Genomic DNA, 72089 nt, shown 5'->3' with positions numbered 1-72089 from the left:
TTCATTTTAGATTACCCACTTCTATTGTATCTGATCAAGACACCCGATTTGTGGGGAAGTTTTGGTCAAGTCTGGGGAACTGATGGACACCAAACTGAAGAAAAGCATAGCTTTTCATCCACAAACTGATGGCCAGGCAGAAGTAATTAACAGGACAGTAATCCGGTTACTGAGAGGATATTGCAGCAAACATCCTAAGATTTGGGATGAACATTTGTGTTAGTGCAGCATGCTTAAAACAGAGCAAGACATTCTTCTACACAAAGATCTCCTTTTGAGACCTGTTTTAGTTTCACACCAAGGTCTCCTTTGAATTTTTTCTTTGGTAAAGATACCATGGTTGATGGACACAATGATGTGGATAGGGCAAATAGGTTCATTGAATAGTTCCAGGAGATCCACCAGGCAGTACAGGAACAACTGGAAAAGAGCCAAGCCAAATACAAGGCTAGGCATGACAAGCATCGGATGGGGCATAGTTTTCAAGTTGGTGACGAGGTCTGGCTGTATATCAGTGAGGATAGGATGCAAGGTGAAGGTAAAAAGCTAAAGCCTATCAGGTATGGACCCTTTAGGATACTTGAGAAGATTGGTGAAAATGCTTTTCACCTTGATTTACCAACTTACATGCACATCTACTCAGTTGTAAATGTAGATTGCTTGAGATTGTTTGAACCTTCAATGATTGAGGACCCTAAAGAGCAGAGTCAATTGCCTGCTATCAATGACCTGCTACCTGAATATCTTAATGAATTGCAGGAAGACACCGTACTGGATAGGAAGGTGAGGATGATGTGCAGGGGAGATGTGGAGTACCTCAGGATTGGGCTCAAAGGTTCAAAGCCAAGCAGTGCAAAGTGGATTGAGATTGGGCAAGTGAGAAAACAATACCCTCACTTAGTCGATGCTTGAAAACCAACTTTTGGTGGTCCAAAAGCTTTTTAGTGGGAAGGCCATGATCTAAATTGGATCCATGAAGAAGAATCAAAAGAACCATGGTTGTACCAGGTCGGGATAGACTTCAAAGAATTCAAAAGAGCGGTAAAAAAACACCTCTAAACCAGTGGCAGTGGTAGCCAGCATGGAACAATGAGGACCTCAGTCAAAGCGTGTTGACTGAGGCCCATGGAGACTGCATGGAAGGTGAAATTAACCCCTAGGAGGCCCAGATCGGGAAACAAAGGAGGTTTTCGATGTGTAATTAGCATAATCGCGCTAAGCTGGGTGAAAACCCTCGAAATTGGAAGCCTCGAGCGTCGGTCGCATGGAAGAGCCGGGAACCGTTGGGAAAATGTTAAAGCTAAAAGGCAGGACCCACTCCGAAACCGGCGGTATTGATCGGAGACTCCTTGAGTGGTAAGCGGAATTGGTGAAATTGGAGCGATCCCACTCAACGCCCGACGCATGATGAGTGGAGGAGAGAGAAAATCGTCACTCATCGTGCGCTAATAGTCGAGCAAGTCAACCGCGCGAAATGAGCGGACGGCGTTGGATCTGGGGGATCCCGATCTGACGGTTGACATCGTGCCTGATGACAAGACCAGATTTAACGAGGGAATAAGCCACAATTTAGAAGGATTTGAGGTCCACTTTGACCGCCACGGCGGAGGAAGACTCATTCCACGACATAACCGAAGAATTGAACCGACGAAGCAGGCTGGCGTAGTTACAAGAGGACATGTGGCCACTCCTTGTGAGCCTGATGATGATGCCAAATAGGGAACTCCAAGCGCAGATGTAGTAGGAGATTCGACGAAGGAGGAGGAGGAACTGAACAGACATGGGAACATATGGCTTTAAAGCCATGAACAGAGAATAGAAGACACACGGAGAGAAGAAGACAGAAGACAAGAAGCAAAGAAGACATTGAAGCTAAAGCAGTAAGAAGATAGAGGGCCGAGCTGACCAAAGGCAGTGTCGAGTACCAGAGAGCTTGAGAGATTCAAGCCATCCCTGAGAGGATCTGTCAGACCAGAGAGGTCAAAGAGCTAGTAGGAAAAAGAGTTTGTGCACTCCAGTGGCTTGGGGAATCCAAGAACCACCCTGCCAAGCAAACCTATTTCAGGAGACTCATATTGAGTCCCTTCATTGTAATTCTTTGCTTAAGACACAATAAAATAAGGCCACCACTGAGAGGTGGACTGGAGATGTAACCCTGGAGGATAGGGTGAACTCCTTATTGATTTCTTGTGTTCTTACATTTGCTTGCTATATTTCTCTGATGTCTTTCCCTTTTCAAGTGTCTGTGTATTTGTAATCTGATTGATCCGTTGCTTAAATAACATAGACACACACACCAACACATGAGTTTGTAATACCTTTATTCAATAAATCTTTAACTAAGGTCACCCATAGGGTGATTATCAGATCAATGGATGACAGAAAAAGCACTAGTAGTGGTGCATTCTTTATGGGTTCCAGATTAATGTCTTGGTTCAGCAAGAAACAAAGTTCAATTACATTATCTACAGCTGAAGTAGAATATGTGGTTGTTGCATCTTGCTGCACACAACTCCTTTGGATGATGCAAACATTGAAAGACATTCAAATCACTTGTACTCCACCCATCTCCATTCTATGTGATAATACAAGTGCAATCAGCATTTCAAAGAATCCTGTCATGCATTCCAAGACCAAGCACATACCTATCAAATATCATTTTCATCATGAACAAGTGCTTGAAAAAAAAGTCAAATTGGAGTATGTTCCCTCCAAGGAATAGGTTGCTGATATATTCACCAAACCACTGCCCAGAGAGAAATTTGAATACTTCAGATAGAAGCTGGGAGTAGTTGATGCATCATCTTGCTGTTGACACTTATCTGTTTCAGAGAACAGTGGTTGTACGTGAGTTTCATGAAGCGTATCCGCGTACATACGTCGGTTTCTGTGGATACAGTCGCATATATGTTGGTTTGAAGAATATCAGTGGGCCAGACTCAGGATGAAAAGAGTTTAATATGGGTCTGATCATCTGGCACAGGTTCAGGGGGAGCATATACTTCTAATAGTGCATTGTTGGCATTACCTTAGAAGATCTTGGTACAATTTCACAGTTGTTTTTTATTCAGGTGGAACAAGTGTAGAGGGAGATCATGGTTGCTGGTCTGGATGGTGATTGACAGATGCTGCTGATGACTATCATAGTCTTGTCTTAGATATTTGGTATCCATGTCATGTATTTATTTTATTATCAAGGTCATGTAACGATCTATTTTGTTTCCCCACTATGCCTAGGATGGATGATGCAATATTCTTGTTTTATCATGTATAAATTTTTGGTATATCCCCACGTGGTTGGGTGGATGAGTCAATTTTGGTATATCCCCACTTGGTTGGGAGATGGATGTATGTATGAGTCTTTCGTGATAAGAAGGTCATTTATGATGTATACAGTCATGTTCTTTCTTGTAGAACATCTTTTTGTAGACCTTGCCTACAGTCAGGGGGAGCATGGACAACACAGCAGAGTAGAGATTTCAGCATGTACTCAAGGGGAGCATAACCGAAGAATGACTTGGGGTTGCCATCAAGTCCAAAGCAGGAGATTGTTGGCATTATGACATAGGTTTGGCACTATGGCACAGGTGTTGTCCTTGATGGAAACTCACTCAGATGATAGTTCAGGCTCATAGACTCACATAAAAAAGGAAAAGGAGGTATACGCAGGTTCCCTTTGACCAAGCCGCGTATACACGTGGATTCACAGACCAAAAGGCACGTATGCGTATACACGCACTTTCATGCACAGAAAAGCACGTACAGTTTTGAAAACTTGGTTTTGGTCCTTGGTATTTGGACCTATGGTATTGGTCCATGGTATCTTGTCCGAAGTGTTGAACCCAGGTATTTGGACCCAGGTATTGATTCTAAGTGGTTTTGGACCATGGTATTGAGTAAGGCCTAAGACTATAAAAGGGGAAGGAGATCATTAGGCAAATGCACTCAAGTATCGAATATCTAATGAAGAGCAAGATCTAGAATAGTGGTGATTGGATTATGGTGCATAGATGGATCTGAATCAAGGAGGAACCTGAGCGCTAGAAGAAGGATAAGTTCTATTGATGGGTCAAGATCTTAAGGCTTGAAGAGAAGTATCTTTGTGTGATTTTGATCTTTTATATTTGGCGCATGTCTTTATCTGTAAATCTGATGATCTGGGTATAACTGATGTATGAATACTTGAAAAGGGTAAATTATCTTTTACAGATCTGTACGTAGGTTAAGTATAGAAAAGGCGCGTATACACGTTGTTTTGGTAATTCAAAACAGTGTATGCATGCAGGTTCTTCATATTTAAGTAGCGTACGTCTCATAAAATATGTTTTAGCTACTTTTGTTTATTGCTGCAATGTTCTGGGTTCAGGATTGGTTTCTAGTTACTGTTACTGTATTCTGGTTACAACATTCAGAGAAGTGATTGTTTAATTCAGTTTTTTGTTGGTGCAAAGGAGATTAGTTGATGCAAAAATATTTGATGTTTGATTGATGTTATTGATAGATCTAGTCTGAAAATTTATGAAACGTGGTCCTTGGAAGAAAAGAGAAGGTTGTAGCCTTCTGTAGGTTAGCACCTACGTACTAGTACATCAGCTAGTACAAGAGCTAAGGGGTTGTAGCTCCCTTCCAGGAGAAGCTGGAGAACAAGAGAAGGTTGTAGCCTTCTGTAGGTAGAAGCCTGTGTATTGGTATAAGACTACACCAGTACAAAAATATTGTAAAAATAAGTTTCTTATTAAAAGAAGATAGAGATGAATTGCAGCAAGTGGTTTTCACCCACATTGGGTTTCCACCTTATATCTTGTGTCCATGTGTGTGATTGCCTGTACTATTTACTACACTTGATTATTGTTTTATGGTTCTGATACACATATTAAGATCAGCTAACTAAATTATAAGTTTGTAAGATATATGTGGTTTTCTCTAAAGACAATTGTGTATATACGCAGGTTGAATTAACAGAAGTAGCGTATATCAATCTGTTTATGGAAATGAAAAATTGTTAAATTTCTAATACTGATTCACCTTCACCCCCCCCCCCCCCTCTCAGTATTATTTCCAACATGTCCTTGATAATAAGTTGAATGTCCACGCTAAACATCAGTTTAATTCCATAAATATCACATGTAGGATATATATCCTTCACTCTTTTCTCTTGATTTATTAATTTTGATGAAGATGAGAAAGAATAATTTCATATTTAAACTTTCATTTGTGTTAAACTTTAAATGTTATAATATATACTATTAACAAAAAATTATTAAAAATCATAAAAAATATATATATAATTTCTTAAATTTTTCAAAAATAATAAAACTACAATCCCCCAGAGAAAATAAAACACAACACAACATGTCACTCCTTCAAAAACCTATTTCAAACACAACATAACATGCTACTTCTTCATAAGATGAAAAAGAATGATTTCATATTTAAACTTTAAAACTTTTTTAAACTTTGAAATGTTATAATAAAAACTATTAACAAAAAATATTAAAAAACATAAATAGAATATAATTTCTTAACATTCCAAAAATAATAAAACTATGCAACTCGAGAAGAATAGCGGGAAACTAACTGTCCATAAGGTATTAAAGCAACATGACAATAACAGGAGGGGGGAGCTCTGCTCCCTCCTATCAGAATGTTTTTATTGATAGAGGGAAGGGTATCCAAGGAGGAGTTGGACAACTTTTCCAAAAGGTTGGAGGGATTGCCTCTAGAAATAATCAGATTCCAACGAAAAATATGGAGGCAGTCGAAACCAATATCAAAGTAGGAAAAGTGGTAGAATCATTGGAGGAGAAACGGTCGGAGGAGTGAGTATTGCAAGGAGGATGCAAGCCTAAGTCAGCAAAGAAACCAAAGGTAACCTTGACTAGCCCACAAACCCAGGCCCATAGGGACCACATGAAGACATATGCGTTAATCTGTAAATTTATCGAGATCTGGCCTAATGAGAAGCTCCTCAGATCATGGATTTCGTATGTTTGGAAGCCTAAAGGGGAAGTGGGCCTTCACCTAGGCTCTAAAGGTTTTTTCATGGCAATATTTGCTAACCTTGAAGATAAAGATAGAATATTTGAAGGAGGCCCCTATTTCCTATCATCAATGGGATTATACATGAGGCCCTAGAAGGAGAACTTCACACCAGAATAAGAGACCTTCACCTCTATGTCGGTGTGGATCAGACTATATTCACTTCCATTAGATTACTGGCTCCCAAAAACTCTTGAGGCCATTGGTAACTTCCTAGGATGCTTTCTCAAACTCTTAGAGGAAACCCAACAAGGAAAATATACAACGTGTGCTCAGATATGTGTAGAAGTGGACATCTCTATTACCCTCCCTGAAGTAGTCCAACTCGAATTCCAGGACGAGAGATGGACTCAAAGCATTGACTATGAACAGATATTGTTCAAGTGTCATCAATGCCACGAACATGGGCACCTTATCCGAGATTTTGCATTAAATGCTAAACCTGAGCAGTCTAAGCCTAATCCTGACAGAGATGGTGATGGTTTCACAAAGTTGGTACAAGGGGGAAGGCTAGAAGGATACAACAACAATGAAACCATAGGGGGATCATGGAGTCAAAAAATCACTATGAAGTGTTGACCAAATAAATTAATCAAATAGAGCAAGAACAACATCTCAAGTAGAAGATCTTGTAGCAAGAAACAAAACAAAGTGATCTCCCAGCAAAAGAAGAGACACCGAAATAACCCACGCAACCCCAACAGAAGGAATTTGAGCTTAACATCCCCCCATAGCCGGATGAGGATTTGGATATGAAACCTAATGAGACTGATACTAAAGAACCAAATATTTCAGAAATAATGGAGCAGGAAGGCATAGACCTCCCGCAACTTCTACAACAATGGAAAACCCAAGGGATGGAAGTGATCCCAAAGGACCAAATTGATTGGGTGCAATACATGTTTCTAACAAGAGAAGAAAACCGTATGAGAGGCTCTAAACGACCACATGGAGAATCAAAGGGCCTTAGAGTCAAACTAAAGATCCAAAATAACCATATCCCAAAGCAAACCCAATAGAAAAGAGGTTGGAAAACAAACAACGTTGCACTTAAGGAACTAGGAGCTCTATTGATAAATTCAGGTAAGATGAAACCTTGGAGTCCAAATTCTCCCCCTCCTCCTTTCCAATGAAAATTCTAACATGGAATATAAGGGGCATGAATAGTCCCCTGAAACAAAAAATTATGAAGGAAAAAATGAAGAAAGAAAATCCATATATCATGTTTGTTCAGGAAACAAAATGTATAGCAGATCGTATGAAAAAGGTAGTGGAAAATTTTGGTCTAAATATGATTTTGTAGATATAGAATCTAGAAATTTGGCAGGAGGACTCTTATCTTTATGGAATCCCCAAACAATCCATGTGGTATCCTCTGAGGCCTCTCGTCATGCCTTGACTATGGTCATTTTGTACATAGGATCACCGGATCTAGTTCTTTGCACTAATGTTTACAGCCCACACCAGACTGAAGAGAAGCTTGACTTTATCCAATCCCTAGAAGCCCTTCGAAGAAGGTACCCCACATCAAAATGGATCTTGGCAGGAGATTTCAACATGATCCTCTCCCTAGCGGAAAAAAAGGAGGTACTAGGAAACTGGACAGAGACACATGATATTTTCAAAATATGATTGGGGTCTTGAAGCTAGTGGACTTAGAGACCTCAAATGGTGTATTTACCTAGAAAAATAAAAGGAGGGGTAAATACCTGGTGGCTTTGAGGCTCGATAGATACCTCATTTCAGAGGAGTTGATTTTGCAAGGAATAGCCATGGAAACTAACATCATGTACAACCGTGGTTCAAATCACTGCACTATATCCCTAACCACCCAAATCACAGGTACCCCTAAAAACCGACCCTTCTGATTTGAAGGATTCTAGTTGGACCACCCCAATTTTGTAAATAAAGTGAAGCAATGGTGGCAAGAAGCTAGAGTCATGAAAGGCTCCAAGATGTTTCGGCTACAACAAAAGATGAAGTTTATTAAAGAACAAATAAAGTTATGGAACAAACATGAGTTTGGGAATATTTTTCAAGAGAAGAAGAACATAGAAGAAAAAATAGAAATGCTACAAAGATCAACAATAGAAGAGGGCTTCATAGAGGAAAAGAAAACCCAAGAACTCTCCCTGCAGAGAGAATGGGAAGAGTGATGCAAACAAGAAGAAAAACTATGGAGACAAAAATCTAGAGTTCGGTGGCTTCAAGATGGTGAGAAGAATACCAAATTCTTCCACTATACCATGATCGCTCATAGAAATCATAACAGGATTCTGAAACTGAAATATCAGGAAGGGAAGGAGGTACACTCCCATCAAGAGATTGAGCAGACATTGGTCCAACACCTTCAGGACATTACCTCAGAACCACCAGGAGACAGATCAGAAGCTATCAGGAAAATCCTTAGACATATCCCCAAACTAATCACAGAGGAGCAAAATGATAATCTTACTCGACCAATTTCGATGGATGAGGTCGAACAGGCAGTGCAAGACATGCCAAATGGAAAAGCACCAAGACCGGATGGATTCACTGTCAATTTTTTTAAAGCTTGTTGGGAAATAGTGGGTCATGAGATTGTTGAGGTAGTCGAAGATTCCCGCAGATTGGATTTAATACTCAAAGCCCTGAACGCTACTCTCATAACCTTGATCCCCAAAGAGAAAGAATCCAACACCCCAGATGGGTTTAGACCTAGCCCTATGAAATGTTATTTACAAAATTATCTCTAACATTATTGCAAATGGAATAAAAGCCCTACTCCCAATTCTAGTATCATAAGAACGGGTTGGTTTTGTTGAAGGAAGGCATATATTAGACAATATAATCTAGGGTCATGAAATCATTCACTCCCTTAAGGTTCAGAAAAAGGCGGGAATGATTATGCAATTGGACATTGCTAAGGTGCATGACAAGCTAAATTGGGTTTATATGGTGGACCTACTAAAAGCTTTCAACTTCAAGCAAGGTTGGATTCAATGGATAATGTCGCTTGTCAATTCCACTAGTTTTTAAATACTAATCAATGGGGCCCTGACACAACCTTTCTCCCTTACCATAGGCCTTAGGAAAGGAGACCCTCTCTCTCCTTTCCACTTTGTACTAGGCATGGAAGGTCTCAAAAGAGCCATTAAATAAGTGATGGCCATAGGGTAGATCATAGGATTACAGCCTTATACATAATGCAAGCCGACCACCCACAAACAATTTTTGGATGACACAAAGCTACATGGTATCCCATCAGTCAAGGAGGTAAATTCCTACAAACAGATCCTCGAGGATTTTGTTGCTACCTCGGGTATGGAAGTCAATCAATCCAAATCCATGGTCTTGTTTTTTAATACTCATATTGTTGTGTAGAGAAACCTTTCTCACATTTTAGGCCTTCAAAGGAAATCCATGCCATAAAAGTACCTGTGAGTCCCTTTAACATACAAAATTTGTAAGAAAACCACCTGGGAGACCTTAATTGTAGAATTACAACACAAGCTCAGTCGATGGACCTACATGGCTCTAAACCTAGCTAGTATATTGGTGCTAACCAAATCGGTTCTGCATGCTATACCTATGTTTCTATTGTCAATTCTCCTAGCTCCCAAAGGAATCCTCAAAAAAATCATCAAAATCCAAAGGAAGGTTTTGTGGAATGGGGTAAAGGAAAAAAACAAGTGGGCGTTCGTAGATTAGTAAAAAATTTTCAATCCCAAAGCACAGGGGGTTATAGGCCTTCTTGACCTATAAAAATTGAGTGCCATATGTAGTGGCAAATTATTGTGGTGATGGATTAAGGATGTCAGCCTCATGTGGGCTTCATTTTGGAAGGCCAAATATGCTCCACACTAGCCTCCTTGGGATTTAATAAGGTTTAAAGACAGAAGAGTAGGATCCACCACATGGAACTTAGCCTAAAATAACAAGGGTTTGATCTAGGAGCATTGTTTTTGGGAGATTCAGAATGGAAAAACAACACTATTTTGGGAAGATGCATGGTAGCAGGAACCTAAATTAACAAGACCAGAGTGAATGGCACTCCAAGAAACACTGCAAGCAGAAGGTTAAAAAATAGTTCATTAGTACTGGGACCCTGGGGGAACTAACCAAAAATGGAGACAGTGGACAACCCTAAACCAATTCACACAACATGCATTGGCCCAAATGGCCCAACGTCTAAATGAATATCGGATTTCATAGATCTGTGGTTTGAGATTTTTGAATTTTTGACCGGAGAACCCACAGTAATGGAATTTTTACACCAATTCCATTACTGTGGGTTCTCCGGTCAAAAATTCATAAATGAATATCTTCAGCTAGGAAGGATTCTCCAATCAAAAGATGAGGATCAACTTTGATGGGGAAGACAAGAAGGTGGCCAATTTACCATAAAGGAAGCATGCAAATACCTCATAAAGAATCAAACAAACATTGAGGGGATGAATTAGAATAAAATTTGGTCATTTTCATAGTGGCCTAAGATTAAAATGTTCATTTGGATGGTAATGCACAAAAAAATTCTTACTTGGGAAAATCTCTGTCGTATGGGGCTTTTCAGGACCCTCTTGATGTAGCTTATGCCAAAAAAAGGAGGAAACCATCAATCATATCCTAAACAATTGTGAATACATAGCCACGCTATGGGACCAGGTAGCTTAGGTATTTAGGAAAACAAATAGACAACAAGACAATATCTAGGCAACTTTAAACAATGGGAGAGGATAAATTCTTAAAGATGAAGGGGTTAATCTTGCTTGCAGTCTGAGTCCTAGTTTCGTGATCTAGGCAGTATGGAAGGAGAGAAATCAATGGATATTCCAGGACAAATCCCCCTTGACCTCCTCATTAATCTCCCAAATCCTGCACCAAATACATGAAACAATCCTTAGTTATCGGGTGCGAAGTGAAAATAATAATCCTACAACATAAGAAAGTTGAATCTTAGAAACCCTAGGTCTAGAAGGAATCCAATGTAAACCTCATAGGATAAAGGAACCAAGAGTGAAGGGATTAGCATAGACCTAGACACCTCGAAAGGAAAGCTTTCTGAAGTTAAACTTTGATAGAGACTCAAAGGGAAACCTAGGATGTGCTGGTGCAGGAGGGGAAACCCAAGACAACACTAGTAAAATCCTCTAAATTTACTACTCAAGTCTCGACGTGGCGACAAATAATGTAGTGAAACTTTTGGCTCTGGAACAAGGGTTAGACCTGCAGATCAAAGCCAATTTCCATCACTGCATAGTAGAGGGAGATTCCACTTTCGCAATCAGGGAAACTAGAAGGCTACAATGTGGCTCCAACATGGGGAAGGTAACATAGCAATGACACTTGAACCAGATGATATAGAGGATCCACGAACACTTGGTTCACATGGGGAACCTCAAGTTTCACCTCATTCATCGATCCACCAACAAACTGGTGGAAAAACTGGCAAATGAAGAAGAAAAGGAGCTAGTAGAACAAGGCATTTATGGACTGGAGGAGGTCAGATTAAGCCAACTCAAGGATGACTATGCCAACATCCCCAAGTTGGAGATGAAAGGGTGTGATCACATGTGGAAAAACACTGGACAACAAAGTACGCATTGCGGGGGAGCCAAACCTAAAAAAGCATTTAATGATTATTGGGAACTGGATGACAAGGTCAGGTCATAACCAATGCAAGGGATGACTGCCATAACAAAATGGTGTTGGTTTTATCCAGAAAGGAAGTACATGGAGATCAAATGAAGGTGAGGTCGCATCGGAAGAGGGTACACTCCTGGGTACGAATACCCCTATCTCCCAGAACAATAGTGATTACAATCCAAGGAGTAGATGCTCACAATTAAGCCCCATGTCAATTCGTGCAATAACGAACAGATCTTGGTTGAAGCCAATGTAGAAATTTGAATAATATAAAACTTATTCATAGAGATTACCCTGATTATACACTATTTGCGGAATGCATGCATAATACATAACCTCCTCTACCATTGATCATCAATTTGCAGAATTAAAAAAAACAATCGCATGCGCACATTGAAACATCAATCACACATATCAACACAATATGTAATGGGGAAAGCATACAACTGAAAACCCCCAACTATCTGTATATTATAATGATAGATAACATGTAACAATACATAGTACAATACTCCTCACAAGTACTCAGTACTATCTCCACATGCTACACACGAAACTAGCTCAGATCTGAACAAGTCATGGGTTCAAATCTCCTCCACTATTTTGTCTGCCTCTACTACGCAATCCAAGTTGAGAATAGATCAGATCCAAGTTCGAATTCCCTTTGCTTGTACTACGCAATCCTCATTGGCAATCTCAATCAATGATTGTGCAAATCTCATGCACATCTATAGTCACAACTGATGGTAGTACCACCCTTTCACCCACCTCTAACACTTGTCTCCACTGAACTGTCCATGCACTGAGTTAACTGATATATTTTTTAGTTGATTTATGAGTTAATAATTATTCAATTAATTAATAATTAATTCACATCACTCATCACTAGTGTATTTGGCAGTTAGACTAAATACAACTAGTTCAACTAAGTCAAACTGAACACAACTCCATCAACTCCTCAATCAACTCCACCAAACTCAATCACTTGAGTTCTCTCTGAAGTCCATCATGCAATAGCTCAACTAACCCATAGTAAAAGTGTATTTCATTCTGGCAGTTGCATGTGCCACATCCGTAGCTCGAACTGAAGTGCTGCAAGAGGATAATATAATGTTTATAATCCAAATATTATTAAGAGCTAATAATATTCGACTATTCTATTTTTTGACTGGCAGTCTAAAAATATACTCCGCCCATATGTCTAAAAATAGAGGTCCATCTATTTTTACCAACATGACCAATCATCCATAAATAGCATCCTGCAACTCATAGACCATGATCCATATGTCTAAAAATAGACTTTGCGCCAAAAATAGCCTACGGGCCCACTTAGTGAAGGCGACTTCTTTTCACTAAGCTCCATCATCTTGTTGCATTTTCAACACTCCCTCTCAACAAGATTTGGATTATCTGTAACCCCTATCCTGCCTCTGTGGTATTCGAATTTGCTCCTGGTGAGCGCCTTCATCAAGATATCAACATCTTGATCCTCCGTGGGAATGTATGAAAGTAACATGATTCTCCGTTGCACACAATCTCTAATATGATGGTACCTGATGTCGATGTGCTTGGATCTATCATGAAATATTGGATTATACGAGAGTTTAATGCAACTCTGGTTATCACAATAAGTCACAGTAGGCTCCAAGTGTGACCCAAACAACCCGACCAGGATCTTCCTCATCCATATAGCCTCGCATGCAGCCAAACTTGCTGCCATATACTCGGCCTCTGCTGAACTGAGTGCCACGGATCTCTTCTTCTTGCTGTACCAAGAAACTGTTGTCGACCCGATACTGAAGATCCCTCCAGATGTGCTCTTTCTGTCCATTGGGCTCCCTGCCCAATCTGCATCCGTGAAGCCACATAGCTTCACCTCATCCTCCTGTCTGTACCACAATCCATATCCCGATGTGCCTCTGAGATAACGCAATACATGCTTGCCTGCCTTCCAGAAGAGCTTGGTTGGCTTAACCATAGCTTTTGAAAGTTGGTTAACAGCATAACAAATATCGGGTCATGTATTGACCAGATACATAAGCGACCCCACCAACTGTCGATAAACAGTGGCATTCACTACCTCCGCTGAAGTAGCATCCTCCTTCTTCCAACCTCCAGGAAGAGTAGTATCAACAAGCTTGCAGCCATGCATGTTGAACTTCTCCAGTATCTCCCGGGCATACTTACCCTGAGAAACAAATAGTCCATCACTACGCTGCCAAATTTCCAATCCTAGGAAATAATGAAGGAGGCCCAAGTCCTTCATCTCAAACTCTCTAGCAAGATCCTCCTTGCATGAAAGTATCAACAGCTCATCTCCCGTCAAAATCAAATCATCTACATAAAGTACAATGATCAACAACTTACCCTCCACCACAATCTGGTATAGGTTAGGATCCGCCTCACTTTTAGAGAATCAAAGTCCAGTGAAATAACTGTCTGTTACACTAAAAAATGTCACCATGACTATTTACAGTTGGTATGGCTCTATCAATAGTCATACTATCCTCCTGGGCAAGTCTTATGCCTCTGCTCTCCATGTCAAACTCCAAAAAGAGAGAAAGTCTTTATAAATGTATTTATCTCTGGGTACGCAGGTTCTCTCAACCTTACCTGTGGATACGCACCTAATGTTCACAAAAGCTGCGTACTTGTACGCTCTGTATGTAAAGGGGAAGGTGCGTACCCCTGTAAAGGTCAAAATGCGCAAGTTTCATCTTTAAAAAGTTACTTGTGGTCATTTCTAGAGCATTCTAGAAGGTTGTTCGACGTGTATTGAGCGCCTCCAGATGGTTCATGTACCCCTACCAAAGAGGAACTTATCCCATCAATGAGGGAGCTATCCCATCCAAAGAGGGGATTATCCCATTGATGGTGGACCTGATTAACTTCCTCTTGAGCACTATAAATACAGGCATTGGGCCAGAAGGAGGAGAGGTTAAAAGCTAAACATTTCTAAGGGTAGATGCTGCTGGAATTAGGACTCCCATTTAGAAGCTTGTGAGGAGAGATTGCCATCTTTGCTTGTTCTATTTGGAAGTGGGTGAGCTTTGTCAAAGTAAAGGAGAACTCTTGATGGACCCTGGGAGGGACTTGCACAACACCAAGGCTCAAGTTGTAATTGTTCCTTTTGTTTCCTATTAATGCAAATGAGTCCATTCTTCTCAATAACTTGTTATTTATGAGTTGTTTCATGTACTCCTTGGTCTATGTGTTAAATATGTTTTATTTTATGAGATTATCAAGTGCTATTTAATCGTTTGATTGTTAGTGAACGCAGGTTTCGAAGTGAAGGAGGAGCTCATCCGGATCAACGAGGCTGGACTGCTACAACAGCGTTGGACTACAGGTAGGATCTAAACACTTGATTTCTTGTATGGTAAATGCATCTTTAGAGAAGGATCGCTCTTGTTTGTCTTGTTTGTCACTAGAGAGTCTTAGGCTCCTAGGGAGGTTGGTTGTGTCCGCACTATCGACTCTTTCCACCTGACAAATTGGCGACTCCGCTGGGGACTCCATTGATGAGAAAGTTTTTTCCTTTCTATGCAACTTTGATCTGAGAAAAGTCATTTATTTTCTGGTTTTTGGCTCTGTGACTTTGTATTTGGGTGGGTTAGCTTAGGGTTAGATTGAATTTAGTTTTTCTTTATTTTTCCAGTAGTACGCACCCTCTGAGTGTTGCACAGTGCATACCTGTACGCACTGTTGCTGTGCGCACAGAGCGGGCCCGCACCTGTCTTAACAGGTTTCCTGCGTACCCTGCTAAAAATTAAGAAATTTCCCTTTTTTACATTTTTCCTCTTAGATTTTGCTTTTTCTTAGTTTTTACTGCCCAGATCCATTAGTCTCTTGTTAAAGATCTTCACCTGAACTTGTTTCAATAGCATTGAGTGTTTTAGTGGATTTCATAGAAGTTTGAGCCCTAGGGTTTGATTTTTGAGTAGGTCCTGTAGTGACTTTGACGGTAGAAGTTTTCAAGCCTTAGATCTCTCTGGTTTTGTCAGCCTTCTTAGAAGTCGGACCTGTCATAAAGTCTACCTGTGAGAGCAACTTACCTTTGAGTTGTTTCTTTGGCAAATTTCGAAGTGCTTGTTGATTAAGTATTGAATTCCATTTTACAAAAAGAACAAAAAGATTTGAGTTTTGTTTTGACTAGTCTTTTGATTCTGCATTAGCTGGTCCTTGGCTGGATTGTGGTCAAGTAAAACAACCTAGAATCATCTTTGTAGGCTTTTGCCTCGTTAGGTTTGCTTTAGAGTAAATTTCTTTTTGATTTGCTTGTGAGTCAACTTTTCATAGATTTTATAAATTTTGAGATTGATTTTCGTTAAAATAGATTTATATGCTTTATTAAATAAGAGAAAATACAAAAACATCTCCTTTGAAAAGTTTTGTTTCAAGTAGCTTTGAGGTATTTTGAAAGAAAAAGAATTTTTCGTGCACGTAAGGAGTGGTCATGTTTGTATGCTTGGAAAGATAAAGAGAATTGTTTCTTTGATTGTCTTTACTAAGAAAGTTGTTTTCTATAAAATTTGCATTTTCCAACTCTCTTAGTTAGGAGTTTCATTGAAAGAGGAAAGTAGCGTAAATCATCTTAGGTGCATCTTTGTAGTGGTTTGAGTCGAGTCTACACACCATTGGTTTCATTTCCGCTACCTTTTGTCTTTAAGAAAAACCATAAAATTAACACTTAAAGTAAAATCAACGTAGTAACTTTTATTTACTAGGGCTCTGAAACACCAATTTAGATCAGGCTAGTGTCTTGGAGTAGGAGAGTAATTAACTCTCCAAGACAACAAAACCAAACAAGTAGCTTATCTTGTGATAGAATAAATCCAATTGTCTCATTTGTACTCTGGGAAAGCTCCTCTTAAAGGAGAAGCACGAGCTCGTGTCCGAACCAGTGAGGGGATCAATCCTCCCTCGTTGGGAACGACGCCAGACACGCACGTATTACAAACAGTGAACCTCGGATTAACCATTGTCGAGGAGCCAGGGGTCACTTGTCGGTAAACCTTGGATTATTGTCAAGGAACTGGCAAGGGGATTGAGCTTGATACTCTGCCCTTGCGTGCTGTCGGAGTGTAGACTGTTCCCCCAGGTGCATTTGTTGCGGTTATTATCTTTAGGATTCTACCGAGGTGACGGTGGAGGGAAGATCCCACTGTACCTAGAGCAAACGTCGGCTAGACTCACTTGGATTTTCTGGGGGGTTCACTTCACTCGAGACGGTTAAAGTGGAGGAACTTGTGCCGGTCTATTCATTAAGCAGGTTGTCGGGGTAACTGTTCCACCCGCCACTTCTGTACTGAATCCGGTGATGTTGGGTTTCATCTCCAACTAGCATTTTCGGTCTGGAAGGCTACTGTTTGTGCTTGGTTTGACGCCCTAGATTCTTTAGGCGTGTGATTCAAATTTGTTTGGTTCTTTAGCGACTTTAGGTGGTTTGATTTGAGATTTTACTTTGTTTTCGTGTGTAGTAGTTAAAAGTTTTTAGCTGTGGCGGAATTACCGAGACAGTCCCGTAGACTTCGGGGCCAGTCTCCTGAAGTTTTTTCTGTGGCCGAATTGTTGAGGAGATCCCGTAGACTTCGGGGTGAACCTCCTCGAGACGACCCGAGTAATCTAGAAGGTTTGAAGGTCCTTGTAACTCCTCCTAGTGGCAGTAGAGTAGGTTCACCTGAAGAAGGAGAATCTTCCTTGGTAGTCCATCCAGATTACCAAAGTCTAGAGACAAGTTATAATCCCGAAGCTGTTACAGTTTCTGAGCTTGCTAGTAGTTTTTCGTCTACTAGTGATATAGGCGAAGAACCTGAAATATCTGAACCTGTTACTCCGACTTCTAGTGTTCCAGATTCACCAAGAGTACAACGAGTTATCACCGAAAATCTTCCTACTGGTTTGATTGCTATTGAAGAACTTGCTCCAGAGGAAGAAATAGGTGTCTCTAACCTTGAAGATCAACTTACTATTGAGCTCAGGGAGCGTGAATCTATCTTTTACAGTGCTCCTAGAAGTACTACTTGGTACCTTTCGTTAACCAATTATTTAGACAACTCAGGGTTAGGTTTTTCTACACCTCGTACTCCTTTTCCACATAGAGGTATTTATACTCCTGTAAATATGTCTGGTCAGTCGTCCGTGTTTACTCAAACTCCTGAATCTTTCTTACACGGCGGTCCTTCTGTTCCCACCAGGTATCAATCACTTTCTGGTACCTTTGCGGGGGCATCTCCTCAACCCATTGATCATGGGTTATTAGCTGGAAACAATGGTAATGTACCGTTGGGTGTAGGAGACATTTACATGATGTCAGGTTCAGTTCCCGTTTCTCAACCTCAAGGTGGCCAATTACCACCTGGGGGGCAGCCTCAGTTAACGCCTGGGGGGCAACCTCAAGGTACACAAATTATGTCTGGGGGGCAGCCTCAAAGTCAGTATGTACCTATGGTGCAATACATGCCTCAAGGTCAACCCCAGCCTCAATATGTACCCCAGGGTCAACCTCAGTATCAATATTTACCTCAAGGGTATCAACCCCAAGGGTATCAACCTCAAGGGTATCTACCTCAAGGTCAAGGTCAACCCCAGTATCAGTATTTACCCCAAGGTTATCAACCTCAAGGTCAATACTCGAGTCAAGGTTATCAACCACCTCAAGGTCAGTCATATGTTCCGGGTATGGGAACTGTACCTTTCAGTTATCAATCCTATCCTCAATCCGGTTATGGATCTCAGTATTCTCAACCTGTTACGGGTCAATACCCCGGAATGATAGTGTGGGATCCATCACAGGGTCAACAGGTGTTGCAACCAAGTATACAATTGGTACCTCAAGCTGGACAACCCGTAGTTTCTGGTCCACCCCAGAAACCGCAACCTGTCCAGTCAAATGTTCAAACCTCTGTAACTTCGATAGTTACTCAGCCGCCAATTGCACCTAGTACTCCATCTCAAATGGCTGCTGCAACTACCGCAACATCTGCCGCACTTACTTCTGGAGTATCGACAGCTCCGGTTTCTACTATCTCTGCAACCACTCCTCAGGCATCTTTACCGTTGTCTGGATCTACGATTCAAACCACGGTCCAGATGCCTACAGGTCAGCCTGGTATAAGTACGGTTGTCACTACTCAACCTCAATTTGTTCAACAACCATACCAGGGACAGTACCAACATGGGCAAGCTGTCCAACAGCCGGTTTACCAGTATCAACCGTATCCTGGGTACACTTATCAACAACCTTAACAACCCCAGTACGGTCCGGTTAATCCTGGTTTTCCAGGAGGATATAATATCCCTAATGTGATTCCTGTTCCTAGTTATCCTAGATATCCTCCTCCTGGGACTGGTCTTGTGACCCAGAGTTTTAGAGATCCTAACCGGCAATTACCGTTTATCGCAACTTTGGATTTACCAGACTTGACGCGCCTAATGAACGATCCAATTCAATATCTTCCGTTCTGGCCGCCAATGCCAAATAAGTTGCCCAGTGATATACCCAAGTTCGAAGGTAAGTCTGGAGAGGATCCATCCAATCATGTGATGACTTACCACCTCTGGTGTGCTTCAAATTCTATCTCGGATGATTCGATCCACTTACGTCTTTTCCAGCGTACACTCATTGGTCTCGCGGCCAAGTGGTACATTGAGTTACCACGGGCCTCTTTTTACAATTTTAGCCAATTAGCTACCTCGTTCTTAACTCACTTTCAGTTGCCGGTCAGATACGATAACGGCACGGAGTTATTAACTTCACTAAAACAATCGACGTCCCCGTATATTTCGGATCACATTCATGAGTGGAGACGTCGAAGACGGTTAGTGAAAGTTTTTTTTCCGGACCAAATCTTAGCTGAATGGTTTGTTAAATCATTATTACCGAAGATTACTGAAGATGTAGCTAAGGCCGGAGTAGTTACTGAGGAGCAAGTCATTGCTCAGGCGCAGTACCTTGACTTAGTTTATACTCAGTCAGGTACGTTACACGAGAAGATCCCAGATCTTCCAAAATCGAATCAAATCGTTGCTGCTCCTTCGGGATCTCATGCCGCTGATGGTATGATTGGCATCGTGAATACAAAGAGCAAGAAGAAATCTTCCAAGACTTCTACTACTCCTATAATCACTTTGCCTGATTCCCCGACAGGAGAGTCTTCTCCTGAACTTTCCGCCGATATTCACGCTGTAGAATCATCTACGGCCAAATCAAAAAATGGTGGAAAGAAGAAAGGAAAGAAGAAGGCTAAAGCAGACAAGGCTCCGAAGGAGAAAACGGAAAAGTCAGAAACCAATGACGAAAAGCGCAAACCTCGATATCCTTGTCTTATTTGTGAAGAGGATCATTTTACAAGAGATTGCCCTCATCGGGCCGAGGTTGTGAAAATAGTCAAAGGTTCTCCCACTCCTGCTGCGTTAAAAGATCCATTTCCAAAGCAGGAGAGTAAGATGATAGGTTCTTCCTCAACTGCCAGTGAAGAACCCATTTTGATGATGTCTCATGTGAGGATTGCGACTCGATCGCAAGATTATGGTAGTAAGAATCATGTTGATGGTAAGGAAGCAGAATCTCCTCATTCTAATCCATCAACCTTAGCTCCTGGTTCTGATCCACTACAGATCGAAAAACCTAACCCGGACTTAGTAATCAAACCGCTCGCCAAGGGTGTACTTCGAAGGTCTGCTTTCAATCCACATGCGAGAGCAGCCTAGAATTACAACATTGTTGAGGACTTAGCTGTTTCACCCTCAGCAATGTCGGCTTTAGAAGTGTTGCAATCATGCCCAACACAACGAAAATTACTTTTGTCGGCTATCGGAGCTGTTGATGTTCAGGACCCGAATCTGATAATCTTCGATATAGAAAATAGTACACCGCGTCTACCCCATCAAATGGCTTTCCAAATTCCAGTGATAGTCAAAAACAGGCTTATTCATCGGACTGTGATTGATGAGGGAGCTTCTACGTGTATTATGTCGATTCAATGTTGGAGATCGCTTGGTTCTCCTTCGTTGAACCAATCCCCGACCATCCTTAAGGCCTTTGATGGCCGTGGGTTCCGTCCATTTGGTATTCTACAGGAATTGCCTATAGGGGTAGAAGGGAAAACCGTTAGTCTGGATGTGGAGGTGGTTGATGCCCCTTTAGACTACAACCTTCTTTTGGGTTGAAGTTGGTCATATGCTATGACAGCGGTCGTTTCATCGGTCTTCAGAGTAATAAAGTTTCCACATAACGGTAAGATCGTGACAATTGATCAGCTGACATACTTTTCATCCGACCCAGCCTCTTCAGAGAGTATCCAGCATGTCGGTAAGACGACAATCCCTTATAGGGACGTTGGTGTAGGTTTAGTTAAAGATTCCAGTTTACTGGGAACTTTTCCTTTCCCTCCAATCAACGCAGACCCTTCATTTGCATCAATTCATATGATTACATCAGACACGCTTATTTACGATGATCCTTGGATTGTCCCATCTGAATCTGAGATAGACTCATTCGGTGATGCTATGCCTTTGAGTCCATATGAAATTGCTTATGAAGCCGTCATGTCTTTCACCGACTCGCGTTCAACCCAAATCGACCAAATGAATGTGGTCAGTGAAGAATCACTTTTCACATCAACCTCAGAACGGATAGCGTTTCCCGAAGTCGTGTCATCTGATGAGAAACTTCGTGAAATCCTAAGTGTAGACGATCTACCATGGGAAGATCTTCATCATAGATCTTCGTTTTTACCTGAGGATGATGCTTTTGAAAATGATTTTTCATCTATCTTTACCGCTGAATATGTCAAAGACGCTCAGAATCCAACGAAACATTCTGATTCGGAGTTGAACTTAGGGAATATTTCTCGCACTATTCCCATTGACATTTCAGTGAAGCCCGGAATTGAGGAAAACATTCATATAGGTGCCTCATGTACAGAAGATGAAATCCAAACTTACAAGGCCCTATTCCAAGAATTCCGCGATGTGTTTGCCTGGTCTTACGAGGAAATGTCGGGAATCGATCCTGCCATTGTTGTTCATGAAATAAAGACCTACCCGGACGCTAAACCCCTCCGGCAACGGTTGCGTCAGATTCACCCTCGGAAAGTGGCTGTGATTAAAGCAGAAGTCGAGAAGCTGTTGAAAGCAGGTTTCATTTATCCAATCTCGTTAACAGATTGGGTATCGAATATTGTTCCGGTTAACAAGAAACAAGGAACAATAAGAATCTGTATCGACTATAGGGATATAAATCGAGCTTGTCCAAAAGACAACTATCCTACGCCTTATATCGATCAAATTATTGATGATTGTGTCGGAAGTGAAATGTTTTCCTTTATGGATGGTTTTTCGGGCTATAATCAAATCAATATTCTACCTGCCGATCAACCAAAAACGACATTCATTTGTCCATGGGGGACATTTTCTTATTGCAAATTACCTTTTGGGCTTAAGAATGCCGGAGCCACTTTTCAACGGGCGATGTCTTACGCATTTCATGACATCAAGCACATTGTGCAACCGTACCTCGATGATTTTCCTGCTCATTCTTTACATCGAGCTGATCACCTTGTCCACTTACGAGCAATCTTTATGAGGTGTCAGCATTATCAAATTCGGTTGAATCCCCACAAGTGTGTGTTCTGTATAGAGACAGGTCGATTGCTGGGATTTGTTGTTTCAAAAGCCGGCATTCGCGTCGATCCCTCGAAGGTCGAAGCTATCATCAAATTGCCTCCTCCTTCGAGTTTGCGCCAACTCCAAAGTTTGCAAGGGAAAGCGAACTTTTTACGCCGATTCATTCCAAACTACGCCGAGGTCACTAAAGGTTTTACACGGTTGTTGAAACAGAACGCTCAATTCTTGTGGGATGAGATTGCCCAACAATCTTTTGATGCACTTAAACACGCGTTGACCCATCCACCGTTGTTGCATCCTCCCAACTACAACCAAGACTACTTCTTATACCTCGCAGCTTCGCATTTCACTATTGGAATGGTGTTAGTTCAAGAAGATGAATTCAGAGCGGAACATGTGATATATTATCTTAGTAGAACATTAAACCCCACTGAGCTACAATATTCGCATGTGGAGAAATTGGCCCTGGCAGCCGTTCAAGCTGTCCAGCGTTTTCGTCACTACATTCTTCTCCGTAAAACTACAGTCATTTCGGATTGCAACCCTATGATTTATATTTTGACAAACCAACTGCTAGGGGGCAAGTACTCTAAATGGATCGTTATCCTGCAAGAGTTCGACTTGGAGTTTGAGAAGTCCAAGTCTAAGAAATCCTTAGTTTTTGCGGAATTGATGTGTGATTTCCCGCATGCTGACACAGAAACTGTGGCAGAGGAGTCCATTGCGGACGAATCTTTGTTTCTTATCAGTACTTTAGATTCGTGGTACGGGGATATAATCATCTATCTCCAAACCCAAACCTTTCGGCCTGAAGCTTCAAAGTTGGAACGTCGAAAAATTCGGTTTCAATCCCAGCAATACAAGATTATTGGAGATACACTTTATCGCCGGGGGGCAGACTTAGTTTTTCGACGTTGTTTAACTCACGAAGAGGCTAAGAGGGTTTTGAATGATTGTCACTCTGGAGCATGTGGCGGTCATATGTCTGGGTATGCCACAGCTCAGAAGGTGTTGCGCGCTGGCTATTTCTGGCCGTCCATGTTTAAAGATTGTATCATTGCAGTCCGAAAATGCCACAACTGTCAAGTGTTTGATCGCAAGATGCGCGCACCACCTGCTCCTCTCCATCCTATAATTGTCGTTGGTCCTTTCGCCAAATGGGGTATCGATTTTATTACTTGTAACCCTCACTCGGCCGGGGGGCATGCGTATATCATCCTCGCGGTTGATTATTTTACTAAATGGGCCGAGGCGATGCCTACATTCGACGCGAGCGGCAAAACAGCTGCAGTTTTCGTATTCAATCATATTATAACTAGGTTTGGTGTCCCACAAGCAATCATCACTGACCATGGGAGCCATTTTCGAAACATCATGATGACTGAGCTTACAAGCCAGCTTGGTTTGCGCCACGATAGCTCTACTCCTTATTATCCGCAAGCCAACGGTTTGGTTGAGTCTATCAACAAAGTTCTGGTTATCATGATCCGACGAATCATTGGTATTCATCGGTCGAATTGGCACAACATGTTATTTTCAGCGCTATGGGCATATCGAACTTCAGTGAAAACTTCAACAGGGTTCACCCCTTTTCAGCTAGTTTATGGCTTGGAAGCTGTGTTACCCATTGAATGCGAAATCCCATCACTTCAAATGGCTGTCGAATTACTCCCAGCTACTTCCGAAGAGGAGAAACGTTTATTATACTTAGCTCAATTAGATGAGACTCGACGTGACGCTGCATTCGCAATCGAGACTCACGCGAAGCGAATGAAAGCTCAGTATGATAGAAATGTGACCCCTCGGAGTTTTTCGGAGGGAGACCTAGTGCTGTTATATGATCAAGCTAACGATAAGCTAGGTGCTGGAAAATTCGTTCCTATGTGGCATGGACCCTATATTGTAAAGCGAAAGCTAGCAAAAGGGGCCTATGAGCTGGTAGATTTTGATGGGGACTCTTTGGGTAAACCCAGAAATGGACTTTACCTAAAGAGGTATTATGCTTAAATGGTGGGTATGGAGGATTTTAGTTAGGTTAGGTTTTCTTTCTAGCTAGTATGTTTGTTAGTTTAGATAGTGTGCTTAGCTTAGAAAGTGTGTTTTTCGTCGTTATTCTGGCTTATCTTGGTTTTACTCTTGATATTGCAGATGTCGACGCCTCTCCAAACGTACATTGGATTTGCCGATGGTGCTTGTCGTAGTACACGGAATATCTCTTCCGCAGCTTGGGTTATCTATTCACCCTCTGACGAGTTAGTTTCTATGCATGGGGTGAGCCTCGGTCAAACGACGAACAACATTGCAGAATATAGTGCAGTGGTTGAATTATTGTCTGAATCTATTTCATTTGGAATTCGACGTTTGATAGTGAGGTTAGATTCTGAACTCGTTGTATTACAGCTTAATAGAGTATATGCCATTAGAAATCCTGTGTTATTAAGGTTGTTTTTGAGAGTGCGTCTCTTGGAACGTGAATTTGATTACATTGAATATCAGCATATTTCAAGGTCTTTAAATACATTAGCAGATGCAATTGCTTCTCGAATGTTAGACAGACATTTGCGATAATCATACAAATAAATTTAAAAACATTTCATCACATATGTTAAACAAGATAAGCCGGTAATAATGATATATATAGATAGGAGTGTGTCAAAAATATACATCGTCTTCGATCATAGGTTGAAAAACACCTTATGATCGGCAAAAATGATAAGTACAAAAAACCAAAATGTCATATGTGTCTACAAAAGTGACTAGTCAATCACTGGTGGTGCTCTCTATACGAGACCACTGCCCGCGCTACCCTACACAAGAACCTCCTAAAAGGTCCTGGGACTGCAACCACATAGCACTGAAGTCGAATGGGAATATCATCTATGGTGGTCTCTGGTATATCCGCCGTCAGACGCACTAGATCCTGTTCCAGCTCGGCTAAGGTCTCTGCGGCCGCATCCTGTAGGGATGGTGCTGGTACAGCGGGTACTCTCCTCTCAAAAGCCCGGAGGTTGGCTGGACGCCGTGGACCTACATCTGCATTTTGAAAATTTGTGCTGTCAGTTTTGAGGTGATATATAAAAACAAAAAAAAAATATATACATAATTTGAAAATTCGTGGAAAATGAAATACCTCTGTCGTCCCACTGTTCTCCCTGTGGAAGAACCATGTCCGGATCATTTCGAAAATCCATTCCGGCATAAGGAAAGTCCTGAATAGCAAAGACCTGGCTCTCTAACCAGTGAAAGTAACCATCAGGAAATCGAACAACTGCTGCGCCCTCATCAGGATGCCGGGCCATTACCGCAACCCATCTCATCAACTTAGGCTCCCGAGGAGCCCCAACTGGAACTGTAAGATGCTGGGGGACCAGCATTGGAACTCTCTCTAGGGCAAAGCTCACAACTAAAGGCCCATATCCAAAGGTCTTCAATTGTCCTCTCTTTGCCCTGGTTAGTTGGCCCTTCAAATTAGCCAACATAGCATCGCACCAGTTGAAAATGGTGCCTCGGAAGCAGTCTATAGCCATCCGCATTTGGGACCTGGTGGCTTGGTGCAAAAAAGCCGCGCCGCAAAGTCTGGTAATAGTAAAGGCTATCACCATAAGTTCAGGTCGGGATATGTACTTGATTTCTATCCCCTTCTCATGGTTTTGGTTGTTGCACCACTCTAGTCGGAGACTAGCAAGGGATTGGCCACCCGGCCTAGTCCCGAATAGAGAAAGTTGCTCGCCCCTGTTAGGCAACCCAGTGAGAAAATATATGTCGGAGGGCTCTATCTCGAGCTGGTGCTCTCCGATGTAGAAACATTGCTCCTGAATGTTCCACCTTTCAACCAGCCACTCAAGGAATGGCACTTGGCCCCTCATGCCAGGTATGGCCCAGTATTTGTACAATCCGCATGCTTTTAATGCATCAATGGAAGGTTGATGACCTATCGCGGCCAAATCAACGTCCTCGTGCTCTCTTTCACGCCAATCAAGCATGGTGTGCTCCCTGCACATCATAAAACATCAGTTAAGATCCATAAAATTTTAAAATTTTGGTCTATTTTGGAGGTATGAGGGTTTCAATTTATGTTTTGCGGGGTACGCACCCTGGCCTTTAGGGACAAAGCGCCCGGACGCAGCTTCCCTTAAGGCCGGGTGCGTACACCCCGTAATTTTCCCATTGGGAAAATATCGGGGTATGCAGGTCAGCAGTGCATGACCTGCGTACCCCGAAGTGCGCATCTTGAAACCCCAAGACCCCCAAAAAATCAAATAAAAGCTTAAAAATGAATTCTAAATGGATGGAAAACAAGAGAGGGGTGTTGTAGAATACCTGGTGAAACGGTGTTCGATTCTGACGGTCAGATTCTCCGCAATCTCCACGGGAAGTTTCTTGTCAAAAGCCCTTTTCTCAACCTCAACAGTAAAATGGTAAAATGACATGGTAAAAAGTCTTTTTATAGGTTTTTTGGATGAATGAATGCTAAGTGTTGAGAAGGTAAATCCCCTCTACGGATAGAGGCGATCCCTACTAGCCCAACAGGGGTCTAGCAACAATCACACAATGCTGCCACGCATGTTCCTAGTTACAATTAGACAAGAAGTAAAGAGCACCTACTTGGATTCCTGCGCTGTCGTTTGTCGAGGTGATGTTTCCCTTGCTCCTTCGCTTCAGCTGGTCATAGTCTTCCGCGATCCTCGCGAACGGACACCTGCACACACGAAGGGAAAGCAAACGCAAGCGTGAAATCTAGTAGAAGTAACTATATGCCAGTCAGAAAAGACATAATTCACATTTATCCATTGCATAAACAAACGAGAATGGAACAATAATAGCAGTCATCTATTATTAATCAGAATAGAGAAGAGTACAACCAAATGTTCTGACGTCGATAAACTTCTCAGGAGGGATCAGTCAGCATGTATCTCAAGCATTCACCTTTGAGGATGGTTCTCCCAAGACAAACTAGTCTCTCTCTCTCACACAAATGTCACAAACAAACTTCCCAAAGCAATCAATCACTTCCACTCCTAACACACCACACCTATAGCAGCAATCTGAGCACTACAAGCTCTTGTATAATCCAAGCTAAGTCTAGCTATTTTCTAACTAGCTGCTCATGGTAATGGTGGAAGTTTATATAGGAGAAGGAGTCTCCTAAAAAGGTGGAAGGATGAGCTTATCTTCAAGGGGAGTAGTTGCAAAAGGTCGAACAGACATGCCATAGAAGGGAGTCGACATTCACAAAGCTAACAACCAAGCCTGGAGAGATCTGGAAGGCTGGTTGTTTGAACAAATTCGCCCAAACTGGATCAGCGCGGATTATATGGAGACTTCCGCGCTGTCAGCACATGACAACAACTGAACAAGCCATGTCAGCGCGGAAGGACACGTGAAAGCCGCGCTGTGCGTCATCGCGGAAAAGTGATGTTCTTCCGCGATGGCAGCGCACGAAATAGACTGTGGGGCGCTGGTCATCGCGGTTATTTTAGGAACAGACGCGCTGATGCACAAAACTTTGGAAAAATGGGTTTTTAGCCAGTTCAGGGATCAAACACTTAGTGATTGTGACTTCTTGGACACAGCAGGGTGACTGACAGGAAGGCAGTGATAAATTACTGTGTAACAGATGCCCCCTAAAGCATGAAGACCGAGAGAGTGGGAGGGGTGAAATGCTTTACAACACACGCCGAACTGAAACACCACCAGGAAGTACCGAAAAATCTCTGACAATCATGTACACGCAGTCTAGGTATGGGCGCAGCCATCCAAAAGACATGCAAGACTGGTCTATGGTATGGACGCAGCCACCCAGCTAAAGAGACCATAATAAAGACAAGGTATGGTCGCAGCCATCCATGAAGACTCAGGTATGGGCGCAGCCATCCATCGATGAGTCATGTAATGATCATCCACAAAATCGCAGCCTGGACCACAGTGAGCAAGGATCCAGGGTCTTGCGCTCCATCTCGACCCGAACAGAGTACAGGTCCACACATGTGAATACAGGGGTTGGAGTCGAACATGTATGAACATCGCCTGATTACCGGTCAATGATGAGAACCGTTAACAGACGCGAGAGGTACCACCAATAATGACAATGGCCCTCAAGGTACTATAGGTACAATCCGTAGCGTGTGAATCAATGAGTTGGTGTCGAACACCCACGGAATCATTCGATCGTAGGTCAATGATGTAAACCTTGCGTCGAACACGAGGAACCTGCCATTGAGGCATGCAGGCTCCAAGGCACCTGGAAGGAGTCTCTAAGTCACTTTCTCGGATAATGAGTTGAAGTCGACGAGAAGTGGCCTTGATCGAAGGTGGGCCATAATGATTCCCACATCAGCGACACGAGACAGAGGTATAATAATTTGTGATGAGATAGCGAACGAGGTTGCTTTGTGGCAGAGGACAACTTCTCTTGAACACATAACGGCACTATAACGGATTTGGCAGTACTTGACATCAAATGAGCTGCGGGTAGGATGATGATGGCAATAAACAGATGAGAGGCCAAATAGGATGTCCCAAACCCATGGAGGTTAGTGAAAACGAGATGAGATGACCCCACCCAGACACGAAACAGTGGAGTGCCGTGTTCAAGAGCGACGTACTGCCGAGACGACTGTAATCAAAGTTCCATTTTCCCCACCTTTGCAGGCAGGTACCCCGATTATTTTTGGACGACAAGCTTGACGGGGATAACATATGCTTGATGTGTGTCATGTTGACAATATCCGATGTCATTGAGTGTTTAACGAGCCTGACAAAGGAAAAACTCGGCTTCTTTTCTTGTTTCGAGAGTCTGAAAAGAATGCGGAAAAGGAGGCTCCAGGGGGGTCCTTTTTCGTACAGTTGTGTCTCTCGAGCCCGAAAAAGTATAAAACTGTGCTCGAAAGAACCGCCCGGTCATTATAACCGAGGAGTACTTTTCATAAATAGTGTCGCCGACTGGAAAAAGTAAAAAAGTGGTCGAAGACACGTCGTTTTAGAGCCAATATCGAGTGCGAAACGACAAGCACCCGGCGATCTTTTTGGTTTAACGGTCGGAAAAAGAGCTTAAAAACGACCGCCTTTCGTTCCCTTTAACGAGCTGAAAGGGAGCTCGGCCATCTTCTCTTGTTTAACGTCGGAGAAGAGCTTAGAGACGACACTTTGGGAATCACATGAATCGTGGACTGTCATGACCAAGCTGCGATACCTGTACCTGCACAAGGGCACTACCTGCATAAATCCATTCGATATACGTAAAAACATTTTGAAACATGCTTGAAAACAGAACCAAGGCTAGTTTTATGGCAAAAAATGGTAAAAACCCAAAAAATATGGTAATTTAGGAGTTTTTACTATAAATAGGGGGGGGTAATAAGTCATTTTTACCATTTTACTATTTGGAGTGCGAAGAACGTGGAGAAGCCAAAAGTTGACGGAGCGATTTCCAGCCCATCCGGAGACCATTTTCAGATCTGCTTCTTCCAGGTAGGTTCCCGTTCCTTTGCCCTGCATTCTGGTTCATTTTAGGAGTTTTTTAACGGTCGGATAGGCCCAATTGGGCATTTTTTATTTGCATGGGTGCGCCCTCGGTCAGCGCGGAAATTGCCCACGGGGTCGCGCTGATCGAAAAATAGGCAATGTAACCAACTTCGGGTCAGCGCGGAAAAGGCGTGTTCTTCCGAGCTGACCTCGCATTTTTAACAAAGAGCTGCCATTGTCAGCGCGGCTGTTTCTAAAACAGTCGCGCTGGCGCGGAAAAATTTTGTTTTTTTGAAAATGAACGTGAATTTTTACCTGGAAGCACTTCTGACCGGTTTTATTGTTCATGCAGGACATCATGGCTTTTCAATGGCAAGAGAGAGTTCACGATGTGGAGGATGTGGCTGCTTGGGGAGACGTAAATTGTTGCAACGCCATGCGGGCGTGTGGATTCATGAAATTCTTCCTGACGCCGCGCCTAAGGGCCCAACATGATTTGCTGGAGCTGCTGATCAGGGCATGGAACCCGGTGGACCAAAAATTCACCATCCGCGGTCACGACATCGAGTTCGATCATATGGACATCTTCTTCTTGACTGGGCTGTCGCGCCGAGGTGGGAGGCCCATCCTAGAGGGGCAGCGACCTAGCGGTGGTACCCTGGATGACTTAATGGCTGAGGTTTGCCCAGGGGCAGTAAAGACGCGGAGTGGGAAGTGCTCGATCCCCACAGTGAGAGACATAGTGTTGCGCACCATCCTGTTCATGGTGACCCGGGCAGCGGGCAGCATGGCGAACCATGAGGCGTCCAAGACTCATCTCCTACTAGCCCTCGAGTGTCTCGAGCCTACCGTGTTCGACTGGTGCACTGCAGTGTGCAACAATATGAAAAGGCAGTTGAGCAACTGCCGTCGCGGAGAGACGAAGCAGTTCGGGTATGGATCGATCCTGGTCCCGCTTATTCTGGAGCGAGTACCAGCCATGCGGCTGCAGTCTATGGCTGTGGATGCCCCCAGAGATCCTCGAGAGACGAGGGCCACTCGATGGGCTCGGATTATGCCACGTGGGGGTGGCGGCCGACCACATAGCTGGGGGGTATATTTCAAAGACTGGTTGGACCAACAGGAGATCTTCGTACAGGATTGGCCATATGCAGGGATGGATTTCCGCAATGATCCTGACTTGGTGCTGCCTCCGGGTGAACAGTGGGATGATGCAGGTATGACACTTTTTGTCTTTTTGAGTTTTGTATATTTTTTTTATTATGTACATGTCCTAATAAATGTCTTGTCACGCAGATGTAGGGCCTACTAGACCGATTGGCCTGGCTGTCACGGCACGGAGAGAGGGCCCAGGAGCCGGAGCTTTGGCCTTAGCCCCTCCAGAGGCCAACACGCCAGAGGTTGTGGCTCGCAACCTTGAGGGGTTGCTGGAGGGGGTACCGGATTTCCAGGGGGTTGAGGAGGTCCCTGTGGAGCATCAGATCCACACAGTGGGTGTGGAACCCAGAGTGCACCGCCTTCTGAGGCGGGTAGCACGAGCGGCCGTGTACTACAGAGAGCACCACCCAGCCGATTAGTCACCTAGGTTTTATTTCCACTGTTTATTTTGAGACATTATGACTCGGATGTATTGAGATTTTTGGACACGTACTTCTATTTTTGAGCGCCTCAGTGCGCCACACGATATATATATATATACATACCGGTTTTTGGATGAGTCGTTGTTACATGTGATGATGTGTTATCTTGTGTTATGCGTTTGTTCAGTACAATTTGTGATCTTATGTATGGATTCGCATGACACTCGACTCATGGATTTTATATATTTAATGCAAGCTTAAAAACACACGTGCAAACTATGCTTGGAATGATTTATTTACATATGCTTATGGTCTTACTATGCTGTTCTTTCCTTCTTTGTATGATGTTTATCTGTTTCGCAAATGTCTGTCTAATACACGATTTGCCAATGCATCAGTCAACGTATTTAATCGTCTTGGAATATGCTGATAAGTAATGAAATCAAAACTCCGTTCTAACAATCTCACACGTAGGTATAACCTTAATATGCGCTGGTCTCTGACGGAATATTGCCTGTTCAGTTGATGGACCACCAACTGGGAGTCCAGGTTTACCACTAGCTCTCGGATGCCGAGGTCAACTGCTTCGGCAAGCAATTCTATTACAGCACTGTACTCGGCAACATTGTTAGTGGTACGACCTAGGCACACACCCTGTAGGTTTATCAACTCCCCGTGAGGATCGTAGATCACCCACGCTGCCGAAGACAAATTACAAGTACTACGGCAGGCACCATCAGCGAAACCAACATAAGGAGTACGAGACATCTGCGCAGGAAAGAGAAAGCATAATAAGGGGCAAAAACACGCCTTCACACCAAAGCGAAAGAAACTCATGCAGTAAAAACTCAAAAACACACGTATATACAAAGTGACTGTGAGCAGTTATGCATAGTACTTCTTCAGATAGAGCCCATTCCGGGGCTTGTCAAGAGGATTCCCTTCATAATCAATCAACTCATATGCGCCTTTTTGTAAAACACGTTTCACGATGTAGGGGCCTAACCACATGGATTCGAGTTTTCCTGCCCCCAGCTTATCTTTAGCTTGATCGTAGAGCAGTACTAAATCTCCCTCAACAAAGGAACGAGGATGAATATTCTGATCGAAGTGAGCCTTGACTCTCTTCTTCTGCGCTTCAATAGCCAGAGAGGCCAAACGACGAGTCTCGTCTAACCGTTCTAGGTAAAGAAGTCGTTCCTCCACCGAAGTGGTGTTGGGAAGCAACTCGACAGCTAATTTTAATGAAGGGATTTCACATTCGACGGGAAGGGTAGCCTCCAGTCCATAGACCAGTTGAAACGGGGTGAAACCGGTGGCATCCTTCACAGAAGTCCGGTAGGCCCACAAGGCTGGGAAAAGCATTAGATGCCAGTTTGACTTGTGCGTATTGACGGTGCGTTGAAGCATGGTGATCAAGACTTTGTTCACAGCTTCAACTTGACCGTTAGATTGAGGATAGTAGGGTGACGAACTATCTTGACGCAAGCCTAACTGGTTTGTTAACTCCGTCATCATATGATTTCGGAAATGCTTTCCGTGATCTGTAACGATAGCCTGAGGGACTCCGAAGCGAGTGATGATATGATTGAATAGAAACTGCGCCGCTGTGTGACCGTCTTCGTTTAATGTAGGCATTGCTTCGGCCCACTTGGTGAAATAATCCACGGCAACGATAATGTACCCATGCCCCCCGGCCGAACGAGGGTTACAGGACGTATAATCGATGCCCCATTTGGCAAATGGACCTACGGTGACAACAGGGTGCAGTGGTGCAACAGGTGCACGCATCTTCCGGTGGTAAACCTGGCATTCATGGCATGCGCGTACAGCAAGGATACAATCCTTGAATATAGAAGGCCAGAAATAACCAGCGCGGAGGATCTTTTGAGCGGTAGCGTATCCGGACATGTGGCCACCACAAGCGCCGGAGTGGCAGTCATTCATGACTCGCTCAGCTTCCTCGAGAGTTAAGCATCGGCGAAGAAGGGAATCGACGCCGAGGCGGTACAGGGTGTCGCCCAAAATGCGATACGGTTGAGCCTGATGACGGATCCGTCGTCGGGCTTCTTTTGATGTATTAGGACGAAACGAAGACGTTTGTAAATATACAATGATGTCTCCGTACCATGGGTCGAGAGTGCTGATGAGAAAGAGTGTTTCATCCGGAATTCGCTCCTCTAAATGAGATGGTGCAGATTGAGATGGTAAGGAACAGAGCAGTTCAGCAAAGACCAGTGATTTCTTGGACTTGGCGGCAGTAAATTCCAAGTCGAACTCTTGGAGGATTACGATCCACTTCGAGTATTTGCCCCCCAGCAACTGACGTGATAAAATATAGGTCATGGGGTTGCAGTCAGAGATCACGGTCGTTGTGCGCAACAGGATGTAATGACGGAAACGTTGGACGGCACATACAGCAGCCAATGCCAACTTTTCGACATATGCATAGCGAGTCTCCGTATCAAGGAGGTTGCGACTAAGATAGTATACAACGTGCTCTGAGCCATCGTCATCATCTTGCACTAAAACCATGCCGATGGTGGTATCGGCGGCGGCCAGATAAAGGGTGTAGTCACGGTGGTAATTTGGAGGTCTTAGGAGCGGAGCTGAGACCAGAAGGTCTTTAAGATGCTCAAAAGATTGCTGAGCGATAGCGTCCCAATGAAAGGGCGTGTCTCGCTTTAGTAATCGCGTGAAACCCTTGGCCACCTCGGCATAATTTGGGATGAATCGTCTGAGAAAATTAGCTTTTCCCTGCAAGCTTTGTAATTGCTGTAGAGTGGCAGGGGGAGGAAGATTCACAATGGCCTCGACTTTAAGGGGATCCAAACGGATGCCTTCTCGGGAGACGATAAACCCGAGTAGTCGGCCAGATTCCACGCAGAAGACACACTTATGCGGATTGAGTCGAATACGGTAGTGTCGACAGCGAAGGAAGATTTCGCGTAAATGAGATGGATGGTCTTGACGTTTAGCTGAATGAGCGGGTAGATCATCCAGGTAAGGTTGTACGATGTTTCGGATATCATGGAAAGCATACGACATCGCACGCTGGAAAGTGGCGCCGGCATTTTTAAGACCGAAAGGTAGCTTCTTGTAAGCGAAGGTGCCCCAAGGACAAATGAAAGCGGTCTTGTGCTGGTCTGCGGGGGCTATGTTGATCTGGTTGTAACCAGAAAAGCCGTCCATGAACGAATAAATTTCGCTTCCTGCGCAATCATCGATAAGCTGATCAATGAAAGGCGTAGGGAAGTTATCTTTTGGACAGGCGCGATTGATATCGCGATAGTCAACACAAACCCGAATAGTGCCCTGTTTTTTATTGACAGGAACTATATTAGATACCCATTCTGTGAGGGGAATGGCATAAATGAAACCAGCTCGAAAAAGCTTTTCAACTTCGGCCTTGATGGCTGCAGCCTTTCGAGGGTGCACCGGGCGTAAACGCTGACGAACAGGCTTAGCCCCGGATAGGTAGGGATTTCGTGCTCCACGATACTGGGGTCAATGCCGGGCATTTCTTCGTAAGACCATGCGAAAACATCACGAAATTCACGAAATAGATCTGTGTAGATTTGAATTTCCTCGGGAGTACATGTGACTCCAATATGAATATTTTCGACAACTCCTGTTTTGACAGAGATGTCGATAGCCAAAGTTTGTGTAATGTTACCCATGTTCCCTTCCGAGGACACTTGATATAACTGGATAGGTGTTTGGAGAGGGATATGTGGGAGACATGAAGCAAACTTTCCGAGACACGTGGCCATTTCCGAATAAGGAGGGAGGAACGAAGAGCGATGGTGGTGATCAAACCAAGGGAGCTCTTCGGGAGACATAGTCTCGATAATAGCCTCGTCGGATGGGAATGATTCTTTCAGGGGGTCCGAGGTGGCCTTTTCTCCCAACCAGGGGAAGGTTTGAGGTGAATCGGGAACGCTGCTTGGAAAAGCAGGTCCGGAGGTTGAAGCCGATGCAGCAACTATTTCGATGTAGTTGAGCTCGGCTGGGCTCAAAGGCATCATCTCGCCCCATGAGTCTTCTTGATTCACGGGAGGGAGAACCCATGGATCAGAATGCGTCCTGATCATGTTAACGGAGGCGAGATTTGGAGGTGGGAGGGGAAAGACTCCCATCAAGGAGGGATCTTTAAATAGTCCGGCACCCACACTCTCGAGCGATTTGAAGGTATGCTCCACGAATGGTACATTCCCTTCAGAAGAGGAAGCAAAAAAGGACAGCTGGTCCACCGTGACGATTTTTCCTTGATGGGGAAAGCGAACGACACGGAATAAAGAGGAAGCCACGGCCTGCATGGCATAAGTCCAGCTTCGTCCTAGAAGGAGGTTGTAAGTGAGATTAGCGTCAACGACTTCAACCTCGACTTCTACAGTTTTCCCTTCTAAAGAGATAGGTAAACGCGGGAGGATACCAAGTGGACGAGATTCTCTTCCATCGAACGCCTCTAGGGTGGTGGGAGACTGGCTCAGAGCAGGCGAACCAAGAGCCTTCCAACAAGCAACCGACATGATGCAGGTTGAGGCTCCTTCATCAATGACAGTACGGTGAATCGTCTTGCCTTTGATGAGAACTTGTATAAGGAAGGCCACCTGATGAGGTAATCTCTGCGTGAAACCTTCGAGGTCGAAAGAAATGAGATCCGAATCTGCCGGGTCGATGCCACCAATTGCTGATAGCAGGGACTTCCTCTGGGAGGGGCAGCTCTGGAGGACTTCTAACGCGGACATAGCAGACGGAGCCTGAGCTAAGTCCTCGACAATGCTATAATGCTGTGCGGCACGAGCATTGGGGTTATAAGATGACTTCCTGAGTACACCTTTGGGAGGGGGTCGGGGGATCGTCTCGGTGCTGGGCCGTTCAATGTGAAGAGGGCCAGAACTAGACGCGGGAGCGCTGGAGGGGATCTCCGGCTCCTTCCCGGCTGAAGATGGATATTCTTTCGTTCGAGTCGTGACGTGGACAGGGATGGTTCCTGCCATGAATACTTGAGAACCGAACAAGGAAGAGGATTGAGAAGGGTCGGCCACCTGATGCGTCTGCTGGGATGGGAAAGGCTCTTTAAGGACGGCGGGGGACCCTGAAGCACCTTTTAAAAGCCGACTAACCTCGGACCGCCTAGGGCAGTCCTTGGTGTAGTGATCCTCCTCGCAAATGAGGCAGGGATACTTAGGCTTCCGCTTGGCTCCGTCCTCGGTGGGAGGTTTAGGAGAATTTTGCTTAGGTTGTCCGGATTTTTCTTTGGCCTTTCCTTTCTTTTTGCCTTTCGAGGATTTGTCTGCCGCGGTGGACTGAACGGCATTTACCTCGGAGGTATTCCCAGGAATAGATGGGCTCTGAGAAGCATTCTCGTTAGAGGCGTTTTGTTTCTGCTTCCCAGAGTTTGCGGTTGATTTCTTACTTGGTGAATTCACGGAGCCAATAACTCCATCCACAGACGGTTTCGGTGGAGCTTTGGTTTGTCCGTGCCTCGGGGCATCTGGCAAATAGTCATACAAAGTACCTGACTGAGAATATACTAAGTCAAGGTACTGAGCTCGCGCAATCGCTTGCTCTTCAGTTACACACGCCCCCATTGCAATATCTTTGGCAATTTTAGGAACAAAGGACGTGGTAAACCAGTCGGTCAGGAGTTGATCGGGAATCCAAAATTTAATCAAACGACGGCGCCTTCTCCATTCATGTATATGATCAGAGATGTGCGTTGCCGTATCCTGTTTTAGAGACGTGAGCAAATGGGTCCCAGTCTCGTACCGAATGGGTAACTGAAAATGAGTAAGAAAGGCCATAGCCAACGAGTTAAAGTCTGAAAACATACCGCGATGAAGTTCGATGTACCATTTTGCGGCTGAACCAGTGAGGGTCCTCTGGAAGAGGCGCAGTCGGATAGAATCATCAAGCCATGAGTTAGATGAACACCAGAGGTGATAGGTCATTACGTGGGCTTGAGGATCCTCTCCAGCTTTGCCGTCGAACTTTGGACAGTCACCTGGTATTTTGGTCGGAACCGGTGGCCACCATGAGTTATGCAAAATAGGATCATTTGTTAACTTGGACACATCGGGAAGCTCCAACGTAGCCAAAAATGGTAGCTGCGGGTTGAAGGACATCTGTGGCTGAGGGTTCGAGGCGATATTAGGGTTCCACCCAGATTGGGGTTGCCCCCACGAACTTTGTCCAGACGGACCTGGCCCGAAAGGACCGGCCGCATAGGAATTTTGTCCCGACGGACCTGGTCCGAAAGGACCTGGCACATAGGGAGTTTGTCCGTAGGAGTTTTGTCCGTGTGCGGACGACTGTCCCTGTGTTTGCCCCCCAGCTCCCCATGAATTAGCAGCTTGCCCACCAGGTTGACCATATTGATAATTTTGATAGGGAGTGACCTGTGGTCGCTGATAATTTTGGTAAGGAGCATACTGATTTTGCCCCTGGGGTTGCTGGTAGCCATGTGACTGCTGGGTCGCATACGGAGCCTGGTAGGCAGGCTGCGTTTGATATGGAGGTTGATAACCTGTTTGAGTCTGAGGCCCAGAGTATTGTCCTTGAACCGGTTGAGGTTGGACTATACGTCCCGAAGGTTGACTTGGTCGGATTCGAGATGGACCTGGTTGGCCAGCAGGATAGCCTTGCTGAACGCCAGGTTGTCCATGTGCCACCAAGGGCTGTCTTCGCGGAACGGGTGGTCGAATTGGTTGGATAGCTGGTTGACGCTGAGGCTGGCCAGCTTGTCCAGGTTGACGGTGAGGGTAGACCCCGGGTTGATTTGGCTGTATAGACGGTTGACCCGTTTGTCCCCCACCGTAACCGGGTTGGGAAGAGGGTTGGGCTTGCTGTACGGCAGGCTGCCCTCTTTGGTATATAGGCTGGGCAGAGGGTTGCCCCCCTTGCCCAGAAGGGTTTGCGTTTCGAGGGGTAGGTGGGCCCTGTTGAATATAGGGTTGTCCACTCTGGCCATAAGGATACCCTTGCTGGACGGCTGGTTGATTTGAGGGATTGTAAACTGAGCCAGTTGGTCCAGGGGGGTACCCTGGCTGGAAACCAAGCTGATCTTGAAAAGATGGTTGCTCTGGCTGCCCAGTAGGTTGATTCTGATATGGGTATGGCGGACCTCCCATGTCCATAGGTTGTTCCTGGTAAGGTTGACCTTGTGGGTGCCCAGATTGTCCTGGGTCAGGCAGGCCGTATAATGGTTGCCCTTGAGGGGGCTGCACGTAGAATGACGGGTCCTGATTGGGTGGTCCTATGGGCTGCCGAGGAGGGTCTCGGTTTCCAAAGTACTTAGTAGTGTGGTCATACCTGACATTCAAAGATTCCTCGTTCTCTTCGAAGGGGTGACGAGGGAGACCTGAGATTTCCTCAAGGAACTCACCATTTGCATCGAAGAAGAAAACAGGACCATCGTAATCTGGGTCTGTTATAGGTTCCCCATAAGCATCATACGGTCCTGATCCTGGAATGCCTCCAACAAAAGAACCAGCTTGAGGAACTTCAGACGAGGGAATCGGCGCAGCACTGACGACCGGAGTCGAACGTGCTACACAAACAGTAGGTTGAGCGGGAACTGAGGTGACGATCGGGTTGAGTTCTGAGGTGAGGGGTGGGAAAAGAGGCTGTGAAACAAAAGGGCCAATCGAGGCCGCGAGAGAAGGATCCCATATGGTGGTAGAAGTTGTTCTAGCATCATACCTATCCCTTAGCGATTGATATCGTGGAGGGAGGGGAGATGAAGACGGGATCGGGGTCTCAATGTCTGTGACCGCGGGTGTCTCGATGTCTGTGACTGCGGGTGTCTCACCCGTGCTGGAAGCTGCCCCCTCCATTGGAGATGACATACCTAAAGGGGTACGGGGGGTTTGGGGGGTATCCCAATCTTCTTCCCAGACGGGATTCCAATCCTCCAAGTAATCTGGGTTGCCTGGGGACCGTACGTTAATAGGCTGGATACTCGGAACAATGGGAAGAGTATCGCCTTCAACTGGTACCTCGGGAGCAACAGGGGATTGAGAACCTAAGTCACTTGTACCGGGAGGTGATGGGTCAGCCAGGATGACCAGACCCCTTAGAACTCTTAAAGGAAACTATCGATAAAAGCCTACTCAAAACTATCGCACACAAGACCTAAAAAGGAGATGTTATCGTGGCCAAATTAATTTTTTAAGACGCAAGGACCAAACTTGACCTTTTCATATTTCAGGAGTCGAGAAAAGGACAAAGATGACTCCAGTCTCCTTCGAATGTTTAATGAGCACGAAGTGACAAGACGCTCACAGGCACCTTTTCGTTTAGGGAGTCCGAAAAGGATCAAAAGTGACTGCTCTGGAACTCTAGGTAGAGGGTGTGCCAAACTTTTCGCAAAACCACAGAATACTTTTTAGGGTACGGGTGGTCAATCTTCGTGAATGCTGTGTTCACTGCATTGCGAATTGTAGGGCGGCCGACTCGGCTTCCTATGGATAAAGGATAAAAGCCTAGTGGGGTCTCCCTATATACTCGACGGTACGTGGGAGCGCAGTCCGTATTAGACCACTATCGAGTCACAGAAGGAGGAATCACCCAACCTAATGTGAAACAACAGTGACTATTTTTTAAGACGCCGGAACACGTCTCTAACCTAGACCTCTAAATATTTGCGTTTAGTTCCAATGCGTTTTTAGATTCATTTGGTTCATTTTATAGTTGATCTTGAGATTAAGTTTCGATTTCAAGCTCTATCGTATGTTCGCTCACAATTACTTAGATGCAATCTATATGCAAAAGAATTTCGTTTCATTTGATGAATTCTAGCTATGAGAGGGCAAAGAATTTTTTAAACAAAACGAAAACAAACAAACAAGTAGCTAAATGCAACTAAAGCGAGGAAAGGAAACTTTTCTTTTGAAAATGGAAATCAATGAAATGTTCTTTTCCTTCTCGAATTTTAAAATAAGCTACTAATTCATTTTCTTTTAGTGACATAACACACCTAAAGGAATTTGGAGGAACTTGAACACCAAGTAAACTACTTAATGAGAGCACACGAAGTTCCCAAAACACTCAACCAAAGTCTCGAAATCAAAAGGAAACAAGGCAATGCACGAGCTATGTGATCTAAGCTCTGCAAAACAAGCAAGGATTGCAAGCAAGGAGGAAGCGGAAAAGATCACTTGGAAGCACAAACCAATACACTCTAACAATCACTGAAAAAATGCGAAAAGCGAGTCTAGAACGAGCTGGTCAATCAAGCAAACAGGGATCCTTGCGGGAGGCTTGACACACACACGGCCGCTAGATGTCCTAGGGTTCAGAGCGTGAAAACAAATAGAGAAAAGCAAACATCCGATGGACCAGAGTTGCAACCAGTCAACTAGAGACTCAAACACAATCCAGTAATCGCGAAAGTCAGGACGAAAACGTGAACCAAGCAGCTAGAAGGGAAGTTGTTTGCAAACTTAAAACCAAGCAAAACGAAACCCTATGGAGTTGAGCTTCGTAATCAAACAGTTCAAAGTTCAGAGAGTGAAAAACAAGTCATCAGACAAGTGGGGAGAAGCAGGGAAAGTCACAGCAAGAGGTTCAGGAGGTCAAATTGGACAAAAAAACGTTTTTCAGGCTCAGCGCGGGTAGCCTTCAGCAACTTTGCGCTGACAGGGGGAGGCCTTCAGCAACTTTGCGACGTCAGCGCGGAAAGTCAGGGAAAAAGCGCGCTGCCCTAGGACAAACGAGGTCAGCGCGGATATAAGACACACAAACGCGATGACCGAAATCGCAAAGAAGAGGGGGCGCGATGTCAGCGCGGAAGAACACGAATAAAGCGCGCTGCCCTTGAAAACGAGGTCAGCGCGACTGTTAGACGTACAGGCGCGATGAAGAGAAAACCAAAAGAACAGGGCCGCGATGTCAGCGCGACTGTTCCGAAATAAAACGCGCTGGGAGTAAAAAACAAGGAAAACCAAAACAAAAACTTCCCAAACCAAAGGCAGGAGCTTTTAAATAATAAAGACGCTTTCCAGAAACACCCAGAAAGTTCATAAGCCACAAAAGACAATCCCAAAAACCCACAAAGAGATCAATCAAAGCCAAACACAAAAGTGGACTCAAAAAACAAAAAGGCTGATTCCCCAGTGGAGTCGCCAAATTGTTGAGAAGGTAAATCCCCTCTACGGATAGAGGCGATCCCTACTAGCCCAACAGGGGTCTAGCAACAATCACACAATGCTGCCACGCATGTTCCTAGTTACAATTAGACAAGAAGTAAAGAGCACCTACTTGGATTCCTGCGCTGTCGTTTGTCGAGGTGATGTTTCCCTTGCTCCTTCGCTTCAGCTGGTCATAGTCTTCCGCGATCCTCGCGAACGGACACCTGCACACACGAAGGGAAAGCAAACGCAAGCGTGAAATCTAGTAGAAGTAACTATATGCCAGTCAGAAAAGACATAATTCACATTTATCCATTGCATAAACAAACGAGAATGGAACAATAATAGCAGTCATCTATTATTAATCAGAATAGAGAAGAGTACAACCAAATGTTCTGACGTCGATAAACTTCTCAGGAGGGATCAGTCAGCATGTATCTCAAGCATTCACCTTTGAGGATGGTTCTCCCAAGACAAACTAGTCTCTCTCTCTCACACAAATGTCACAAACAAACTTCCCAAAGCAATCAATCACTTCCACTCCTAACACACCACACCTATAGCAGCAATCTGAGCACTACAAGCTCTTGTATAATCCAAGCTAAGTCTAGCTATTTTCTAACTAGCTGCTCATGGTAATGGTGGAAGTTTATATAGGAGAAGGAGTCTCCTAAAAAGGTGGAAGGATGAGCTTATCTTCAAGGGGAGTAGTTGCAAAAGGTCGAACAGACATGCCATAGAAGGGAGTCGACATTCACAAAGCTAACAACCAAGCCTGGAGAGATCTGGAAGGCTGGTTGTTTGAACAAATTCGCCCAAACTGGATCAGCGCGGATTATATGGAGACTTCCGCGCTGTCAGCACATGACAACAACTGAACAAGCCATGTCAGCGCGGAAGGACACGTGAAAGCCGCGCTGTGCGTCATCGCGGAAAAGTGATGTTCTTCCGCGATGGCAGCGCACGAAATAGACTGTGGGGCGCTGGTCATCGCGGTTATTTTAGGAACAGACGCGCTGATGCACAAAACTTTGGAAAAATGGGTTTTTAGCCAGTTCAGGGATCAAACACTTAGTGATTGTGACTTCTTGGACACAGCAGGGTGACTGACAGGAAGGCAGTGATAAATTACTGTGTAACACTAAGTTTGTTTATTTTTCACCATGAAAGGACATTTTTCAATGTATTTTTACCCATCTTAAATAGGTATGAGTAATGTGTCGTTTTTGTGCAGGACAAAAGGACTTTAGAGTAAAATCATCATTTTTCATGAACCAAAACATCAGAGTCATCTTTTAAGCTCTTTTCTGACTCCTAAAACATGAAAAGATCACCGAGCGTTTCTTTTACACTCGTTAAAACGGAATTAAAAGACGGTCCCCTTATAGCTCTTTTCTGACCGTAAAAACAGGAAAAGATTGCCGGGTTTTTGTCGTTTCAAACTCGATACGGAAATAAAACGGCGTGTCCTTGATCGCTTTTTACTTTTCAGGTCAGAGACACTAATCATGAAAGTACTCCTTGGTCGCAAGATCAAGCGGTTCTCCCAAGTATTATTTTATACTTTTTCGGGCTTGGGGGACACAAATTTACGAAAAAGTTCAACCTGGAGTCTTCTTAAGTTTTTCAGACTCTCTAAAAATGAAAAACGCCGAGTTTCGCCTATACTGGGCTCGTTAAAATTTCACAGTAAAGGACCTGTTCAATTACAAACAGGAACGAACCACTCCTTCCTAGGGTTCGAATCAAAACTAGGTTGGACTCATCCGAAGGATGAGCTTATAATCAAGCATATGTTATCCTCCTCAAGCTTGTCAAAAATAAAGAGGTACTTGCCAGAAATGGTGGGGGAAAAGAGAGAAGAATGAGCCTATTTGTTATCCTTTGTCTCAGAAGAAACCTTATTACCACTCTTGAACACGACACTTTTTATTCACCTGGGTTGGGAAATCCTTTACCTCACAGTTGATCAAACCACATTGAAAGTCTTCAGCTGGGTTCCAGGGATTAACTTTAAGTCGTTCATCACCAAGCCATCTGTTGTGTCGTTATGTGTTCAAGAGGTCTGCAAGCAAAACTTTCATCTGCAAAATACTTGTCATCCATTTGACCATCCCTGAGTCAGTCCTTACAGCAACATTTCTTCAACTTGATCAATGATTTCATGTTGTAGGCTTGCCTGCAACGGGTCGCTTTCTATCGACATCAACACATTATCTAGAGAGATGACTTAGAAATCGTCAGTACCTTGAAGTCTGCATGCATCAATGGCAGGTTTCTCGCCTTTGGCGTCAGTTTACATCATTGACTTTCGATCGAAGGATTCCGTGAAATGTTCGACATCAACTCATTCATTCACATCTCATGGATTGTACTGGGTACTTTGAGAACCATTGACATTACTGATGGTCTCTCTCACACTTGTTAACAGTTTACATCATCGACTGGTAATCAAGTGGTTTCTACCATGTTCGACATCAACTCATTTATTCGCATGGTTAGAATCGTACCAATTCGGGAAGTAGAAATGAAGACCCTGGATCTAGTTTCCACCATCCAGGCTGCGAGGAGTTTTGTATTCATTATCTAGTAGACTAATCATAAACAGATGGCTGCGCCCATACTGTGTCTACAAAAGTCTATGATTATGATGTACTGCAAGATCATTCCTGTATCAGAGTAGTTAGTCTGTTAGTTAAAGTTTTGATCTGAGTATGGGAATGCCTACCTCAGTGATGATATAATCTTATACATGTATTTTGTGTTGAAAATTGCAGGTTCTGACCAGGCTCTCCACGAGATAATCCTTGAAATGATAAAGCGCTTCACCCTTCCTAGATAATACAAAACCCTAATCTACTACAGGCTTCGCACTTTAGAAGGCAATATGTTACACTAAAAAATGTCACCATGACTATTTACAGTTGGTATGGCTCTATCAACGATCATACTATCCTCCTGGGCAAGTCTTATGCCTCTGCTCTCCATGTCAAACTCCAAAAAGAGAGAAAGTCTTTATAAATGTATTTATCTCTGGGTACGCAGGCTCTCTCAACCTTACCTGCGGATACGCACGTAATGTTCACAAAAGCTGCGTACTTGTACGCTCTATATGTAAAAGGGGCAGGTGCGTACCCCTGTAAAGGTCAAAATGCGCAAGTTTCATCTTTAAAAAGTTACTTGTGGTAATTTCTAGAGCATTCTAGAAGGTTGTTCGACGTGTATTGAGCACCTCCAGATGGTTCATGTACCCCTACCAAAGAGGAACTTATCCCATCAATGAGGGAGCTATCCCATCCAAAGAGGGGATTATCCCATTGATGGTGGACCTGATTAACTTCCTCTTGAGCACTATAAATACAGGCATTGGGCCAGAAGGAGGAGAGGTTAAAAGCTAAACATTTCTAAGGGTAGATGCTGCTGGAATTAGGACTCCCATTTAGAAGCTTGTGATGAGAGATTGCCATCTTTTCTTGTTCTATTTGGAAGTGGGTGAGCTTTGTCAAAGTAAAGGAGAACTCTTGATGGACCCTGGGAGGGACTTGCACAACACCAAGGCTCAGGTTGTAATTGTTCATTTTGTTTCCTATTAATGCAAATGAGTCCATTCTTCTCAATAACTTGTTATTTATGAGTTGTTTCATGTACTCCTTGGTCTATGTGTTAAATATGTTTTATTTTATGAGATTATCAAGTGCTATTTAATCGTTTGATTGTTAGTGAACGCAGGTTTTGAAGTGAAGGAGGAGCTCATCCGGATCAACGAGGCTGGACTGCTACAACAGCGTTGGACTACAGGTAGGATCTAAACACTTGATTTCTTGTATGGTAAATGCATGTTTAGAGAAGGATCGCTCTTGTTTGTCTTGTTTGTCACTAGAGAGTCTTAGGCTCCTAGGGAGGTTGGTTGTGTCCGCACTATCGACTCTTTCCGCCTGACACTGTCTATCCGTGTGTACCAAGCACGAGGTGCTTGTTTCAACCCATATAGCACTATCTTTAGCCTGCACACATGCGACTCGCTGCTGAAGATCTCAAAACCTTCAGGCTGCTCTATGTACACCTCCTCCTCAATGACTCCGTTGAGGAACGCAATCTTCACATCCATCTGATGGATGTGCCACCCCATCTGCGCTGAGAGAGCAAGAATCGTCCGTATGGAAGAATACTTTGTGACAGGTGCAAAGGACTCCTCATAATCGATCCCCTCTATCTGTGAGAAGCCTCGGGCAACAAATCTTACCTTGTACTTCTCCACACTCCCGTCAGCTGCCTACTTCACTTTGTAGATCCATCTCAAACCCACCACTGATTTCCCCTCCGGTCTTGGGACAATCTCCCATGCACTGTTTCTGACAATCGAATCATACTCTTCCACCATGGCATCTACCCATGCAGGATCCTCCATAGCTTCCTCGAAAGAGGATGGCTCAGTCACGACACATTTTCTCACAAGAGCCATGTATCCAATGTACCGATCAGGTGACTGTCTCTGTCTGCGTTGTGTTGTAGGTGGTCCTATAACCTTCTCTGCATCTTGAGCCAGTCACTCAGCTTATGTAGTGCGCTTTTGCCCTCTGATGGTTGGTGCTGCATGAGTGGTCTCTTCCACTCCATGAACTTCATCTTGTGGCTGATCCACATTCTGAAGCTCATCCTTAGGAGCTAATAGCTCCTCATCTGCATGCAAGTGTGGCTCCCTCTCAAGCGAACACTTCATGGCTTTATCCTCCTGAAATTTGATATCCCGTTGCACAACAGTCTTGCGACTGTTTGGAAAATACACACGATAGTTGTGGGGCGTATTAGTGTACCCCACAAATATCCCAACATATGCGGTCGGCTCTAGCTTCTTCCTGGTATCCTTCGTCACATGCATGTAAACAGGAGAACCAAAAATCCTCAAATGGGAAATATCAGGCCTCTTACCAGAATAAGTCTCCTCGGGTGTACTCATGCCAAGTATCTTGTGAGGACAACGGTTCTGCACATATACTGCAGTATTGCATGCCTCTACTCACAAGTGAAGGGGTAGGCCCTGATCATGCAACATCACCCATGCAGCACCCACGATCGTTTTGTTCTTCCGCTCAGCAACCCCGTTCTGCTGTGGGTTATGGGGAGCTATGAGCTCTCTTCTAATCCCTTCTGCGCTGCAGAAGTCCTTGAACTCGCCAGAGATGAATTCACCACCATTGTCGCTCCTAAGAGCCTTCACCTTCTTACTCGATTCCTTCTCGACCAGTGCTTTGAACTCACAGAACTTTGAGTATGTCTCGCTCTTCTTCTGCATGAAGAAGATCCAGAACTTTCGAGAGAAATCATCAACAAAGATCACATAGTACTTGTGCTTTGCTGTCGAAGCTACTGAGAAAGGTCCACACACGTCTGTGTGAATTCTCTGTTGTAGATCTAACCCGGAAATACTATAGATATGATATAAAAATACAAGATAATGCAAATAAACCCAGAAATAATATGAAATGATTCTTTATTGATCAAACCCTTAAGGTAGGGCAACACCATACATTCACTCCTTAAGGAAGGAGAACACTCCACAAGCCATATGCCTGTTCATACAATAATCCTTCACTATCTCCCAAGTGGAGTCTCTAGCCTCTATATAGGCCTCATACATACAATACCATGGGTCATTACCATGGTTCCCTCATACCATCAACTAATACCATGGGCCCATTACATTATTATTAACTACTTGTGGTCCCTTACATGACATGGGTTAACCACCTTATTTATTACTATGGCCCATCCCATTATTACATTATTACCTTGGGTATCTCCCTTGGTACCCCATATTATCCCCCCTAGGTATATAACATTCCACCCCCCTAAGCATGTTTCGTCCCCGAAACATGGGAAGAACATAAATAATAAGATCTACTCAAAAGAGTAGTCCACTGGTACCATGCACGTGCATCTAGCCATCCAAGAGAAAGGTGAACCCTCGATCTCGCTGTTGCCTCGCTCGCTTGAGATGGAAGTTGACCGTGGCAACTCTTCTGTGTTGATGTGTAGTGGGTGGATCTTCTCTCCTCGCTATCCGTCATGTGACTACTTGGTTTCCATATTGATGGTTGTCTTGCGGGGTGATGTGGGTGATGATATGTTGAAGTTTTAACCCACGATGTCTTTTTCTTTAATTCACCCTGCTGTGGTGCCTGTTGTGGTGTCTTCTTTTCCAATATGACTTCAACCACTGAACCCTCATCAGATGTGTCAGCACCTGTTACCTTTTCGGCTTCAGCCTCTGTTTGTGTTTGATTGTCGACCATCAACTGCTCATCATCTGATATGTCAGTCCCTGTAACATCTTCTGCTTCAACCTCCTTGGACTCTACCTGCTTATTAATGGAAATATCCTGTAATGTAATTTTCTTCTTTTTATACCAGAGCTTCAGGAATTTCTTCTGCACATTAATATTTATAGTACCCACTAATTCCATCCAAGGGTATCCCAAAACAACATCCATGTTATCCATATCTGAAGCATAAAAATCACCATGAAACACATACTTATCCATAGAAAGTTTCAAATCCTTATAAATTTGAACAACCTCATCATCAACCTGTGTACTTTCAATTTGTTTCGCTGGAACTTGCAATTTTTTTGCCAAGTTGACATTTATGAGATTATGCTTGCAACTAGGATTTATAGAAACAATGATCTTTTCTTTCTGAATCAATCCATGAACCTGCAATAAGGATATACCAGTAGGAAATAACCCCACATGTTTCCCCTTATCTTGTTTTCTAGTCTGAGACCATTTGTCCATAAGGAGTTTTTCCATTTCTTCATTCGAGAATTTGGACAAGGCTATAATGCCCAGTGAGTTCCACCATATGGCGGCCTCTTCTTTCAAAAAAAGTGGTACCATAAACTTCCATCTCTCCTCAAATATTTTCTTTAGGTTTTGTATGAATTCTTCAATAGTAGGGCTATCATCTTTTCCAGTAAAATTTTCCATGAAGAGGGTTTGAAAAAAATTCACTTACTTGGCGAAAATTTGATATGGCCACAATTCCTTCAATATTGCTCAGAATCTCTATTATAACCTATTTTTAGAAATGGAACAATCATTCTGCATCTTCCCGTGTGGTAGAAATCTTGATCCAGGCACTTGAAATTTCAGATCTGTGCTGCTACTCTCCCGCCGTCACCAAAATTTCTGCAAAAAGAGCTGATTTTAAATCAGCGATATCTCCCTCATCCGGACTCCGATTCGACTGACTTTTTCTTTTGAAATTGGGTATTTTTTCCCAAAGAATCCAGATCTACAATTAGATTTTGCAGATCTTGTACCAGGACGTCTAGATCTGCGCCGCAAAATCGCTGCCCTGAAAATTGTCTGCAACCCCACTGATTTTTAGATCAGTGATATCTCCTTCATCCGAACTCCGATTCAACTGATTTTTTTTTTGAATTCGACTATTTTTGCACAAAGAATCCAGATCTGTAATCATATTTTACAGATCTTGCACCAAAATGTACAGATCTGACCTGCAAAGTCGCCGCCCCCGAAACCCTGCAAAAAAAATATAAAAAAAAATCCACTTTTGTGCCCAAGAAAGTGCTCTGATACCAATTGTTGTAGATCTAACCCAGAAATACTATAGATCTGATATAAAAATATAAGATAATGCAAATAAACCCAGAAATAATATGAAATGATTCTTTATTGATCAAACCCTTAAGGTAGGGCAACACCATACATTCACTCCTTAAGGAAGGAGAACACTCCACAAGCCATATGCCTGTTCATACAATAATACTTCACTATCTCCCAAGTGGAGTCTCTAGCCTCTATATAGGCCTCATACATACAATACCATGGGTCATTACCATGGTTCCCTCATACCATCAACTAATACCATGGGCCCATTACATTATTATTAACTACTTGTGGTCCCTTACATGACATGGGTTAACCACCTTATTTATTACTATGGCCCATCCCATTATTACATTATTACCTTGGGTACCTCCCTTGGTACCCCATATTATCCCCCCTAGGTATATAACATTCTCTCAAGGATCGTCGTGGCACAACTATCCTTTTCGTGAAAGGTGGCTTTCAGAACTTTTCCCAAAGTACACCCCTTGCATTGATCTGACTGCGCAAGAGTGCCTTTAGGAAGCCCAGTAGAAATCTGCTGCAGTATCTTCAAGGCTCCATGGTGAAGGTGGCCCAATCTCCGGTGCCACAGCTCGCCATCATCCTGGCTCACCAATCCTTCTACCTTGCATGCCATTGTTGTGCAGCCATCTACATGCAATTGATAAAGGTTCTTGACTCGAACCCCTATCTTCCGAGTTTCTCCAGTTGTCTTACTGCGTAGGAAAGCCTTTCCCTCGCTGAAGACAACATCATATCCCTTGTCTTCTAACATCGCCACAGAGATAAGATTCTTCTTCAATCCTGGAACATGCATCACTTCCTTCAATACGAAGAGTTTACCAGACTCCCTCTCAAAGGAAATGGTACCGATACCAGTTGCACTGTATCAACCATCATCGCCCATCTCGATGTGCACTCCAAGATCTTTCTCATCTAGATCAGAAAACAAATCTCGATCTCCTATCATGTGAAAAGACGCACCACTATCCAAGAACCATACTGATCCCATCACACTTGATACCAAGCATGTGATCAGCGAAAAATCCAGCTCAAACTGCGAGGCTAAGGCCTCTCCCGCTGTAGATCCAACAACTTGCTTATTTTTCTTCTTCTGCGGACAATTTGTGGCATAATGTCCGTGCTGGTGATAGTGAAAGCACTTCACCTTGGACATGTCCTGCTTCTTGCCTTTTGCACTGGAATGAGAAGCTTTCTTGTTCTTCCCCTTCTTTGCTTTGGCAGCCAAAGCGCAATTTTCTTCATCAGATGCCTTTGATGAAGATCCGTCCCTGGTATTCCGCCTGATCTCCTCTTGCACAAGATCAGACCAAAGTCTCTCCCATCCTGGCAATTTCTCCCGACCATTAACAGAGTCCTGATAGGAATGCCAACTCTTCGGAAGACCAAGGAGAGCCAAGCTCACCAAGTCCTCATCATCAACAGTCACCCCCACACTTCCCAGCTCATCCCGGCATTGGGTGAACTTCGTGAGATACTTGGGCATACTGTCTCCTTTCTCACACTTAATGTTTCTCAGTTTATCCTTGAGTTCCAACTTCCTCTGGTTGGTCTTGCTTTGGAATAAATCTGTCAACGCTTTCCACATCAAGTATAGAGAAGCCTTTCCATGTAGGCTGGATACAATGTGATCCTTCACGCCCTCCAACAGAATCCTTCGACACTTTGCTGTCTTCTTTTGCCAAGCCTCAACTTGAGCAGCATCAGTAGGCTTTGGGACCTCAGCATCTATGAACTCCTTCAACCCATTTTCATCTAACACCACCTCCATCTTGTCTTTCCATGCAATATAATTCGAGCTGCCTTCAAGGGCATACTCCAATCGCAATCCGTTGAAAGACATTTCAACTTCGACACCAAGAAAACATTGCTGCAAATTTGAATTCCACCAGCTCAAAACTAAACTGCTTCTGATCTAAAATTCGTGAGAACAAAGTATTTCTTGTACAGAGATTGACTGTATGGGCATTTACCGGATATCTCACCTTCCAAAAGAAGGATGAATCTAGAGGCTACCTGGCCCGATTACAGACTCTGCCTGAAGAAATAAAATGTAATCACTTTCTGAATAATAGATCTGATGATCAACTTCGCTCCGATACCATGTAGAAATTTGAATAATATAACACTTATTCACAGAGATTATCCTGATTATACAATATTTGCGGAATGCATGCATAATACATAACCTCCTCTACCATTGATCATCAATTTGTGGAATTAAAAAAACAATCGCATGCGCACATTGAAACATCAATCACACATATCAACACAGTATGTAATGGGGAAAGCATATAGCTGAAAACCCCCAACTATCTCTATATTAAAATGATAGAGAACATGTAACAATACATAGTACAATACTCCTCACAAGTACTCAGTACTATCTCCACATGCTACACACAAAACTAGCTCAGATCTGAACAAGTCACGGGTTCAAATCTCCTCCACTATTTTGCTTGCCTCTACTGCGCAATCCAAGTTGAGAATAGACTAGATCCAAGTTCGAATTCCCTTTGCTTGTACTGTGCAATCCTCATTGGCAATCTCAATCAATGATTGTGCAAATCTCATGCACAGCTATAGTCGCAACTGATAGTAGTCTCACCCTTTCACCACCTCTAACACTTGTCTCCACTGCACTATCCATGCACTGAGTTAACTGATGTATTCTTTAGTTGATTTATGAGTTAATAATTAGTGAATTAATTAATAATTAATTCACATCACTCATCACTAGTGTATTTGGCAGTTAGACTAAATACAACTAGTTCAACTAAGTCAAACTGAACACAACTCCATCAACTCCTCAATCAACTCCACCAAACTCAATCACTTGAATCCTAACTGAAGTCCATCATGCAATAGCTCAACTAACCCATAGGAAAAGCGTATTTCCTTCTGGCAGTTGCATGTGCCACATCCGTAGCTCGAACTGAAGTGCTGCAAGAGGATAAGATAATGTTTATAGTCCAAATATTATCAAGAGCTAATAATATTCGACTGTTCTATTTTTTGACTGGCAATCTAAAAATAGACTCCGCCCATATGTCTAAAAATAGAGGTCCATCTATTTTTACCAACATGACCAATCATCCATAAATAGCATCCTGCAACTCATAGACCATGATCCATATGTCTAAAAATAGACTTTGCGCCAAAAATAGCCTGTGGGCCCACTTAGTGAAGGCGACTTCTTTTCACTAAGCTCCATCATCTTGTTGCATTTTAAACAGCCGACTCGGGGGAGGACACAGTGTGCATGGATGAACTTGTGCAAGTTATCACACCCCAATATGGTAATAATAGCCAAAATATGCAAGTTGTAGCATAGTGAGGACTTTGGGCTTTGGGTGTAGAATGTTATTTATTACCCCTCCTCTTGGATTCTCACACATAATGTTCTATGATTCCTAAAAAGAAGACTATCTTTCTAATGTTGAGAGGAATAATGATCGACTGAAGTATGGAACATGATAGGAAGGTTTATCGCAGGGGATGACCCTACGAAGGACAGTCATCAACCACCCCTCGTAAGAGAACCAGAATGTAAAATGTTGCATGGGCGGTGGCACAAGCCTCTGTGGACCTTGTCCCAAAAGAGGGAAAGGTCATTCTAGAAGTGAAAGAACAAGAAGTCTAGGAGTTAAGAGTGGAAAAATTGGAGGGCCATGTGGCAGAGGAGGTTGACTGGGTGATAGACACAGGCATTACTCAGACCTGATAAACCTTGTATCATAAAAGAGTGGACACTGTGTGACATATAAAAATGTTGATGGGTAAAATAATTGCTGAAACTGGCCCTCAGAGAGCTCAGTTGAGGCAGTTTGAGATCCTCCAGCGGTGAGTAGAGAGGCTGGAGACCTACTTATGTACTATGGTTGACATTAAACGTCGTCAGAAGGACTAGATTGATTCTTTGGCAAAAAAAATTGACACTTTCCTAAACTATGTCCATCATTTGGACATTCTACTTGGCAATGGGGAGGACCAACTGGCTATTGTTCGCCGTGTGTGTTTGCGCAACACGAGAGGAGAGCCATCATGCCAAGGAAGCGATTGAGACCCTCCAGAGTAAGTGGACCCCTCTGCGGGTGATGACCTTGTTAGCTAATCTAAACCTATATGCCTTTGTTATGTTTTTTGGTATGGCTACTCAAAGTCTTATATAATCATGTATGTGTAGTCATGTCAAGTCTCGGAAGTATGTTAGGGTTGAGCTGCTGGGCTAGCATATAACAATTAACAGAAGTCATGGACAAATATGGAACTACCCTTTTGGATGTGAATTTTGTAAAAGCTAGTCTAGGAAGAAAAATGTTTGTAATGTAATATCTAGAAGGCTAATGATAATCTTACTTGGCCAATTTCGATGGAGGAGGTTGAACAGGCGGTGCAAGACATGCCAAATAGCAAAGCACTAAGATTGGATGGATTCACTATTGATTTTCTTAAATAATGTTGGGAAATAGTGGGACGTGAGATTGCTGAGGTAGTTGAAGATTCCCGCAGATTGGCTTTAGTACTCAAAGCCCTGAATGCTACTCTCATAACCTTGATCCCCAAAGAGAAAGAAGCCAACACCCTAGATAGGTTCAAACCTATCTCCCTATGCAATGTTATTTACAAAAGTATCTCTAAAGTTATTGCAAATAGAATAAAAGACCTACTCCCAATCCTAGTATCAGAAGAACATGCCAGTTTTGTTGAAGGAAGGCATATATTAGACAATATAATCCAAGCTCATGAAATCATTCACTCCCTTAAGGTTCAAAAAAAGGAGGGAATGATTATGAAATTGGACATTTCTAAGGCATATGACAAGCTAAATTGGGTTTATCTGGCAAACCTACTAAAAGCTTTCAGCTTCAGGTAAGGTTGGATTCAGTGGATAATGTTGCTCATCACTTCCACCAGTTTTTCAATATTGGTCAATGGGGCCCCGACACAACCTTTCTCCCCCACCAAAGGCCTTAGACAAGGAGACCCTCTATCTCCTTTCCTCTTTGTACTAGCCATGGAAGGCCTCAATAGAGCCATTAAATCAATGACAACCACAAGGGAGATCAGAGGATTACAACCTTATATAGAATGCAAAATGACCACCCACCAATAATTTGCGGATGACACGATGCTCATGGAACCCCATCAGTCAAGGAGGCAAAGTCCTACAAACAAATCCTCGAGGATTTTGTTGTTGCCTTAGGAATGGAAGTCAATCAATCCAAATCCATTGTCTTCCTTTTTAATACTCATATTGTTGTGTAGAGAAACCTTTCTCGCATTTTAGGCTTTCAAAGGAAATCTCTGCCATCAAAGTACCTGGGAGTCCCTTTAACAGACAAAGTTGGCAAGAAAACCACTTGGGAGACCCTAACTATAAAATTACAACCCAAGGTCAGTCTGTGGACCTACAGGGCTCTAAACCTAGCCAATAGATTGGTGCTAACAAAATCGGTTTTACAGGCTATCCCTATGTTTCTGTTATCGGTTCTCCTAGCTCCCAAAGGCATCTTCAACAAAATCAGAGAAATCCAAAGGAAGTTTTTATGGAATGGGGCAAAGGAAAAAAACAAGTGGGCACTGGTAAGTTGGGAAAAAATTTGCAATCCCAAAGCACAGGGGGGTCTAGGCCTTCTTGACCCAGAAAAATTGAATGTTGTTTGTGGAGCCAAATTATGGTGATGATGGATTGAGGATGTCAACCTCCCCTGGGATTCATTTTGGAAGGCCAAATATGCTCCACACTAGCCTCCTTAGGCTTTAATAAGGTTTAATGAAAAAAGGGTAGGATCCTCCACATGGAACTTGGCTTGGAATAACAGGGGTTTGATACAGGAGCATTGTTTCTGGCAGATTCAAAATGGAAAAACAACACTATTTTAGGAAGATGCATGACAGTAGGAACCTAAATTAACAAGACAAGAGTGGATGACACTCTAGGAAACATTGCAAGCAGAAGGTGAAAAAGCAGTTCATCAATACTGGGACTTTGGGGGAACCATCCAAAAATCGAGACAGTTGACAACCCTAAACCAATTCACACAACAACCACTGGACCAAATGGCCCAAGGTCTGAATGAAGATCTTTAGCTAAGAAAGATTCTCCAATCAGAAGATGAGGATCAACTTCAATGGGGAAGACAAGAATGTGGCCAATTTACCTTAAAGGAAGCAAACAAATACCTCATAGAGAATCAACCAGACATTGAGGGGCCGAATTGGAATATAATTTGGTCATCCATACAGTGGCAGAAGATTAAAATGTTCATTTGGCTAGTAATGCACAAAAAAATTCTTACTTGGGAAAATCTCTGCCGCATGGGGCTTTTCAGGACCCTCTCGATGTAGCTTATGCCAAAAAAAGGAGGAAACCATCAATCATCTCCTAAAAAATTGTGAATACATAGCCACACTATGGGACAGGGTAGCTCAGGTATTTAGGCAAACAAACATACAACGAGACAATATCTAGGCGACTTTAAACAATTGGAGGGGAGAAATTTTTAAAGATGAAGTGGTTAATCTTGCATGTAGTCTGAGTCCTGGTTCCGTGATCTGGCAGTGTGGAAGGAGAGAAAACGAGAGATATTCCAGGATAAATCCTCCCCAGCCTCCTCATTAATCTCCCAAATCCTGCAACAAATACAGGAAACAATCCTCAACTATCGGGTGCGAAGTGAAAATAATAATCCTACAACATAAGAAAGTCGAATCTTAGAAACCCTAGGTCTAAAAGGAATCCAACCTCAGCCTCATAGGAGAAAGGAACCAAGAGTGCAGGGATTGGCAGAGACTTGGACACCTCCAGAGCCAAGCTTTCTAAAGTTAAACTTTGACAGAGCCTCGAAGGGAAACCCGGGCCATGCTAGTGTAGGAGGGGAAATTCGGGACAACACTGGCAAAATCCTCAAAATTTACTACTCAAGTCTAGGCACGATGATGAATAATGCAACAAAATTTGTGGCTCTGGAACGAGGGCTAGACCTGCTGATCAGAGCAAATTTCCAACACTGCATAGTAGAGGGATATTCCACTTTGGCAATCATGGCAGCCAGAAGGCTACAGTGTGTCTCTAGCACGGGGAAGGTGACAAAGCACTAGCACTTGAGCCAAATCATATAGAGGATCCACATATACTTGGTTCAGATGTGAAACCTTGAGTTTCAGCTCGTTCACCAATCCACCAACAAACTAATGGACAAGCTGGCAAATGAAGGACAATAATGGCATAAATAAGCAAGTTGTAGCATAATGGGGATTTCTGGCTTTGGGTATAGAATGTCATTTATTACCCCTCCTCTTGGCTTCTCACGCATAACGTTTTGCGATTCGTCAAAAAACAAATTATCTTTCTATTGTTGAGAGGAACAATGATCCACTAGAGTATGGAACGGGGTAGGAAGGTTTATCGTAGGGGACGACCCTACGATGAACAGGCATTGACCACCCCTTGTAAGAGAACCATAATGGACACTGTAACATGGGTGACGACATAAGCCTATGTGGACCTTGTCTCGTAAGAGGGAAAGGGCATTTTGGAAGTGAAGGAACAAGAAGTCTGAGAGTTAAGAGTGAAAAAATCAGAGGGTCGGGTGGCGGAGGAGGTTGACTGGGTGATAGACACAAGCATTACTCAGACCCAAGAAACTTTGTATCATAAAACAATGGACACTGCGTGGCATACAAAAATGTTGATGGGTAAAACCATTGTGGAAACTGGCCCTCAAAAATCTCAGCCGTGGTAGTTTGAGATACTCCGGCGGTGAGTAGAGAGGCTCGATACCCACCTACGCACTCTAGTTAACATTGAACGCGAACAAGAAGTCTGAGAGTTAAGAGTGAAAAAATTAGAGGGTCAGGTGGCAGAGGAGGTTGACTGGGTGATAGACACAAGCATTACTCGGACTCAAGAAACTTTGTATCATAAAACAATGGACACCGCGTGGCATACAAAAATGTTGATGGGTAAAACCATAGTGGAAACTGGCCCTCAAAAATCTCAGCCGTGGCAGTTTGAGATACTCCGGCGGTGAGTAGAGAGGCTCGATACCCACCTACGCACTCTGGTTAACATTAAACGCCGTTAGAAGGGCCAGATTGATTCTACGACTAAAAGATTTGACTTTCTTGCACTATGTCCATCACTTGGACATTCTACCCGACAATGGGGAGGACCCACTAGCTACTGTTCACCGTGTGTGTTTGCGCAACATGAGAGGAGAAGCATCATGCTAAGGCAACGACCAAGACCCTCAAGAGCAAGTAGAGCCCCCTACAGGTGATGATCCTATTAACTAATCTAAACCTATATGCCTCTGTTATGTTTTTTGGTATGGCTGCTCGAAGTCTTATATAGTCATGTTATGCTTATCCTTGTAAGTCTCAAAAATATGTTAGGGCCTAGCCGCTGCGCTCGGAGATAACAATGAGCAGAGGTCAAGTCATGGACAAATCTGGAACTACCCTTTTGAATGTAAATTTTGTAAAAGCTAGCCTAGGAAGCAAAATCCCCAGGTCTAGGATGTAATTTAAGCTCATAATCCCTAGGTCTAGGATGTAATTTGATGGAAAAAATACCCGTCACAAGGCCATTTGGCCATCCAATAAAGACAAAATTTTCTATGCCTATCAATATTCTGGTTAAAATGATCAAAACGGGCAGTAACAGTCAAATTTGCTGAGTATTTCAGATCTGATATTCACACCCGTCATCTACTCTACTCCTGTCAATGCCTGCTACAATTGCTACTGTACACTTTTTGTTGCGATGAGTCGATTTTGGCTTCTCGAACACAGTAATATATAATTTAATTCAAACTAAAACATCTTCCCAAATATTTAAAGTCATAGGCTCTATAGTGGGAAGTTGCGATAAGACAGTCATGGCGGTGTTTAATAACGGACTGGGAGCGAAGAACCTTTTTCTGAACCCCAAGAAACAGACCAAAAAACAAAATGCATTGGATAACGATGAGCGTGACATTAACAACTATTCTTCTGGTCCTTGGAAATAAATGGCGTGACACCTGAGTGTTGGGACTTGTAAAAATGGCAGACACCCGTACGGATAGTTCAGGAATTTGAATGGTCGAAATTTTTTCAAAGGTTAAATCTCCCACTCTTTTCAATATTGCAACAACTGAAGTGGAGGCTCTCTTTTGAATGTCGCGACAAGAGAAGTGGAGGCCAGCGGTATACATACAGCTAGCTGGGGCAGTGACAGATTCATGCATTTTATTTCTTTCTGCTAGCTGGGGCAGTGGCGGATTCATGCATTTTATTTCTTTCTGCAATTTGCATTTGTAGGGGGGCGATAGCAGAAAATAGCAGTCGATCGATAGAGACATCATGATGTCAAGAACTTTTTTCATGGCGGTGGCCCTGATTCTGTTTGCAGGAAGTTTGGATTTTAAATTTGAAGGAGCTTCACCCAAATTTATTGCAGCAGATTCAGGTTCGAAACCCGGGGCCTGCAATTTCACTGCAATTTTCAACTTCGGAGATTCGAATTCGGACACAGGGGGTCTTGTTGCTGGGCTGGGGCTGCGTTCTCTGTTGCCAAACGGGGAGTCTTTCTTCCAAAAGCCCACTGGGAGATACTGCGATGGCCGCCTTGTTATCGACTTTTTATGTGCGTCGAGGGTTTTTACAAATTTTTTTTGGGGGAATTTCTTCCTGTCATGGATTTGAAATTCTAGACTGTGATTGGATTTTTAATGAATGAATGACAGGCGAGGCAATGAATCTGACATTACTGAGCCCGTATTTGGAGTCGGTTGGCTCCGACTTTAGGCATGGATCAAACTTCGCATGCGCTGGCTCCACCGTTAATCAGTCGGCCACCACTTTTTCTTTGCCTGTTCAAGTGAATCAGTTTAACAGATTCAGAGCTCGGGTGATGGATATATTTTCCCAGGGTATAGTTCTCATCTCTATTTCCATTTCTGTGTTTTTGTATATCGATTCAATATGAATACCATCATCATTATAAATTGGTTTATTTGAATGAAAAGGGAATATTTTCCTAAATCTCTCTAGTAACAGAGGTATTGAGTTAGTTGAATTTAATTTGATTGTTGATTCGGAGGTATTGAGTTAGTTGAATTTAATTTGATTGTTGATTCTGGAAATATTTTGAAAATTTAAACAGGAGCTCAATTTTTTTATTTTCTTAAGACATTTCTGGAAATACAAAATATTTAAACAGTAGCTCAATTTTTTTATTTTCTTAAGACATTTCTGGAAATACAAAATATTTAAACAGTAGCTCAATTTTTTTATTTTCTTAAGACATTTCTGGAAATATATTTTTGATCCTTCTGGAAATATTTTGAAATTTAACGGCGAAGTTAATTTTTTTTTTCTGGGACAATTTTGGAAATATTTTGAAATTTAAACAAAAACGTTAAATTTTTTATCACTCTTATTTGTTTTATTCTAAAATATTTATACAATTCTATTTATCAGATTCTAAAATCTCAAATTGGAGGTTTATTTAAGTAAAAATCTTTGGCAAAAATCACATAGATATTTTAGGGTCACCAGTGTCAAACTTTTTATCTTTTTTATTTATTTTATTCTAAAATATCTATACAATCTTATTTATCAGATTCTAAAATCTCAGATTGCAGGCTTCTGTAATTCGTGATTTAAGCAAAAATCTTCTGGAGAAATCACATTGATATCTTAAGGTCACACGTTTCGAACCTCTACCTAGGTTCATGAAGGCCTTTCGAACCTCTACCTAGGTTCATCATGATCATGAAGCTCTTAGAGCAACCTCTACCTAGGTTCATCATGTGTTCGAAACGCTTCAATCCTAAGATATCTATGTGATTTCTAAAAAAATTCTTTACTTAAATTTTAGGCCTCGATCCTAAAATATCTATGTGACTTCTCCTGAAAATTTTTGCTTTATCTGATTCTAAAATATTTCTGAAATTAACCACTAAATAAACTTTCTGCAGAGTCTCTTTTTCTAACTTTTCATGCGACCTTTTATGATTTAAATTTTAGATTTTTTCTTGCTACACTGTTTAGGATTTGAATTTTTGCTGAATTTTTCTTGGAATAGTGGAGATCAATATTTGAATTTTGTTGGAATTGCAGATGAGATTTTTCTTGTTACAGTGTTATGATTTGAATTTTTGCTGAATTTTTCTTGGAATGGTAGATATTAATAGTTGAATTTTTTTTGGGGTGGAATTGCAGATGAGGCTTTTTCTTTTTTTTTTTTTGAGTAAGAAAAAATCGGCATGTTATATATTGAGAAAAATATATGGCTTTTTCTTGTTACAGTGTTATTATTTGAAGTTTTGCTCGATTTTTCTTGGAATAGTAGATATTAATAGTTGAATTTTTTTTGGAATTGCAGATGAGGTTGTTCTTGCTACAGTGTTATGATTTGGATTGTTTTGCTGATGTTTTCTTTCTTGGAATGGTAGTTATTAATGGTTGAATTTTTGTTGGCATTGCAGCGGAGGGTATATGTTAAGTATGACAAGATTTTGTGGATTTTTAAATTAAGTTATACAATAAAACAGCGAAGAGTTTTTTAACTAAAATTATTTACAGAATTAAAGAGGCAATGTGGTTTAGATTCATGAAATTTTAGAATTGATAAATTTTTTGATCAAAATTATATAACCAGATTTAAATAACGATCGCAGAAAAAGATAATTAAAAAGATAATTTGCTCCTAGATTAGACGCCTTTTGGTATACCATTAACGACCTTTATAGGATTATTATTGCATTTTAATAGGTAATTTGGATAGTTGTCTTGACTGTTCATTCTTATTTTTAAAATAAAATCATTTAATATTTTTTATTATTATATTTAAAAAATAATACATATATATATAGATATAGTTTTGATAGGAGTCTGTGGAGGTGGAGGAATTCGTGGAAGAATTGCCCAACTGTCAAAAGTGGTCTCGGTAAAACAATTTCAAAAAATCTTGTACTCCATAGAGGAATTGTTTGGGTGGAGGAAATGTCTGGACGGCTAAAAGTGACTGGGGTAAAACAATTTCAAAAAATCTTGTAAAAGCAGTGTTTGAATCATGTTTTATGTTGATGGTGGAAATGGATTCAGCACCCTCAAACATCTAAAGCACTTAAAATTTTAAATTTTAACAACTGTAACTTCGATTTACAAAAGTTCTTGCCAGATTTTCTTAAAATATAACTGGAATTTCCATAATTTTTCAACCAGAAAAATAATATATTTATAATTTAAATAAAATAAATTAAAATAATATATTAAAATTTTAATATGTTTATGAAATTAAAGTTTTATTTTTCAAAATATTTTAAAATACAATGTTTTTTAATTATTTTCATTTGAAATATTTTTTTAATTATTAATTTTTATATATATATATTATTGATTTAGATATGGAAAATTCTAAAATAAATAAAATATGTACATTTCAATGTAAATCAAATCATCTTGAAAAACAAATTTCATGTGAAACCCACTCGTCACAAACAAACAATATTGTACCTCAACTGGTAAAAATATATACCTTTTCATAAATTTGGTAAATCAAATTATCATGAGGGGCAAAGTCCACCTGAATCCCACTAATCACAAACAATCTTGTACATCAATTTAATACCTAACATTTGGTAAATCAATTTAATACCTAACATTTGGTAAATCAAATTGCTGTGGGAGGCAAATTCCATGTGAATCCCACTACCCACAAACAAACAATCATGTACATCAATTTGATACTAACTTGATTATGACTATATATATTAAATTTTATCCCACCAAATTATTATATTGATTATGACTTTACATTTAGTATTATTATTATTAAATTTTATCCAACCAAACTTATTATTATGCATGAGTCTAAAATTATCATCTATTTTCATTTCTATATATTTTGAATTTTTATTTCTATTTATTTTGAAATGCTAAAATATCAAATAACTATATTATGTTTTAAATATATATATATATAAATAATATGTTTGTTTTATGAATGGACATCTATCTAGCCTGTAATTGCTGGTGACTTTGTTTTATTATATTATATTTTATATATATATATATATATTTATTTATTTTGTGACTGTCACATTTATCTAATATTTACATGGCGATTTTTTTCTTATTTTTGATTTTTTTAAACAGGTGGTCCGGCTACTGTCAACCTCCCACAGCCTGACATCTTCGACAAAGCCCTTTACACCCTGGACATTGGCCAAAATGACATTTCACATGCCTTCAGTTCGAATCTCACGGAGATACAAATAAATACCGTGGTCATTCCCCAGATTATTAACGGATTAATATCGCAACTGAAGGTGACTATTACATGAACGGGGGTTTTCTGCCTGGTTCGCCGTTCGAACCTTGAATTTATAACCCTAGCTAATCGACAGCGCAATGTTCTTATTTTGCAGTATTTGTACCAGCAAGGGGCTCGGAATTTCGTGGTTCACAATACGGGACCTCTGGGATGTTTGCCGCGAACCCTTGCGGACATTCGCAGCGACTTATCGGAACTGGATGAGCATGGCTGTGCTGTAGCTTACAACAGAGCCTGCCAAACTTTTAATCTGAAGCTGAAAAGTGTGTGCCAACAGCTCAGAGCACAATTCTCGGATGCCGCCATTGTTTATGTCGACATTTATTCAATCAAATACGCTCTCATAGCAAATGCATCTCAATATGGTACGCAGATGACACACTGAAATTCTCTCTTTATTTATTCTCTGAGTTTAAAGATTATTCTTTTTCTTATTTTTTCCCCTTCTTGGGGCGGACAGGATTCGAACACCCGCTGGCAGCCTGCTGCGGATATGGCGGTTTGCCATACAATTATTATGATACATTGCGCTGCGCTGAGACTGGTGCAGTTAACGGGAGCACTGTTACAGCTGGGGCATGCAAGGATCCCACGAAATCCGTGAGCTGGGATGGAATTCATTATTCTGAAACTGCAAATTTTCATATTGCTTCACAAGTAATGTCTGCCGATTTCTCCGAACCCCCATTATCTCCTCACCAAGCGTGCCATCCTAATCTAGAGATAAAATAGCACTAAAGCCTCCAGATTTTTTTTTGTTTCCCTCGGGAAATAAAAGTACCATCTTGAAAATTAAGGCGTGACCCCACTTATGAAAACTGGAAGGCAAATTATTTTGATGACGCTGGCCTTTTTACCCTTCATTTGTAACTCTCCAGAACCATGTTTAATTATTTAAGTACCTAAGGATTAATTCTCCCATTAATGCAGGACGCATTCATTTATTAAAATAATTAAGATTAATTCTCCGGTTAATAGGGCACAATATTTGGATTTTTAAATATTTAATTTAAGGAGAAAAAGCCAGTTTTGTCATCATAGTTTTAAAATATTAAATGCATAAAAAAACATGGGGTTGCTAAAACTTTTCGATCGTGCAGTGTGCACTCGTCAATAAATCCCCGTTAATAAATTGTAGTTGGGATTAATCCTGGTGAGATTTTAGACCAGTTAGATTAAAAAATCGTGTAGTTTAATAAGTGGAGTTGTTTGGAAAGTTATGGAAATTCCAGTCATATTTAGAGAAAATTCGGTAAGGATTTTTGTAAATCCAAGTTATAATTGTTAAACTTCAAAATTTTAGGTGTCCTAGACGTTTTTGATGGTGTTGAACCCATTTCCATCATCAAAAACACGATTCAAACACTGCCTTTACAAGATTTTTTGAAATTTTTTGCCCAGATTCCGACCACTTTTAGGGTCCAGGCAATTCTTCCGCATCGTTAGACTAAACTAATCCTTAAAAAATAGGTAAGTCTTTTTTCTCATTGTGCAATGTTGTCATCAATACATCTTTGTTTATAAATTGTAATTAAATTTTAGATAAATTAAATTGAAAAAGAAACGGAATTTTTTTTAAAAATCCCTTCATGACAGCTCCAAACTTTTAGTAGAAAATTAGTTTATTGGTTTTCTAAAAATATAGATTTAACATTTTAAATTGTTGTTTATTTTTTTTGTTAAAATATATTAACTTATTTTTCTATGATATTTTTGATTAAATATTTCAATTTAAATAATATTAAAATAAAATCATTAGCAAAATAAAACAACAAAAATGTTAACATGTCGTTTTTCTTGGACGTAAGGAAACAGGTTAACGGCCCAAGACCCAGAGGTATCTGGCAGGAGCGGGAGCGAAAGCCTGCTCCCTTAGGGACCACCAGCGGGTTATTACAAGTGGCGTGGTTTTTGAGTCAAACCGATCGTTGAGGTATCTGGCAGGAGCGGGAGCGAAAGCCTGCTCCCTTAGGGACCACCAGCGGGTTATTACAAGTGGCGTGGTTTTTGAGTCAAACCGATAGCTGTCTTCACTATTGGTTTGACACCTGAGTTTGATAGGTTTTGCCACCTTCGGAAAAAAAGAAAAAGAACAACAAAAATGTTTATTGTGGGGTAGCTTTTTTGTTTTTTTACTACATTTATTTTTTGAATTTATTTGTGACATTTCTTTTAATATTACCAATATTTGTTTGAGATAAAATTATTTAACAATTTAATTACAATAAATAATTTTATTAAAAAATATTTAACTTTATTTGTATTTTTTTTGAAAATTTATTCGTTACTATCCTATTTAAAAAAAATGAAGTACTTATGAGGGGCCGAAGATAAAATATTGATATGATGTCACTTGTTTTAGGTTATCATTAACGGTCAGTGTTAAATTTTATTTTTTAATAATTTTTATAGAAATTAAAAGAAAATTTATAAGACAAATTTTTGGCGAAGGTTTTTTGAACTAATTCATGTGGTTCATACGTTGGCATTCCTATTAAGTGGCTTGTACTTTTCAAAGCAGTGGAAAAGTTCTCTGCAATAGTGAAGTCAAAACATATATATATATATAATTTACCTTTTATTGTGTTAGAGGCATTCTCTAATTTAATAGGTAAGAAATGTTGTATTATGTGAATATTTTGAGTTGGTCAAGTTATATAAAAAGATAAAAAAGAAGAAGCTTGGATTCATTTTAACTCTAGTTCCATTAAATGCAAAAAATTGAAGAAAAGTTTGTACTTCTAGAGATTTGATCCCTCTTGGTGTTTAATAGATGTGGAGTTAATATGGATCTAGATTGGTTAAGAGTGGAACAATAGACCTTGTGTTGGAGTATGAGATTGACTTGCGGGTTATTGGATATACTCTTCTGTGTTATAGTGGCAGCCAAGAGGTTTGATTTTTGCCTAGAGTACTCCAACTAGTTATGATTCACTATGGTTAAAAAAAAAAATTATTATTAATAATTAATTTAACTTAATCTATTTTTATTTTTATATAGTTTTACTTTAATTAATAACTTAATTTTTGTAATTTTATTTTAATTCAATTTTTATTTTTATGTAGTTTAACATAGTCAAAATGTTTACATAACTTAACATGTCATTACAACATCTCTTCCATATTGCCCTAGCTTCGAAAAAGTAAAAATAAAATGAGATAATTAATAATTAATATTATATATAAAACATTTTGACTCCGTCAAATTACATAAAAATAAAAATAAAAGTTAATAAAATAATAAAATTATTAATGATAAGGATTAATAATTAATAATTAAACCATCTAGATTTATCTTAACTCAAATCTATTAAGTGCTTAGATACATCAACTTTCTCATCAACTCTATGCAAACATTTCTTCAAGTTTTGCTCTTAGAAAAGGGGTCTGTATCTTGAGAAGCTTGATCCCTATGACCTCCCTATGATCTTGAGAAGCTTGATCCCTATGACCTCCCTATGACCCTTATAGATGGAGATTTAAAATGAATTTGGTATAATTAATTTAAATTTTAATTTGAGTGAGTTTAACAATTAAGAATATGTATCAAATATAATGTAAAGTTTAGCCTAGTATGTAAAAAGCAATTGTTAATTTTAAATTATATATATACTTCAATATGATTTTAATTAATATAATATTAAAAACTAATATAAAATTTTAACAAACTAAGAGGGAAATTAATATTTATAATTTATGGTACTCGCCCATGGTAGGGTAAAAAAAAACCTATTCAGAGGTTAATAAGATCCATGGTAAAATAAGCTTAAATATGCATGGTTAAAATAGAATATTTATAAAATATTTTGATTTTGACATAAGTTATAGTTTTTGGGTATGTGGTATTTGTAAGCGATGGTATTTGCCAAAGTGTAAATATGCACAGTTAAGAATCTTGTTCTATTATAAATATAAATTTTTAATTTAAAAAAATGTATAGAGGTAAATAAAATAAAATATTTTGATTTTGAAATAAGTTATGGTTTTTGGGTATGTGGTATTTCTAACCAATGGTATTGGCATGGAATTGTAACAAAACCTAAATTATTATGACACTTCCAATATATTTTTTTAGATTTTAAAATATTTTTTATATCTAACGATTCAATTTAAAACCACATAAAAATAATTTACATTTAAAAAAACTAAGTTTCATATTTATTTTTTTCATAACTTTAATAAACGTCAGGGAAACTATTTAAGAAATTCAAAACTAATTGAAAGTATAAAATAAAAAACAATATAATGCCTTTAGTAGATATAATAAAGTTATCCATATTAAACATCACTTTAAAAAAACTAAGTTTCATATTTATTTTTTTCAAAACTTTAATAAACTTTAGGGAAACTATTTAAGAAATTCAAAACTAATTGAAAGGCTAAAATAAAAAACAATATAATGTCTTCAGTAAATATAATAAAGTTATCCAATTGAAAATTGTCAATGACTGAGCGCTCAAGCGCGCCCCTACTGCTATGTCAATCCTCGATCGCACCTCCGCCTCGGCCCTCGGCTCCCTGTCATGGCCCCTCTGGAGGCTCCACTGGAGGTGGCTGACTTTCAACAGGCCTTCTCAGCTCTAGTAAGATCCTTACCACCTCAGAGGCCTCGCCCAACAATCTCCAAGTTCGTGAAAAAGCTCGATGTTTTGCAAGAAGTTAATTTTCCCCCAATTCTGCTTCGCATGGCCGCCCTTGCTCTAGTAGAATGAGATCTCATCGGGCAATTTACTAGACTCTGGCCATCACCGAAAATAGTGCAAAGATGGGTGGAAAGGAATTGGTCTGATAAAACACAAGGCAAAATCTCCATACGATTCTGTGGAAAAGGGTATTTTACCTTTCATTTTGAAACAAAAGAAGATAAAGACTTGATATTCCGGAATGGGCCCTATTTCATGGATTCAAGAGGTTTATACCTCAACAAATGGACTCCAGACTTCGATCCCGAGTTGGACATGCCAAGTGTTGTTCCTGTCTAGGTTCGGTTTCCTCATCTTCCTCTTCATTACTGGGGAGATGAATCAGTTTGAGCTATTGGGAACACTGTAGGAAGATACACTGATCGCAGTGAACCTAAAGACAACATGCAGGCTTGTGCCCGCATCTGCGTTGAAATAAATCTAGGCAAAGGACTTCCAAAAGCCATCAAGCTCAAGGTGGACGATTGGACCCTCAAAATCAGACCCTGGAAGGCTGCTGACCAGGAAGACCTTGAATAACTGTTTCAAACCAACTTTTGGCTGAGGCTTAGCCTCCCCAACTTGAGAGGGCTCTCTCACAAGATTAAAGATTTTTGATAATGAATCAGTAAGCATCCAAAGGGCTTATGGAGTCAAAAAATGCTTCATTATGACAATAAAATTGGCTTTACATGGAAGTCAGGGCATCTAGAATTCATCATATGAAGGGTACATCAGTAGCATAAAAGAAAAACACAGTCTACAAATGTATGAAGGAAGTTAGAGCATAACTAATGAATTCTAAGTATCATACATTCATACTACTGCAAATAAGGAGATAAGGACAAACATAAACAAGCCACCATTGCACCATTGTACTCTTTTTGAATCCTGAGAAGTAAAGCCAAAGTCTGCATTCATAAAACATAATCTTTTACAATGGCACAATATGAGTCTTTCTCTAAAAATGTCCAATCTCTTGTACATTAGCTCTTCTCCTATATATAGAGCTCTTTACATAACTGATATTCCTCCCTCAGCATGAGGGGAATTCGAATTCCACTTATTATGACACCTATTGACACTTAAAACTAATTATTAAATGAAACTGACTGTTAACTAGCAATCCTAGAGACCTAAAACAATTAGGAGTGTAACTCCTCATTATGATTAAAACAACCTTATCTAGGAATTAAACACTCCTTATGACACCTATAAATCCATGAATTCAAATTTTATAGTGCTCATAACCCTCCAGCTGGCCCTTGATGAGTCATCCTTTTACTATTCCTAGAAACTAGGAGACTGTTCCTTGCTCTGTTCTGGCTGAAAAATAGGTCTTGAGACAAAGCTCATATCTTCTCATAAAATATGTATTTGGAAAAACTGAAGGAGGCTTTTGTGAACCAATCCATGCTGAACAAAAAACTCTCTTGGTTTTTTGAACATCTTTCCTATTGCCCAGAATGTGTCTTTGAAAAACAGGTGTAAAATAGGAGAAATATGCTTGTGAAAAACTGCACCTACAATAGTTTCGTAGCGCAAGTTTGGTCATTCATTTCTATCAGATCATAATGTATTTGAAGAAAGTGGAAGAGGTTTTTGTACTTCAGTATCTTAGGAATGAAAACCTCTTTCACTTTTTAGAGATGAGTTTTTAACTGCTCAGAAACTCTTCTAGAAGTTGACTGGTAAAAACAAGGAGACAAAGTTCCTCCTTTTTTGCTTTTGGTCTCCACAAGGATCTTCGAAATCAATTATCCCCTTTGTTTCTTTTAATTGCAATAAAATGCATTTGATTATTTTTTTTTCCATGCTATGTGTACCTTGCTCCAAAAATACTTCCCTTTGTCCCTCAAAATTAGCCCATCGAATGATAATATGCAGCTACAGCAGTTTCGTAGCATGCTACGAAACTGCTGTGCATTAGGCATCACCTACAGCAGTTTCGTACCGCGCTACGAAACCGTTGTGCATTAGGCATCACCTACAGCAGTTTCGTAGTGCGCTACAAAACTACTTTGTATTTCAAAAACACAGCTTAAGATCAAAATTTTACTTTCTTGAGTCTCTCTTTTTTCTGGAATGGCTTTTTCAACTGTCATGAAGCTGTTCAAACTGAATATATGGACACCATTCTTCAAGGTAAGCAAAAAGGTAATTCATCAAAACTTTGGACTCAGCCTTACTTGGGTATGTGATTTCTCTTAGCTACAGATGTTCTTCATGCTGACTTAGTTGTGTCTTCAGATCTTCAAAACTACATTCCTCTTGTTGAGAGATGATTGTCTTACCTGAGTTGAAATGAAGAACTGCCTCGCTTGAGCCTTCAAAGAACTCTGATGTATGCTGACCGTAAGCTTGCCAAGTGCTTCTTATGCATGAAAGGAACACGAAAATGACCAAGACCAATTCTTCCTTACCTTACCCTTTTTATTTGAAACTTTTTTAGTGATAACAGTGGCTCCACTTGGGATAGTGTGCCCTTGTGGTACACTAAGAACTCGCAGGTCCAGTGCTTCATCCTTTATGATAACAGAAATTTATTTGACAAGCATCCCCTTTAAGCTACTTGGGCCTTCACCTCGGGCTTAAGCTTGATGATCACTATAGGAGAAATAAATCTATATCTACTGAAAAATGCTCAGTCAACCTTGAGCTTATTTGCATTTTCCTACCTACCTACCAGCTGCAATTTCCACTTTAGGTCAAGCAACATGATATTTCCAATAAAGCCAATCAATTGTCTTTTCTGATATTGGAGGCTCTTGACTACATTCGACCTCAAAATAACCATGATAGTGAGATGACCAAATCAACTTATAATGTACCTGATCTTCATAATGCAAATGAAAATGAAATACTGGTGTGCAAAGCTTTGCCATGTATTCATTTATAGGGTCAAAGAAGACATGGTTATTTTGATGATCATCATAACATTCTACATCTTCAGATAACTGATTCTCAACCACACAAGATTCCTTTGATATGTTATCCAACTGCTTTTCTGAATGATTCTCACAAACAATGTAATTTTCCTCCTTATTATGATCATTTATTGCTGTAAGCTGCTGAGAAGTTTGACATAAAAAATCAACCTTTTCCTCTGCCTGAGGGTTATAAAAGCTATCTTCTAGTACTTTTTCTTGGTGTTTGCAATCAATTTCATACTCTTTATGATCAAAACACTGGCAAGTTTCTTGCATCTTCTCATTTATATCAGAGGATTGGACAAGGTTTTCATAAGTAAACCCCTGCTGGATTTCATGATGCATTTCATGGGATGTTATACTTTCTTCCTGGTGTTGAAATGTATTGTTATGAAAAGCCTCTAAAATTTCTTCATCCATAAATTCATCATCATCATAACAATTCTCCAAATATTGAATAAGACTCAAAGAATGTTTACAACAATCTTGGACCAACAACAAGGAGGGATGACACTCTTTATACATCTCATAGAATTCATCATGAAAATTAGCAAGCGAATATATTGAACCATTTTCCAAACTTTTATACCAATACCATGCTTTTCCTTCTAAAGTGGTCATAAACATCCTCATGAGACAATCTTCAGGGAACTGAACCTTAAGACTGCATACATGCATATGAAACCTAACCAAACGAAGAGAAACATTGTCTTTCTTTCCATATTTGAATATTGGAAGATCCTCTAACCAATCAAGCTTTGGCATAGGATTTGGAAAACTAGGGATATGAGACCGATTCATAGGAGCATACCTGGCATTCATTCTTGCAGTGGAACCCATCTTGGAACTTCATCAAGCTACTGATCTTCTAGTAGTGGAGTCACCTTCCAATTTGTTATTCGATGTTTGGAGTCGCCAAGGTAGTTTTGCAGCCTCAAAAAGGTGTTTGAGCTCCTGCTACCTTCAGAAGTTCAGCCTCTTAATTTCGGGAATGAATAGACTTCAGGCTCCCGGCAGACGCACCAAAATGTTATCTCAAAAACAGACTCTGGAAGGCTGCTGACTAGGAAGACCTTGAATGACTGTTTCAAACCAACTTTTGGCTGAGGCTTAGCCTCCCCAACCTGAGAGGGCTCTCTCACAAGATTAAAGATTTTTTATAATGAATTAGATGGCTAACTCTATGAAACAAGTGAAGAAATATGAATGGTTGAACATGATCAGTAAGCATCCATTGGGCTTATGAAGTCAAGAAATGCTCCAGTATGACAATAAAATTAGCTTTACATGGAAGTCAAGGCATCTAGAATTCATCATATGAAGGGTACATAAGTAGCATATAGGAAAACACAGTCTACAAATGTATGAAGGAAGTTAGAGCATAACCAATGAATTCTAAGTATCATACATTCATAATACTACAAATAAGGAGATAAGGACAAACATAAACAAGCCACCATTGCACCATTGAACTCTTTCTGAATCCTGAGAAGTAAAGCCAAAGTCTGCATTCATAAAAACATAATCTTCTACAATGACACAATATGAGTCTTTCTCTGAAAATTTCCAACCTCTTGTACATTAGCTCTTCTCCTATATATAGAGCTCCTTACATAACTGATATTCCTCCCTCAGCATGAGGGGAATTCGAATTCCACCTATTATGACACCTATTGACACTTAAAACTAATTATTAAATGAAACTGACTGTTAACTGGCAGTCCTAGAGACCTAAAACAACTCATTATGATTAAAACAACCTTATCTAGGAATTAAACACTCCTTATGACACCTATAACTCCATGAATTCAAATTTTATAGTGCTCATAACCCTCCAGCTAGCCCTTGATGAGTCATCCTTTTACTGTTCCTAGAAATTAGGAGATTGTTCCTTGCTCTGTTCTGGCTGAAAAATAGGTCTTGGGACAGAGCTCATATCTTCTCATAAAAAAATTATTTGGAAAAACTGAAGGAGGCTTTTGTGAACCAATCCATGCTAAACAAAAACCTCTCTTGGTT

General features: G+C 41.5%; 1 protein-coding gene across 1 annotated transcript; it reads left to right on the top strand.

Moving 5' to 3' along the window:
- The first annotated feature begins 57982 nt into the window (after nt 1-57982).
- On the top strand, nt 57983-63297 carry LOC149249717 (GDSL esterase/lipase LIP-4-like). The gene is made up of 5 exons (XM_089458768.1): nt 57983-58762; nt 58863-59048; nt 62281-62453; nt 62553-62823; nt 62919-63297. Exons 1-5 carry the CDS (start codon nt 58480-58482, stop codon nt 63188-63190), a joined length of 1185 nt encoding a protein of 394 aa, XP_089314894.1. The 5' UTR covers nt 57983-58479; the 3' UTR covers nt 63191-63297.
- The last annotated feature ends 8792 nt before the right edge of the window (nt 63298-72089 follow it).

Source organism: Pinus tabuliformis, chromosome 7, assembly GCF_031772625.1.
Source record: "Pinus tabuliformis cultivar Carrire ecotype Pingquan chromosome 7, CPIR1, whole genome shotgun sequence".
Classification (NCBI taxonomy): domain Eukaryota; kingdom Viridiplantae; phylum Streptophyta; class Pinopsida; order Pinales; family Pinaceae; genus Pinus; species Pinus tabuliformis.
Note: the sequence above shows the minus strand (reverse complement) of the source record. Positions and strands in the feature narration are given on the sequence as shown.

Bases quoted from the DNA above. Each gene is read 5' to 3' on its own strand.
- LOC149249717 (XM_089458768.1), top strand. From the start codon at position 58,480: ATGATGTCAAGAACTTTTTTCATGGCGGTGGCCCTGATTCTGTTTGCA. The intron at 58,763-58,862 runs GTGCGTCGAGGG...AATGAATGACAG, and splicing joins CCTTGTTATCGACTTTTTAT to GCGAGGCAATGAATCTGACA. The intron at 62,824-62,918 runs GTACGCAGATGA...TGGGGCGGACAG, and splicing joins AGCAAATGCATCTCAATATG to GATTCGAACACCCGCTGGCA.